The sequence below is a fragment of the Myotis yumanensis genome, unplaced genomic scaffold (assembly GCF_028538775.1).
Source record: "Myotis yumanensis isolate MYYU_CA2020_CCGP unplaced genomic scaffold, mMyoYum1.0.hap1 SCAF_5, whole genome shotgun sequence".
Lineage (NCBI taxonomy): Eukaryota > Metazoa > Chordata > Mammalia > Chiroptera > Vespertilionidae > Myotis > Myotis yumanensis.
In genome coordinates, this window is record NW_027223756.1 from 13,892,475 (window position 1) to 13,963,401 (window position 70,927).

Consider the following 70,927-nt stretch of genomic DNA (forward strand, 5'->3'; position numbering starts at 1 on the left):
GGTCAAATGGCAGTTCCATATTTAATTTTTTGAGGAAACTCCAAACTGTTTTCCGTAATGGTTGCACCAGTCTGCATTCCCACCAGCAGTTCACAAGGATTCCCTTTTCTCCACATCCTTGCCAGCACTTGTCATTTGTTGATTTGTTGATGGCAGCCAGTCTGACAGGTGTGAGGTGATACCTCATTGTTTGTTTTTTTTGTTTGTTTTTACATATGTTCCCCCCCCCCCCCCGCATTTACCCTCTCCAGCCTGCCCTTGAACCCCCACCCCCACCCAGGCTTTCAGCACCCTATTGTCTGTGTCCATGGGTTATGCATATATGCATACAAGATCTTTGGTTGATTACCTCCCACCCACTCACCCTCCCCCACCTTCCCTCTGAGATTCCGTCCTCTGTTCCATGCTTCCATGTTGGAAAGAGTAATTCTTTAAAACTGTTTGTGATCTGCAAAGGCATTGCCTGATGATGACTACAGGGTATTCATTCAGTGACTCAGGAGAGGAGTGGGAGTGGAATGATGCTCTCTGTAACCTAGAAGCCCCATCTGAAGCATTTTTACTCATCCTTCTTTCCAATCCCTACTCCCTCCATCTAAATCTACTGCTCTGCTCTGAGGACCAAAACCAGGTTGAAACCCTGAAGGCACATTATCTCCCTATGAGCCTCATGGTGTGGGACCAAACTTATACCTTGAAGGTTGCTCAGTGAGCACAAAATGCGATAGGAAAATGGGATGCTGGTGGCCTCTGTCTCCTCAGAGGGAGGCTACTGCCAGGAGAACCAGCCCCTGGAAGTCCAATGCCCAGATTCTCTCTTTCCCAGGCCTTGGCTTGGAATTCCCATAGTGTTGGGGTCCAGCCCCAGCAGTTCCAGGGGTTCCCAAAGGTGTGGACGGAGTCGGCGAAGAAGGAATGACACGGAGACAGCATTCAGTTGATCAGCATAGTTGGGTTCTCCCCTCATTGTTGTTTTAATTTGATCTCTCTGATCAGTGACTTTAAGCATTTTTCATATGTCTCTTGGCCATCTGTATGTTTTCTTTGGAGATGTATCTATTTAGGTCCTTTGCCCATTTTTTAATTGGATTGTTTGTCTTCCTTTTGTTAAGTTGTATGAGTTCCTTATATATTTTGGATATTAACCCTTTATCAAATATATCATTCCAAATATGTCCTCACATACAGTGGGTTCTCTTTTTGTTTTATTGATGGTTTCTTTTGCTGTGCAGAAGCTTTTTATTTTGATGTAGTCTCATTTGTTTATGTTCTCCTTAGTTTCCTTTGCCTTAGATACGTATCTGTAAACATTGCTATGAGAGATATCTGAGATTTTTGCTGCCTATTGTTTCTTCTAGGATTTTTATGGTTTTACGACTTACATTGAAGTCTCTTATCCGTTTGAGTTTATTCTTGTGTATGGTGTAAGTTGGTGGTCTAGTTTCATATTTTTTTAAATATATTTTATTGATTTTTTAACAGAGAGGAAGGGAGAGGGATAGAGAGTTAGAAACATCAATGAGAGAGAAACATCGATCAGCCGCCTCCTGCACACTCCCCACTGGGGATGTGCCCGCAACCAAGGTACCTGCCTTTGACCAGAATTGAACCTGGGACCCTTGAGTCGGTAGGCCGACGCTCTATCCACTGAGCAAAACTGGCCAGGGCTAGTTTCATATTTTTGCATGTATCCGTCCAATTTTCCCAACACCGTTTATTGAAGAGACTCTCTTGATTCCATTGTATGCTCTTGCCTCCGTCAAATATTAATTGAGCGTAATAGCTTGGGTAGATTTCTGGGTTCTCTGTTCTGTTTCATTGATCTATATGCCTGTTTTTGTGCCAGTACCAGGCTGTTTTGATTACAGTGGCTTTGTAGTATAACTTGAAATCTGGTATTGTGATTCCTCCAACTTTGTTTTTCTTTCTCAAGATTGCTGCAGCTATTCAGGGTCTTTTTTGATTCTATATAAATTTTTGGAGTATTTGTTCTAGCTCGTGACATATGCCGTTGGTATTTTAATAGGGGTTTGCATTGAATCTGTAGATTGCCTAGGGTAGTATGGACACTTTAATGATGTTGATTCTACCAAGCCATGAATACGGTATATTCTTCCACTTGTTTATATCTTCTTCTATCTCTTTTTTCAACGTCCTGTAGTTTTCTGAGTACAGTTCTTTTGCCTCCTTGGTTAAGTTTATTCCTAAGTATCTTAATTTTTTTGTTGCAATGGTAAATGGGATTGTTTGTTTAGTTTCTCTTTCTGAGAATTCATTATTGGTATATAAAAATGCCATCGATTTTTGGGTGTTGATTTTGTATCCCTCATCTTATTTTTTTTAAACTTCCAGATGGAGAATAGTTGGAGTAAATGATACATTTTTTAACTTCTTGAGTTACATTGTCTTTCAGAAAGATGGTATTAATTTATATTCCCAACAACACTGTATATTTGTCAACCCTGCACCTTGTGTTTATAGAAATATTTGCCAAAGCTGCACCCCACTCTTTCTAAAAATACTTTTAATGTCTTTGCTAGTGAGTATGAGCATTTAAAAAATATTCATTCTTCCATGGTGTGTGGGTTCATCTGTTTCTGCATTTGGGGTGTTAGTGTTTTAGGTTTTGATTTATAAGATTTATATACTAAGATCAACCTCTGCCACATTTGTTGAAAACGTTCTCCAATTTGTCATTTGCCTTTTTGATGATATTTGATATATCTGTCTTGCCTATTTATTCAAATATGTATATTCATCCTGCCTATGGTTTCTACCTATGCCTTAATATCTGGGCCTTCTCCTCTGAAATAATTCACCTATTCTTTTTAATTGCCTTGTGATTTTTGTTGTTGTTTAGTTCTTTGGGTTTGATAAGGTTAATTCATATACAGTAATCCCCCCTTATCCACAGGGGATATTCCAAAACCCCGGTGGATGCCTGAAACTGCAAATACTACTGAATCCTATATGGATTATGGTTTTTTTATTATAAAGTTTAACTTATAAATTAGGCACAATAAAAGATTAACAATAACTAATAATAAAATAGAATAATTATAATAATATACTTTAATAAAAGTTATGTGAATGTAGTCTGTCTCTCAAAGTATCTTATTGTACTGTACATACAGGGTGGCTACACTGGACAAAGGGATGATTCACATCTGGGCGGGATGGAGTGGGATGGCGTGAAATTCCATCACATTACTACAACAGTGAGCAATTTAAAACTTATAAATTGTTTATTTCTGGAATTTTCCATATAATATTTTTGGATTGTGGGTAACTGAAACCATGGATAAAGGGGGACCACTGTATTGGGATCCACAAGATGGAGGCCCCACCCACATCAGAAATCTAAACCTAAGTCAACCTGAACTTACAGGGAAACACTTTCAAGGAAACCTAACATACGCCAATCACAACCGTCCGACTCAGCTTTAGCTAGCTTACCTTACTCTAGAAAATAGGACCTCCTAGCCTTATAAGGAAATCCCAATCTCCCCAGTGGTCGGCAAACTGCGGCTCGGCAAACCGAGGCTCTCGAGCCACACGCGGCTCTTTGGCCCCTTAAATGGGGCTCTTCCACAAAATACTGACTTCTGTGCATGGGCCATGAAGTTTCAGTCGCCTGCACGTGGTATTTTGTGGAAGAGCCCCACTCAAGGGGCCAAAGAGCCGCATGTGGCTTGCGAGCCGCGGTTTGCCAACCATGGTCCTAGGCAATCATGCGTTGCCTCTTTTAACATTCAGTAAGATTGGCCCTTGCCCCAAATCCCATGGGCCCAGCGCTCCATTGCTTGTGAGGCACGGTTCTCCCCCAAACCATGGATTGTTTTCCCTTGCATAAAGGACATTAAAATCATTACTAAATTGTTTTAGTTTTGTCATTGGACACCATCATATATTGATTGATTTGGGTAATGGTGTAAATAAATTCTTGATTGTGTGTTTCCCCTTCCCCAATTAATTTCCCCAGCCAAACTTATTGAAGAATTTTTCCTTTTCCCACAAAAGTGAAATGCCACATTTATCATATGAGTAATTTTAAAGTTAGTTGTATATGTTTCTAAGCTTTCAATTATTCCACTGATGTTCATTCATCTATTCTTGTATCAACACCACACTGTTTCAATGATAGCTTTGCAATATGTTTTAGGATTTAGTACTATAGATCTATCCCCCCATTTTAAAAATATCTTCGCTTTTCTCACAGCTATTCTTCCATTTGAGTGTTAGGAAGTTATGTCATCCCTTTCCCATCCACCCACTACCATTAGAATTTTATTGAAAGAGTTCATTTGGATGAAGTTGGTAGTTTTGCCTTCTATTTCTTCAAGCCTTTCTTAGGTTTCAACTTTTATAATTTCTTCATGAAGAGTCTGCACTTTATAGGAGGTTATTCCTAGGTATTTTACACTTTTATGAGAGTTCCTAATTTTTCTGTTTACATTAAAACTGCCGATTAAGCTCCCATTGAAGCGTACCAAAGGTGACTTTAAATTTTTTTCCAGGTGGGTATCTGCTTGCAGGAAACCGGTCAGAAGCTAAAGGCTCTTTAGTAGCAGCTACTTACTGAGTGTTAGTTCTACGCTTCGAATGGCGATGGTCCCTTTACACGAACTGTCCTATTTGGTGATAGCTATCTCCAGCATTTTACACAGGAGGGTTCCCAGGCTGAGAGAACAGTGAGGGACCTGGCAGGAATCACCCAGCTGGTAGGTGGATTTGAAACAGGTCTGTGACTCTCCAAGAGTATCACAAAAAACTATCAGCCAGAGGACGCCAAGGCTGTGCCATCAGAGGCCCGGATTCAAAGGAGCGCTTTTTCTAAAACAATCAATTAAGTTACAAAGACAATGCTTTCCACCCACCCGGCCCTCCCGAAGGCCGGGTTTTCCTGCAGTCTCCCGGGTGGATGTGCACTCTGCAGTAGCACAATAAATACTAGTTGATTTACTGAGACTCTTAGAATTAGGGACTCGTGGATTACCAAGAGTTGTTTTTCTCGGGCTTTCCCAACTGTCCGTTTGGAAATCTACCTCCGCATCGCAGGACAAGTCTCCCCTCCCCCCAAAAAAAGTCAAGAAGGAAAGGAGGGAAGGAGGGAAGGAGGGAGGGAAGGAAACAGAAAAGAGAGGAGAGAGAAAGAGAGAAAGAGGGAAAGAGAGAGGAAGGGAGGAAGGAAAAAAGAAAGACAAAGAAAGGAAAGGAAAGGAAGGAAGGAAGTAAAGGAAGGGCGGGAGGGAGGAGGGAAGGGAAGGAAGGAAGGAAGGAAGGAAGGAAGGAAGGGAGGGAGGGAGGGAGGAAGGGAGGGAGGGAGGGAGGGAGGGAGGAAAGAAAGAAAGAAAGAAAGGAAGAAAAGAAAAGGAAAGGAAAGGAAAGAAAGGAAGAAAGAGGGAAAAAAGAAAAAGAACGAAAGAGGAAAAAAGAAGAAAAGAACAGGTGGAACCGACGCACGGTCTCTAGAGCAGCGCACGCGGGAGCCAGAACTTTCCGGGGCTTTCTGCCCGCGCGTTTCACGCGTGGTGCGCGCAGGTGGCGCTGCGGTCCCCGCGCTCCCCACGCAGCCCCGCGGGGCGCCCAGGAGGCCCCCGGGAGCCTCCGCCAAGGTGAGGGCCAGCTTTCCACCCGGCGGGGGAGGAGGGCGGGCAGGAAGCGGAGCCGGCGCTGGCGAAAGAAAGACTCCAATTCCCAGCCCCCCGCCCCGCGGGGCGCGGGGGCTGGCAGCGCATGCGCGCGGTCCGGCCCCCAATTCCCCCAGCGAGAGAGGAAGGCCCCCGGCGGCCGGAGGCTGCGAGCCGCGGCGGGACCCGAGCGCACGCAGGGGCGCGGCGGGGCGAGCCGGGCTGCGGGGGCGGCCGTCGGGAGCGTGGAGCGCGGGGCGCGAGGGCTCAGCCGCCTGCGGGCAACCGGGGGGCCCCCCCGCCTCGGCCCTGGGAGGGGCTCGGTGCCCGCAACACCCCACGCCCGGAGAGGGATGCGTGAGTTTTTCGCCCCGGCTCGAGGGCAGGATGTGGGAGCAGGACAAAGGCTGGGCGGCGGGGGAGGAGTTGGGAGCTGCGAGCTGGTGGCCGCTGCCGGAGCCCCAGCCTCGGCTGAGCGAGCGGAGTGGGCAACTTGCTGTGCAACTTTTGCAAAAGGGAAGATAAAAATTCTGCAAGTTGTTGCACAGCTGCAGGTCTCCCCCAGGTCCCACGAACAGAGGGGAAGGGACACCGCAACCTTCCCGGGACTGGAGGCGACCGCCCGTTCCGCTGCGGTGGGCAGGAGGGAGCTCCCGGCTCGGGGCAGCGAGGGTAGGGATGCCCGGGGTGGGACGAGGCGGGGAGGGTGGCTGCGGCGTCTGAGATGCCCGTGTCCACGCAGGGTGCGCCCTGAGAGCCCAGTAGCCTCGGATCGCGGCGCTGAAGACAAGACGCAGTGATGGATGAGCCGTGGTGGGAAGGGCGCGTCGCCTCGGACGTCCACTGCACCCTGCGCGAGAAGGTCAGTCCCTCCCCGCCCTCGTCGCTCTCTGGCTGGGGCTTTAAAGTCCCCTTCGCTCCGGACTCTGTCTACTTAGGTTACCCGCAGGGCGACCTAGGAACTCCGGGTGCCTTTCCTTGCTCCTGCCCTGAGCCTTCTCCCCGCGAGTCTGGGTTGGAGAGGCTCCGTTGGATTTTCTGCTTCGGCGCCCAGAGCTCCCAGCCAGCTAAAACCCGAGACAGTCACTGTACTCCATACGGGGGTACTTCCCATAGTAGTGCCACCCGAGATTTTTTTAACAGGTGAATGAATGAATGAATGAATGGCCTTAAAAATATTTTAATGTGCAATTTAAAAACATGTATCTAGCAGGTCTTGCATAGGATAAATGATGCTGATTTCCCGTGTACTGTCGCGATGTAGCAGCTCTTGCAGGGGCTGCTGGGTGGAGGAGGGCAAAGGGTGTAATACTGTCAATAATAAAAAAGTTAAAGGCATGTACTAAAAAATAGAAAGTTACGTAAAAGCAGTGATTCAGTTATAAAGAAGGACCGCATACGCTGTAAGACATCCTAATCTCAATGAGTGGCTGTAAATCTCAGAGGATGTGAGGAGAAAACAAACACTCCCCTGCCAGTTTGCCTCTGGGGGCAGGTGGGGGCAGGTGAAACGTGATCCCTGTACTCCCCTCACCTCAAAGGCAGAAGTGCTCTGAGGAGGTGGAAAGTCCAGGTAGGCTGGAGGCATGGCCGGTGTGTCTTGCCTGCCGCCCCTGGGATCTGGGATGAGACTGGGACCCGTGGAGTGGGGAACAGGTGTGAAATAGAGCGGATGGTTTCCTAGGGCCGCATGACAAAGTAGCCCCGGCCAGAGGACTTAAAACAACAGGAATGTGCTCTCTCCCAGTTCTGGAAGCTAGAAGTCCTCCACGTTCCTTTGCAGACCTCTCACTGCAGTGTCTGACTCTGTTGCCACCTGGCATTCTATCTGTCTGTCTGTTTTCTCTTCTTAGAAGGACACCAGTCATTGAGATAGGGTCTATTTTAATCCAGCATGACTTTGTCTTAATTTAACTCATTACTGTACATCTAAAAAAGACCATGTTTCCAAATAAGGTCACATTCTGAGGTTCCAGGTAGACATGAATTTGGGGGACACTAGTCAACCCCCAGTATAGGGAGGGAGAGGTCTTCTCAGTGGGGTCCCTGCTTCCCTACACAGACAGGCCCCACATCCAGTGCATTTGCACCTGGTGTCCATGGGATTCTGCTTACAAAGCCACCAGCTCTTCCGGGATGTTTCCTCATTTGGGAGTAGCTGTCTTTCGGCCAATTTATTTTTTCTTGTTTTTCTGGACCTACTAAGTCCGTCTCCGTCTCGTGTTGCTCGTCCAGGCTGTAACTTTCCTTTGCTTCCCTTGGGCTTTTCCCTGGAGTAGAACGGTCAAGGTGTAGCGTGTTCTGGGCATCTGGAGAAGAGATCCGGTCTTGGTGGTTCAATTAAAAAGCAGGGGCAGTGGGGTGGTAGACCAGGCAGTAACGGTCCTTTTGTAGAGGTGGCGGCTGAACGGATTAGCGAGGGCTGCCCTGGAAATTGGGCGTCCTTGCTTATCATGGGCTCAGGTGGTTGCTCATAGAGTGGGAGGAATGGCTTTGACCTCATTTGCCCCTTTCCAGCAGGAAGGATTTCTAAGAACAGTATAAAAACTCAACCAGCTCGGTTACCTGAGAATCCTGTCTTTTGTATGTAAGTGAGTGTGTTCTTACCTCTCTTCCAGCCACTCAGAGGAGCAAGGCGGGCAGGTCTCATTAACTGTGCCTCACCCATGCCAGAGTGCCAGATTCGTTCACTATCTTGAGGGCTTGTTCAGGTTTTACAGGTTAGAAATAGAAAACTAACTTGGGGTTGATGGTCCGGGGCCCCTGTGATTTGAAGCTGGTCCTACGGGGTGAATCCTGGGTTCCTTTGGTTATAATGTCTTACCTCCCCAGTATATTGACTGTTTTTCTCCTTTATTTCTTCTCCCTGTTCAAAGAACATGCTTCTCGAGAAAAAATGGCTTAATGGAGAGGAAAGCGAAGACTAGGGGGAACCCAGTATCCACACTAGCCTCACCTTTCTTAAGGAGTGAGGGCTGGCCTTTTATTTTTCCCAGAGGAATTTGATTCTGCTCTCCTACCTTGCCTCCCACCCCCTCCCACACTGACCCCTTTTCTCTTCCTTGAATAAGTCAAGCGCATTCGTGTCTCAGGGCCTTTGCACTGGCTGTTCCCCCGTACTTGGAGTCAACTTTTCTCTAATTCCGTCCCTCTGTGTCAGTCTAGCACATCATCCTGTTGTATTTTCTTTATTGCATTTACCAGCACCAGGGATTATTTTCTGTTTATCATCTTTCCCCCCAGCATATATGCTGCACAAGAGTAGGCCTGCATGTGCCGTGTTCAGTGCCAGGCCTCAGTGCCCAGAACAGAGCCTCCCCGACTGGTGTGGAATGATGAGAAGAATGACTCGCCCTTAATTTCCTCATCTGTAAATTGGAGAAAATGTTTTCTAGGCTGTTAGGAGAAAGTGACAGAACCTAACCACTGTGTGTGACACGTGGCAGGGACATGGCAGGCGCCGTGCCTTTCCAGTTACGATTGCTGCATGTGAGGCTACGCTCCTTCCTTGTAGTGCATGGTTGGGGTAAGGCTTGGGGTTTGTGACCAGCCCTTACAAGAAAGACATTGTTATTCCATTGGACCATTGGTTTGGAATGTGATTAAGGCTGGGAAAGTCAGCAGTTTGGCTAAAAGTTACATACCTGCTGAGGTCTGGGACCCAGGAGCCAGACCCCATCAGCAAGGTCTCTAACCAGCCCGGATAAGGCATCCTGACTGGTGAAGGAGAGAATGGACCCTTTTTGCACCATATCCCTCTGGAGAAGTCTCTCTCTGCCCTCCCTCTCAGGCTGCCTGTATTCCACACTCAGCCTTGAACTTCTTTCATCGTCCTTCCTGGCCCATTTGCTTCTGCTGGAACATATGTAGGTCCCCCTCCCTTACCTGTGCCCCCTCTGACCTTTCTGCAGGGGCTGGGGGCGCCAGCCAGTACAAGGGAGTCAGTTTTCTTACCCACCACACCTGTGCCCTTGAACTTCTGCACTTACCATGGGGGAGGAGCAGATCATCACCAGGCTGGTCGTGACAGTGAGGCTGTTGGTGATGATTTTTTGGTAAGAAGGTATATGCTCTCTGAATATTCAGATTTAAACCAAAAGCCACCTTTTTTCTTTTTGTCCCTGAAAGATGCATCCACAAACGTTCAAAGTTAATAGGGTCTTGAATCCAACAATGGGTGGAGGGCCACCTTCTTTGTCCTTCAAGCCTCTTTCCCCTCCACCATGGTTCTCGGTCCCCAAACTCAGGCTGTTTCTCTCACAGTCCTTGTCACCCTGTGTAGTAACTTGTCCTACCCACTCAGCTGTGAGCACCTTGCAGGCATGAGATGTGTCTGGTGTCTCGGCATGCCCAGACCAGTGTCCCGTGTGGAGAGGGACTCAGGTGTCCACCGCCTCGCCTGCTGAAGGCACAGCAGTGGGAGAGCTCAGAAGGGAAGGGCCAGGCTCAGATGGACTCTTCTGGGGCATGTCGAATGGCTGTGCAGGAATGCTTCCCAGGGATCCTAGTTGGGTCTTTGGCATGTGCCAGGAGACACCCTGGCCTGCCTGGCTAGCTTGTGTGAATAGCTATGATGCTGGCTGTGGTGCCAGGCACAAGACCAGGTGGAGGCTGGCTCCAGCTTCCTACAGGCTTGCATCTTCTCCTCTCAGATAATTTGGGGTGGGGGAGGGGCAAGGAATGGGGGAGGGGTTAGAAATGGAATTCCCCACAAGAGCAGATTCAGCCGAAACCGGTTTGGCTCAGTGGATAGAGCGTCGGCCTGCGGACTGAAGGGTCCCAGGTTCGATTCCGGTCAAGGGCATGTACCTTGGTTGCGGGCACATCCCCAGTGGGGATGTGCAAGAGGCAGCTGATCGATGTTTCTAACTCTCTATCTCTCTCCCTTCCTCTCTGTAAAAAATCAATAAAATATATTAAAAAAAAAAAAAAGAGCAGATTCACTGGCATTGACCAAAGTCCATCCTAGGGATCTTAGGACAAGAACTACTGGCTGGGCCCACATCATCACCCCCAGACTTCTGCCCGGAGGTTCCATTTTTCTCCTCAAATTTTATCTCCTAATGACCTGCAAATAGAAGTTGGTCTTCTCTCCTTTTGATTTACATCCATTGGGCATCATTTTCAGTCTCTGATTAGTAGGAAGCAGTTATGTTAGGAAGCAAAGAAAATGTTCAAGGACCCTCACGCTGTGATTTAAGTCTTGATTATGTGGAAGACTTTCTGAATATGGAGATTTGCGGATCCTTGGGGCGGGGCTGGGGGAGGGAGGGAGAATCATACCCTCCCAAAGTCATGTGACAAGCCCTACCTGGCATGACTTGGTAGTTTTATCTTCCGGGGCCACAGGCTTCTCCTCCTCCATTGGGTGTTTGCCTTCTCCCAGGACTGGAGCCACGGAAGACCTTGGGGGTCTTCTCACCCTGCCCAGATTGGAGCTCTGCAGAGCCAAATGCGCCTTTCCTATTCCTGAGTGTGCTCCCCTGCACACCTAAAGAACTGCAGCTGCGTGAGACCACATTTCTTGAACCAGTGGACATATGAATGACATTTTTACTGATTTGCGACTGAATTTATTCACAGATCTTCCAAAACACCACCAACAAAAAACAGCGTTTAGTGATGAGAATGTGTGTGGCTTCTGTTTAGTGAGCATTTACTATGTTTGAGGAAAGGTGCCAAGCACCGGAATATGTGTTATCTCGCTTACTCCTCAGTGCCGGAATTGACCGCGATTTATAGGTCAGAAACTTCAAGACACAAAGGGTGTGAGTTTGAACGTAAATTTATTTAAAAGCACATTCATTTTTTAGCAGAGACTAGAGGTACAAGGCAGGGAACACGAGCTGCCATGTGTGACTGTAGTGTCTGTGTTTCAGTTTGTTACAATGGTTCTACTAGAGCTGGGTTCTAAAAACACCATCCCGAGAAGCTAAAGCCGAGGGCTCTGGCCTTGCTCTGGGCACTGGGAGGGGCTGATTGCACAGCTTTAGTTATTAGTGCTGGTGGGTCCGGCGCCTCCCCTGTGTGTCGTGCGTCTCACCTTGAAGTGATTTGGCCTTTGCTGTTGCCTGTCCCGGTGGTGGACATGGTGGGCTGTTCTGACTTGCCACCTTGGGGCCTCCCTCTGTTGCCTGAACTCTTTTTTTGTTGTTGTTTGTTAATCCGCACCTGAGGATTATTTTTCCATTGATGATTTTCAGAGAGAGTAAAAGGGAGCGAGAAAGACAGAGAGAAACATCAATGTGAGAGAAAAACATCCATTGGTTGCCTCCTGCACACACCCCAACTGGGGCCGGCGATCAAGCCTGCAACCAACGTATGTGCCCTTGACCAGAATCAAACCTGAGACCCTTCAATCCATGGGCTGACGCTCTAACCTCTGAGCCAAACTGGCTAGGGCTTGCCTGAACTCTTGACAACTGGATGTGATAGAATCTCATTCCAGCTCCACCCCTTGCCCACATTATTTTCCAGGGACCTCTAAAGCTTGCACATTCTTTTATTTCTCCCAACATTAATATTTTTTCTTCTCATTCCTCCCTTGAAATTCCTTGAACTTCCTCCTTGCAAGGCTGAACATCTGTCTCTTTATAGAAAGTGGCAACCCAGGTCCATGCTGGAGGATTTGCCTAGGTCCATGGTCGGCAAACTGCGGCTCTCGAGCCACATGCGGCTCTTTGGCCCCTTGAGTGTGGCTCTTCCACAAAATATCGGCTCTTCCACAAAATACCGACTTCTGCGCATGGGCCACGAAGTTTCAATCGCACTGCACGTGCGTACCCGCACGTGGTATTTTGTGGAAGAGCCACCCTCAAGGGGCCAAAGAGCCGCATGTGGCTCGCGAGCCACGGTTTGCCGAGCCGCAGTTTGCCGAGCCGCAGTTTGCCGACCACTGGCCTAGGTCATCCTGGATTGATTTTTCTATTTCCTTTCCCTCCTTTTGGATTCTGCACCCCCAGGGGGCAGTTCTTTCCAAATCATGAGATACACCCAGCTCTACCCATAAGAAAGTATTCCAGACACTGGAGATGGCTTGCATCTGCCCAGCTTAGTTCCAGGAATGTGTCATCCAGGCTTTTCAAACTCAAATGCTGGCTTTAACAAACCCTCACCTACTGACAGGGCTGCCGTATGCTTGTGGTGCTCAAGTTGTTATATTGTAAATCAGCGACCCGACATAAAACGCCTTAATGAGCCAAATTTTGGAGTCCTTTATTATTACACCAGCGGGCTTAGAGGAATATTGTTCCCAAAGTCTAAGCCCTTCATGGAGGGAGCTCTCCCTATTGATACTTTTTTTCAGTCATTTGTCTTCCAAATTTGGAACGAGACTCCCGGACCTTCTGAGAAAGAAGGCCTGTGTGCTGAGAAGGGCCATGAGACCATATCTCAAGGCCTGGCCCGGTGCCAGCACTGACAACTGCCTGGGGCATAGCTTATGGCCTCTCTGGAATGGGAGTAGTCTTATTTTTCCTATTCTTTAAGCAAGCAAGTGTTTACAGAAGCCAAAATAGCAGGGTTAAAATTTCAAACAGCAGTTTTTACACAAGGTAGAGGTTACTACGCTGCAAAGTGACCTGAAGCAACTGGCCCTCCAGGTCCTTCCTGGAGGCGAAGATGGGGCTGTTAGTATAAAGAGGAGTTTCTTGCTGTCCAACTTGCTGAGATGGTCTGGACTGTCCCTGGAGGTGGGTACAAACAGGATGGAAGATGGGTGAGAAATGGGGTTGGGAGGCTGGAAGAGAGATCGTGATTCAAGGTGGTGTGTAGCTTGGACACTCCCTGACTCCCATGCTTCACCTCTGAGGACAAAACTGAATCAGAACTTGGCATCCTCTATTGAGTTCTTCGTCTTAGAAAATGAAAACGCTCAGTGTGCCCACGACGCTCAGCCAAGACTTGGTCTCAGTGCATCTTATCTATAGAAGAAGCAAATGATCTTGGAGCCTTACTTTCATCTGCAACCCAGGACAGTGATCCCTGCCCCACCTGCCTCCCAGGTGTCCCAGGAGAAAGGGGGTGTGGGAGCACTCGTCAACCTCAGGGGCCTCTGGGTTGTCACGTGGAGAAGGGGCTTGGCGGGCGCTCTGGTTGGCTGGGGCAGCCCGTCTCCCTAAGTAAGGGCAGGACGTTAGAGGCTCTGAGCTGGCGCGGTGCCCTTGCCCTTGACTTGCTCTTTGTCTTCCTAAACCACACAGCCCCTTGGGTGAAGGGAGTGCAGCCAGCCATTGTCTAGTGTGTCTGAGCACCTGGCAGAAGGAGGTGACACTGTGGTTCTGCTCTTTTCTCTCTTTTTGTTTCCCCTTTTATTAAACACACACACAAGTGTGTTTTCTTGCTTGTTTAGGAAACTGCAAACATGAATACCAGCGAACAGAAGAGAGTAAACTTGCTCCACTTGGAAGTAATCTCTGCTGGCATTTTGGTAGAGATTCTTTTGGCGGGGGGGTGTTATCACAGTACTTTTTATTGATTTATTTAAATTCTTTATTGGTTAACGTATTACATATGTCTCCCTTTTCCCCCATTGACCTCTCCCTGGCTGCTCCTACCCTCCAGCACATGCCCTAACCCTCCTACTGTCTGTGTCCATTGGTTATCTTATATGCATGCGTATGAGTCCTTTGGTTGCTCTCTTACCCCCTCACCCCCCCAATCCCCTTCCCTCTGAGGTTTGACCATCTGTTCAATGCTTCTCTGTCTCTGGATCTATTTTTGTTCATCAGTTTTTGTTGTTCATTATATTCCACAAATGAGTGACATCGTGTGATATCTATCTTTCTCGGACTGGCTTATTTTGCTTAGCATAATGCTCTCCAGGTCCATCCATGCTGTTGCAAATGGTAAGAGTTCCTTCTTTTTTACAGCAGCATAATATTCCATTGTGTAGATGTAGCACAGTTTTTTAATCCACTCATCTGCTGATGGGCACTTAGGCTATTTCCAAATCTTAGCTATTGTAAATTGTGCTGCTATGAACATAGGGGTGCATATATCCTTTCTAATTGGTGTTCATCACAGTACCTTTTTATTTTGGATTTTTTTTTTTTTTTAGTAACATTGGAAAGTATCTTGCTCAGAACACTTTGTTTATTCGCAGTATACCACGCACCCATTTTCATATCATTCTTCTCCACACAATTCCTAATTAGCAGAACATTAGAAATTATTGTGTCTATTTAGAATACATAATTCAAGAACATGGTAAAAAAAATCAAGCTCTGTACATTGTGAATAGGCTTCCTTGCACCCCTGTTCCATCCCCCTAGTTTCCCTCCCTGAAAGTTCCCATCATCCCGATTTCTTAGGAATCCTTCCGGAGTTATTCTCTATATAAAGAAACACAAATGTGCCTAGCCGGGTTGGCTCTGTGGATAGAGCATTGGCCTGGGGACTGAAGGGTCTTGGGTTCGATTCCAGTCAAGGGCACATGTCCTGGTTGCAGGCTCAATCCCCAGTAGGGGGCGTGCAGGAGGCAGCCGATCAGTGATTCTCTCTCATCATTGATGTTTCTATCTCTCTCTCTCCCTCACCCTTTCTCTCTGAAATCAATAAAAATATTTTTAAAAATTTTTTAAAAAGGGAAACACAAATGTGTGTGTTCTAATATACGTAGTAGTATAATTTACACACTTTCTTTTTGCCATTTGATCTTGTTTAATGTTTACATTTTAATAATTTAAATATTTTATATGAAACCACCAAATAGAAGCTCCATGACCAAAATCTTTTCTGTTCATTGTAACAATAAAGGTATATAGTAGATACTAAGTAAATTTGTATTTAATGAATGAATGGCATATTTCTTTTTGCTCATTTTCTATCCAAACGTATACATTTTATTTTACAAAAATGCCATCTTAGCATATTATAACTTAATTTGTTCCTAACTGTGTATACTAAATATCGTTCTATGTCAGTAATTATTCTTCTACAATATCATGCATAATGTTTGAGTGCATGGATACACTATGATCTGATTAACTCATCTTGTTGGACATTAAGGTGGAGCTGCTTATTATTTTAATTGAAGTATAATTTATATGCAGTCCAATGCACAGATCTTAAGTGTGCATGCAGTTTAGAGTGTACAGTGAGTTTTGACAAATATCTGCACTCATGTAACTTCCACCATAATCAAGATAGAGAACCTTGCCATCAACCTGCAGAATTCCCAGTGCCCCTGTCCATCTCTCACCCATCCTGCTCCTGGCCCCAGGCAATCCTGATCTGCTTTTTGTCTCTGTCGACTAGATATTTAGAGCGAGAGGAAGGGAGAGGGAGGGAGAGAGAAACATTGATGTGAGAGAGAAACATTGATTGGTTGCCTCTCACACACACTCCTACTGGGGACCGAGCCCGAAACCTGAGCATGTGCCCTGACCGGGAATTGAACTGGGGACCTTTCGGTGTATGGGTTGATGTTCAGCCAGCTGAGCCACACCAGCCAGGCCTGGGTAAAGGCTCTTTTGAAGTAACAACTATGCCATTATTAGACCTAACGATATTAACAGTAATTCATTTTCCCCAGTTGTCTCAAAATTGGTTTTTATAGTTGGTTTGTTCAGTCATGGTCCGGACAAGGTCCACACATTCCATTCTTAAAAACTTATTCTTAAGTCTTTTATACTCTAATGATCTCCTTGCCTCCCATCCCCTTAAAAAAATGGTTTTTTTCATGATTTTGGGAGAAACCAGGTCATTTGTCCTATCCTTGATTTGGCGTCTTATTTCTTCAGGGTATCGTTTAACTTGAGTTCACTAGTAACATTTGGTTTATACACTTCTGTGCTCCTGTGGGATTTTAACCTGCTTGTTCTCTAGCTCTCAGCTCAGACATCATTTCCTCGGAGGTGCCTTCCCTGAGCCCCAGACAGGGTCAAGGCGGGGCCTCTTGTTATATGTTCCCAACCACCCTGGGTCGCTCCTCTAGCACTCAGCACAATTTGTAATTATGCACTTAGAAATACGATTATTTCGTTTGGATCCAGCTTCCCGGGCCCGTGAGGGACAGGCAGGGGCTGCGTCTTCCCAGGTCTAAGCAGTTGTTGCAGATGAGCAACCCCTCCCCACCCCCCCAACCCCCACCTCCCCACGCACACAGACACACCACCACCACCACCAGCATCCGTATGTGCACATCATGAGCACCTTATCTGAGGTCTGTGCCTTACGGCCTACACATTGCCTTCCTGGACTCCACTGTCGAAATAGTCCTTGCATGTGGGGTAGGTAGTATGGCTGCCAGTAACTCCATCCTTCTGGTAGAGAAATGGCCTCCAAGGGCTCAAGGACTTGGCCAGGGTCCCCTTATTACGTGGGAGATCTGGAGCCTTAAAACTTTGCAATGTGCTGTCCAGAGTCTGATTTGCGACAAGCAGCGGAGTTGCAACCAGCCTTGAAGTCAGTGATGGTGTAACATGAACTTCCCCTTCAGTGGGGCCGACACTCTGAGCAGCTACTGAGGAGGTGAGAAGGCCCGTGGAGGGGGTGGGGAGTGTTAAGCTGTTGGCTCTGAGCTGAAATCTCTTGTTGGCCTCTCCCTTTGCGATAACTTTCTGTTTTGAAGTCATTTCAAACTTACGGAAGAGCTGCCAGCATAGTACACAATTGTGCACATTTTAACACATTTGCCTTACCATTCTCTTTTTCTATCTTTGTGTTTTTTCCCCTAAAATGGGGCAGGCATACCCCATTATCCCTTAATACTTTAGGGTTCATTTTGTATGGTTACTCTTTTTTTTTTTTAATAGTTTATTGATACTTAAAAGAGAGGAAGGAGAGGGAGAGAGAGAGAAACATCAATGTGACAGTGCAACATCAATCAGCTGCCTCCTGCATTCCCCCTGCCAGGGATCGAGCTTGCAACCTGGGCCCGTACCCTGGACCAGGAATCGAACTGGCAACCTTCAGGTGCACAGGACAATGCCCAACCAACTGGGCCACACCAGTCAGGGCTCATGGTTACTCTTAAGCTGGGGCATGAAGTAGTTTCTGGGGGAATTTTTGTCAAACCACTACCAATATCTTCCCAGGTGTTAGGAGGCCCTTTTGCGGGGTTCGGGGGAGGGAAGGCAGAGGGGGTTCAGCATTCTGGTCAGGAAGGAGGAAGCCTAAGGGACTTGAGTATTGCTGGCTGTGAGTCTGCAGAAGGCAGAGTTCTGGTTTATTTCCTTGGACCTCTCTGTGGCTTAGTTGGCAGCCTCTTTATCCAGCAGCCATTTACTGAGCCCCATGTGTAACCTGCAGACCCATGGGAGCCTCCGCCAGGACTGGGGGCCTCAGTGAGAGAAATGACTACTGTCCACATGAATGGGTGCTTGCTTGACATACATCCCCTTCCATTAATGAAGTCCTCAGACAACCTACTCCAGTAGGTACTGTAATTATCACCATGCTACAGATGGGACTTGCTAAATTACTAGCCTCACAGGGTGGTCTGATCATAAATTACTAACGGAGCAGGTCATGGTGGGTAGTCATGCTCCAGGCATGTTACCTTTTAGTAAGAGGTTTATCTTTGTCTTAAGCCCTGTCCATTGCTTCTGTTTATCTATGTTAACACACCTCAAGGTTGCACTTACTCTTGTTAACTGCCCTGTAATCCAATCCCCCACCACCACCTGGCTTTCTCCTGTCTCCATGTCATCTTTATATACACACATACACACACACACACACACACACACACACACACACACATACAGTGGGGCCTTGACTTACCAGTTTAATTCGTTCCGTGACGGAGCTCGTAACTCAGATTACTTGTATGTCAAATTACTGTGACGTTCGCTGCGCCAACTAGCGGTGGGGTATCTGAAGCTGGCTCGTACATAACCCGAATTTTAGCTCGCAACTCAAAGCAAAAAATCGGCCAAGAGATGGCTCGTATCTCGGAAAAACTCGCTAGTCGGGACACTCGTAAGTCAAGGCCCCACTGTATATATTATTGATATCAGAGAGGGGAGAGGGAGAGAGATAGAAACATCAATGATGAAAGAGAATCTTTGATTGATCAGCTGCCTCCTGCACACCTCCTACTGGGGATCGAGCCTCAACCCAGGCATGTGCCCTGACCAGGAGTTGAACCATGACTTCCTGGTTCATCGGTGGAGGCTCAACCCCTTAGCCACACTAGCTGGGCTCCAGGTAATCTTCTTTATTCCCCCTCCTTAGTTTCACATGCATAAAGGAAGCTGCAAAACTGTTAATGTCTGGGTCATTTGAGACCTTGCTCCCTGGCATATGTTTAATAAATGCTTATAGAACTTCAAATAAATAAATAAATAACGTATACAAGGCCACACAGCTCATAGAGGGCAAGGTCAGGATTTGAACCCGGGCTTTTAACCACTGTACCAGCAGTGACATCCAGTTGCCTAGGGAAGTATGAAAAGCTACAAAGAGGAGGTGCTGTGTGAGCTGAGTACGAAGGATACGCAGAAGCTGGCTAGGCAGAGAAAGGTGTGGAGGAAGTTCATTACCAGGGCCCAGGGCAGCCTCTGATGGTCACACATCAGTGACCTTCGGGCGGCTGTCTGGTGAGTAGCCAAGAGAGGGAGCCGGGTCGGGAGCGTTGGCTCTGGGGAGACGGATCTCCCTAGGTGTCTGCACTGGTCCGCAGAGCCCATGGAGAGCTTTGAGGAGGGTGTGAGGAGGGAGGGATGGATCTCTGGGAAATGGCCTTGGCCTCGGAGACTGGGTGTTGGCAGTGAATCAGAGCCATGGCATCTGAGCCAGGGCAGGAACTAGGGAGACTCCAGAGTTTCAGGAAGTAGGGTCAAAAGGACCAGCTAACAAAAAGAGGGAAAGATTTCGGGTTTCTTACTAGTTGGAGCGAAGTGATTTTCCTTCGCTGAGCATGATGGGCCTTTGTCATAGTCAGCATTGTTCTTAGAAAGCTCCTTCGGGCAATTGCTCATTTCTGCATCAGTTGTGCCATTTAGGTTCGGTGAGTGCACCCCATGATGTTCCCACAATGACAGGATAGCCTAACGCGAGTTTCTCAGAACCTGTCTCGTCGTTAAGCGATGCGTGACTATAAATGGTGAACAGAACCAAGTTCTCTGCCTGCGCAGAGCTTGTAGTCAAGCATCAGGCTTGCAAAGCACACACAGGTGCCCAGGAAGTCCGGTTCAGTAAATCAGGGAATAGGGAGCGAAAGAGATTCCTCAGACTGCCTCACACTGGATGGCTTAAAACGACCAGTTTGTTCTGTCACAGCTCTGGAGGCTAGAAGTTCGAAAGCGGGGCCATGCTCCCTTCAAAGGCCTTCCTGGCCTCTTCTAGCATTTGGTGGCTGCTGGCAACCCTTGGCTTGTAGCTGCATCGCTCCTTTTCTCTGCCTCCATCCTCATGTGGCCTTCTCCCTGCGTCTGTCTTTGCCTCGTCTTTCCTCTGAAGATCTGTGTTTGTTTTCCTTTTTTATAGGGACATCTGTCATTGGTTTAGGACCTCATTTTAACTTGATTGTATCTGTGATGATCCTATTTCTATATAAGGTGATATTCTGAGGTTCTGGGTAGACGGGAGTTTTTTCTGGGGGAAGGGGCACTGTCCAATTCAATACGGGGGTGGGGGGAAGCTTCCATTTTCCCATAAATTCCCAGGAGACTCCAGTGCCTGAGGTCAACTGACTACAGTTACAGAAACCCTGAACCCTGGATCCACAGGGGAACCAAATCCCAGCTGGAGCGATTAGTGCAGCGGTTCTCAACCTGTGGGTCTCGACCCCTTTGGCAGTCGAACAACCCTTTCACAGGGGTCACCTAAGACCATCCTGCATATCAGATATTTACATTACGATTCATAACAGTAGCAACATTACAGTTTCGAAGTAGCAACGAAAATAATTTTATGGTTGGGTCACAACATGAAGAACCGTATTTAAAGGGCCAGAAGGTTGAGAATTAGTGGATGGTGGTGGTGGTTACTGTACTCATCTGTTTGGGGTGCATGTTGGCACCAAGGTGCCCAGGAGGCAACATCAGAGGGAATCTGGCAATTGGGGATGGGAGTCCAATGTGTGGAATAAACAGCTTTTGAATCCACAACTTAGGAAGGATGACCCGGAAGGAAAGGAGGCAAGAACCAGCATGGAAGGGTGACCCCTGCCCTAGATAACGGGGAGGAGAAGGGGGTTCGTGAGAGAATGAGGGGCAGGCCCAGCAGAGAAGCTGTGCGGATGTGGTCATATTAGGACATTGCTGAAGTGATGAGCTTGGGTGGGGAGGGTTGCAAAAAGGCCGTGTGTTGTCCATGGAGGCGTTGTGGGGGCACAATGGCGTGGGTGGGAGGGGGACCCCGATGGGGTGGGCAGACATGCCTTTGGGCACAGTTGAATGCCTGGCAGTGGCTCTGGCTCCTGGGAATGAGGTGTGTCTGGAGCCGGCCCCCCTGCCCTTTGCTGAGTTCAGGGGGCTGTGAGAGATGTGGTTGGTGGCTTGGGGTGACCTTTCTCTCTCTCTCTCTGCTTAAAGGAAGCTGCAGGCCGGACGTCAGCAGGAGGGGATGTCACTGGCATTTTTTTCTTCATGTTGAAATAGTGTTCCCAGAGATGTTAATTCTTTACTGAAAATGCTCCCTGGGTTTATGAAGCAATGGGGCACAGACGGGAAGGGCGGTGATCCTCCGGCCTTGCCGGGCCTCCCAGGTCCGAGGTGTGTACTCCTGTGGCCTCTGAAGAACCAACCTACCCCCTCCCCTTTCTTTTCCCCTTTCAATGTGCAAGTCTCCACTTCCTGTTGGTCACCTTGGTTACCTGTGGTGTTGCTTCATGTCTTGCTACTCTTTGTTCTCAGGCAGACTCAACCCTGGAGCTGTTTCCCAAGCAACTGGCCCGGTGCCTGGAGGCCCAGCCTCCCTTGGGAGGCAGCGGTGGGCAGCAGTGAGGATGAGCATGGCCGTGGCTGTGGCGGCATGCGCGGAGGAGGAGGGCAGAGTGGTTTTCTTTCTGTGGCCGGGGAGGGAGAGCAGCTCGGCTCTGCTGTGCACCTTATGCTGTTTATGGAATGGTTGTCACACCCCCTCATCTCAAGAGGGTAGGTGTCGGGGTGGAGGGCCTGAATTAAGTCACAACTGTCAGGGGTTATCGTCCCATGAGAGGGAGAAGTGGGGTGGGGTGTGAGCAGAGATCCAAGACTGGAAGGGCAGATACCGACACATGTGCATGCTCGAAGTTATCTCCTGCTAACTGGAGGGTTGCTGGTGATGTTAATGTTCCTTGTACTCATCTGTATTTCCTAAAATTTCCATAGTGATCAGATATTTTGTAATTGGTTCAATGTAGCATTATTTTTGGAAGGAAAAACCAAACCTAAACTATCCTGTGGAGGCCCCGAAACATAGTGTTAAGAGCACAGGGTCCGAGCCTGGCTGGTGTGGCCCAGTAGTTGAGTGTCGACCTCTGAACCAGGAGGTCACGGTTTAATTCCCGGTCAGGGCACATGGTTTTGGAAGCTCCCGATTCTCTGTAAACACTGACCTGCTTCCTCAGAAATCCTCAGGTGCTGTTGGGTAGACTGAGGCACATGCCACCCCAAGGCACGGACAGAGCTCTCTCTTTCCCCTGGAGTTCAGCATCCCAAGCTCCTTGTACCTCCCTGCTGGTCTTCATGAGTGTTTGGAATTGCTTATTATGATTATTAGTTTTATTTAACCTAAGATTAGGAGCAAATAATTTTTTCTTACCTTTTCAAGTACTTGCCGTTCCCCAAATTTGGAGGTTTTGGTGATTATGGACATCTCTTTTGTGTCAGGTATTGGGGGTCCCAGAGCTGGACAAGATTAACCCTGTCCCTGCCCTCATGATGTGTATTATCGAGGGGTGAAGAACAGTGGATGGATGGATGGATGGATGGATGGATGGATGGATGGATGGGTGTGTGGATGGATGGATGGGTGTGTGGATGGGTGGATGGGTGGATGGGTGGGTGGCTGGGTGGATGGATGGGTGGATGGGTGGGTGGGTGGATGGATGGATGAATGATGGATGGATGGATGAAAAGTTCTTGATGTTTGGGGAGTACCTGATAGGGGCATAACCAGGAAACACTCTTTTCAGAAGTGACTTGAGCTGAGATCTGAAGGAAGAGTGGGTTAATAGTGAGGCAATTAGAAAAAGACACAGTGCAGGACACCCAGGGTTAAAATAAAGACTTCCCTTCCTTCCCTAATATGAGTCCACGTGACCTTCAGACTCCTCTGAGGTCAGCCTCAAAAAGCCGGCAGAGCCTGTGTGTGAAGAGCACACGCTGAATCCTCCCCCCCCTCCCCCCCCGCCCCCGCATCTGTCCTACCACAGTGACGGGCCGGGGTCCCTGCCCGGCAGTCCAGGCTGTGGGCTCGGGGTCTTTTGAATGGTACTTGGGCTGGCCTGGCCCATACTCCCAGGCGCATCTGAGCCCAGCACAGGTGTGGAGTGTTGGCTACCTCTGCTGAGGTCAACACGGCAGGGAGGGGGACAGTGGTATCCTCGGAAGCCCTCCAGGCAGCCCCTCCCCCTCTGTCTGGAGCTGGCTTTGGGCTTTCATGTGGGTCGTGATTCACTCGTCCTTGGCTTTTCTCGGAGTGCTGTTCCTCTCAGACCATCCTCTTTCTGCTCTGGACCTCCCAGGAGAGATCTTGGGCAGCAAGAAGAGTGGTTTATTTTTGTTTTTTAATCTTCACCTGAGGATATTTATTTCATTGATTTTTAGAGAGAGTAGAAGGGAAGGAAAGAGGGGGGGGGAGAGAGAGAGAGAGAGAGAAACACTGATGTGAGACACATTGACTGGTTGCCTCCTACACATGCCCCAACAGAGGCCAGGGATTGAACCTGCAACCGAGGTACGTGCCCTTGACCAGGAATCCCATCCGTGACCCTTCAGTTCACAGGCTAATGCTCTAACCACTGAGCAACTGGCCAGGGCAAGAAAAGCAGTTTCGGAAGGACTCTAGCCTGTCTTGACTCCCACCACCTTCCTTTCCCCCAGAAGGGGCTCCTCTGGTCTCGGGAACACCAGGGCTTCCCTTTCAGGGGCCAGCTTCCCCCACCCTGTGGGTTACCCGGGGGAAGGCTGGAGGGCTGGGTAGGGGACACCTGGGGGAGAGAGGGCATAGCAGGCCACAGGCAGAGGGAGGATCCCCCCACCTTGGTGTTTACTCGGGTCACACCTGTGTTCATCATGCAAAACACTCCATTCAACAGATACTCAGTAGCCCTCACTGTGCTGGTTCCGGGGGTACAGCCAGGACCAGGAGAGAGAAGTAGAGGTCACATTCCGGGGGGAGTGGGGAGAACAGTAATAAACAGGCGGACACTTTGGTCAACAGTAACTGCTGGCTGTGGGGCCGTATGGGTGCTGATGAGCGGCCTGAACAGAGACCCAAAGGAAGAGAGACGGCCCCCGAGGTCCAAAATGGGGGTCTGGTGAAGTCATGGCACAGCCGTGCAGGGAAACGCCAGGCAGCCGTTGAAACATTGTTCCCATGTGCCTACCCCTTGCAGATTGTGAACCCGTCTTGTTTGCCCAGAGAAGCATCTGAAGAATCCACATAAAATATAACAGTGCTTCTCTCTGCGTGAGGGAATAGAAGTGATATTTGTTATTTGCCACTTTTGAAAATCTGCCAGCTGAACACATCATTTATAATTAGTAAAAAGAAAAAGACTACTTCTGGGCCGAACCCTGGGGGCCTTTGAGTCTTGTGAGATGACGGATGTTTAACACAGTGGGGTTGTTACCATTACAGGGTTAACTTTGTGGAAGGGATGATGTGGGGTTGAAGGGAATCTCGGATACATTTTGAGTTTGGTTTTAATTCGGTGAGTGCGTATCTAGTCCGTCTCTCTCCATTTTTCCTTTCAAACTGGAAACAGTAATTGAAATAATAAAGTGGTTATACAGCGAATATTTTTTTAAAAATCCAGTGTTGAAAAGCATGAAAGTAAAAATCACACGAGGTCCCAGTGCTCTGAGATAACCGATGCTAACATTCCAGTGTGTATCTAATAATTTTTTCTACCCTGTTATTATTTTTTAAAAATGAAATAAACTACTGATATAACAAAAGATGGATCTCCCGCCCCCGCCCCCCCCCCCCCCCCCGCCACCCCCCACCCCCGAACTCCATCAGGGCCACCTGTCCCTGGGGCCCCGCCTGGTCATCTGCTCACCTGGGAGCACATGCTCTCCTGTGTGTGACTCAGGTGATAAAGAGCCAGCAGCCTGGGAGGGAGTCAGGAAGCCTCTGCCGCCATTCCACCGCTCTACCCCTCTTCATCTGTGCCCTCCCCGCAGCCTTATGCTGGCCACACTGAGAGGAAGGTCACCCTGCCTGGCTGGTTCCTGCCCCCTTCTCGCCCGCTGGCTGCTGAGCGCCTGCCAAGTGCCTGCCTGATCCCGAGCGCTTTCCAGGCCGCCCGCCCAGCCGAGCAGGCTGCTCTTTTGTTTCTGGAATCCAGGCTGCTCAGCAGAAGGGGCTGCTTCGTGTGCCCGGCTGTGGTGGCCTTCAAGCTGACTCAGGTCAAGAGTGCTTTGAGGGGAAGGCGGCTGCTTAGAGCAAAGCCCTTGTAATGAATGCCTTCCCCCCTAATTGGGTTAGGGAAGGAACCAGCTGGACCCGGGAACAAAACAGGACCAGCACGCTGGCGTCCCACATTGCTGTTCATCTGCCAAAGAATCGCCCTCCTCTGAGTGCCGGGAAGAAGCCGAGGCTCGCAGCTCCTAGTTCCCTTTGGCTTGGGAGCTCTGCCGAGGGGACAGGCAGGGTTCCTTGCCTGCAGAGGTCCCCGGGCCCAGCTGTACACCCTCAGGGAGAAAGGGTCGTTCCACCGTACAGAGCAGAGCCTGACAGAGGCAGAAACCTCAACTTCCCTGAGGGCTGATTGCCCAGCTTGCAGGAAAGGCCGCTAAGGCTTGCCGAGTGCTGCCAAATATTTCACATGTATGGCAGCATGACCCCCATTTTCCAGATGAAAACACTGGGGTTCGGCATCCACATGCCCAGGCTAGTAAATAGTGGGGTTGAGATTCCACTACAGAACTGCCTGTCTCGACAATCTCTGCCAAGCTGCTCCCCACCCCCCATATGTTGGGGGAGGAGTGTATTTGGTACAGGAAGCAATGCCCCTGTATTCATTTTTTTTTAGTAGACTTTGTTTTTTAAGCAGTTTGGGGTTCACAGCAGTATTGAGCAGAAGGTACAGAGAGTTGCCATGTACCCCTCCCCCCACACACACACACCTGCAGAGCCTCCCCTATTATCACATCCCCCACCGGAGTGGTACCTTTGTTACAATCGACGAACCTACACTGACACATCATTGTCCCTCAAAGTTTACACTAGGGCTCACTCTTGGTGGTGTACATTCTGTGGGTCTGGACAAATGTGTACTGACATGTATCCCTCACTATAGCATCATCCAGAGACGCTTCACTCCCTAAAAATCCTCTGGGCCCTGCCTGTTCATCCCTCCCTCTCGCCCAGCTTCTGACCACTGATCTTTTTACTGTCTCCATCGCTTTGCCCTTCCCAGAATGTCCTATAACTGGGATCCTAGAGTATGTAACCTTTTCAGATTGGCTTCTCTCACTTAGTAATACGCATTTACATTTCCTTTATGCCTTTTCATGGTTATTCATTCTTTTTCCCCTGTGCCAACATTTTTTGAGCACCTGCCTCTGTGCCAGGCACATCATGGGCACTGTGCAAGTGGTGTAAGCAACATGGGCATGGCCCCTGCTCCCCAGAGTTAGAGTTAAGCAGGGAGAGAAACATAAGTAAATATTTGACATTGGAGAACAGCGTGCTAAGAGAGAGAACAAGGGGGACTGGTTGGGAATGAGGAGGGGTCGAGAAGCCTTTCTTAGGAAGGACAATTAAACCAGCATCTGAGGGACGAGCAGAAATGGGGATGAAGGGCATCCCAGGCAGCTGTCTGGCTCTCAGAATGTTGCTTACCCTTGAGACTAGCCTTTTCCAGGAAGCCCTGCCTGCTCACTCCTTCTTAACATGCATTGCTGCCCCTTCTGGAAGTCCATAGCTTTTGCTTCTCTGCACCGATGGCTTCCTGTGAGAATCTGCTCAGGCCTTTTCCCAGGGAAGCGTACAGAGGGAAGACCGACAGTGTGTTGCTTTGAGCTCTGTTCTCCCAGTTGGCACAAAGGAATATCCAGAAGGAGTTAAGCTTGGCTGAGTTGAGCAGGGAGGGGAGTCAGGATGCTGCATATCTGACTGATGTTTTGGGGCTTTGAACTGCCTCGATGAGGGCAGTGCAACCAGGCCGAAGTTCACTTGGCTGATTTCCAGTAGCTGCTGGGACAGAGCCCAGGAATCTGAGATTGTGGTTGCTTCTTGTCAGGAGCCTTAAAGCCGTAGGGCTTAGAGGAAATACACCAGTAGCCTGCAAGCTCGTGGGGTGGGGAGGCGGACTGCTGTTGAGGGGAGCTGCAGCCCCACATTGGCTGCTGCTACTAGCTGTCTGGCCATGACCCAGAAGGAGGCTGGCTGAGAGATCATGCTTGGCCACTCTATCCCTGTGGATGCCCTGCTCTAAACCCTTCGGTGGCTCCCTGTTACCTTCAGGACGGGACAGATACCTTAGCTGGGCATGCAAGCTGGGACCCTGCCATCCTCCCAGCCTGCTTTGTCCAGGCATACCCCACCTGTTTGTTTGTTCCACGCGCTCTAGATTCCCAGATGGGACACTGTGGCTTTGCAGATGCTGCTTGTCCTGCTGAGCGTTCTTTCCTTCCTGCATCCTCAACAGGTCAAGTCCTAGATGTCCTTCCAAACCTTGGCTGGATAGATCTCTTTTCCTTGAAGTCCCCACTGACCTGCTGCTCTCTGCGACCACCACACCTTCCTCTGTGCGCCCAGGGCACTGAGTACTCACCCCTGCACGGCTGTCCGTCTGCCCTCCCTTCTCCGCCCCCTCCCTCCTTTCAATTCCTCATTGATAGTTATGGGCACCTCACCATGTTTCAGTCGCACCGGGGTGCTGGGAGTTTGAAGTCCCATGGTTGCTGAATAAATTCATCAAATAATGAAGATGAAGAATACCCAAAGAAGTCAACCCACAGAATGGGAGAAAATGCTTGGAAATCATATATCATTATGAAATTAAGCTGGGATAAAAGCTTCTCTCCAGGCTTATAAAATAAATGAATGAATAAATAAAAGGTTGAAAAAAAGAAGGATCCACTAAAAGACTTCCAGTCTCAGATCTGTTGCTAGTTAAATAGAGCCGGCGGGAGGTGGGGGAGTGTTGTTATAGGACTATTTCAAACTCAGGTTCTTCCTATGTAAACATAAGGCAAGGAACTAATTAATTCAGGCTTTGAGCACTTTCCATGGCAAAGTTCGGGGCTCCCGAGAGAGCTGTACTTTGGCGTCAGGCTCTCTGGGGGGCACAGCCAGGAGAGAAGAGATCCCAGCATGCATCTCAATTCCAGCCTCACTTTCGCAGGGTAGACCTCCCAGTCCTCAGAGAAGATGGGCCTTCTCACCGTGGCCAGAGCTTTCCTTCCTAGTCCACAAATTCTGTCAATGTCTTAGTTGCTCACCATCTCTCCTACCGGCCCATAAACTCCTTGCGAGTGGGTGATGTGTCCATCTTATGTTTTTATAACAGCTTTACTGAGATATCATTCACATACCATGAAATGTACCCTTTTAAAGTCTACAGCTCAGGGCTTTTTGTACATGAGTATTTGGGAGTTCTTTGTACTGTTATTTTAACAACTGTTGTACGTTGAAATATATATATATATATATATATATATATATATACACACACACACACACACACACACACATATATATATTTCAGAGAAGAAGAGAGGGGGGGAGAGAGAGAGAGAAACATCAATGATGATGAGAGAGAATCATTGATTGGCTGCCTCCTACACAGACCCCCACTGGGGATCGATCCCGCAACCCAGGCATGTGCCCTTGACTGGAATAGAATTTGGGACCCTTCAGTCCACAGGCCTGCGCTCTGTCCACTGAGCCAAACCAGCTAGGGCTGTACGTTGAATGTTTTTTTAATTGTCTCTCACAATTCCAGCCACAGAGGGAATCAAGCCGTGTACCCGGAGAGGTTCCTGTGTGCTGGGTGCTTTATATGCATCTTCCATTTCATCCTCAGCTGCTGAGGAGGAAACAAGGGTGAAGACAGATGACCAGGGGGCACAGCCTGTTTGAGCAGCAGAACCTGAATTCGGATGTGGGTCGCCTACATCCTGTTGTGGCCTGTGTATCTCCAGGAGTTATCCTTTCCCTGGGAATGGAGCCGGCTGCCTCCTTCACTGGCCCCTGTCATCGGGAAGGTCCCTGACACTTTCTGAGCCTGTGCTCCGTGAGGGTGGATGGGGCTCAGTCCAGGAGTGTTCCTGGAATAGAGGGGCTGCCATCCTGGGACTCGAAGGAACGCGAACAGGGTGTGGAGGGAATGGGTGCCCTTTAACCAGCCAGAAGGCAGGCCCGCACTCTCACCTTTCTTGGACATCCGAGGCTCCTGGGAGGCGGCCCTGACCACCCTTCTGCCCTGCCCGTTCCAGGAACTGAAGCTGCCTGCCTTCCGGGCCCACTCCCCGCTCCTGAAGAGCCGGCGGTTCTTTGTGGACATCTTGACCCTGCTGAGCAGCCACTGCCAGCTCTGCCCCACAGCCCGGCACCTGGCCGTCTACCTGCTGGACCACTTCCTGGATCGCTATAACATCACCACCTCCAAGCAGCTATACGCCGTGGCGGTCTCCTGCCTCCTGCTCGCAAGTACGTGGAAACCCCTCCTTCCCCTGGGCTGCTGCCTCCTCCGTGAGCCTGGGTGCTCCCAGGTCTTTGTACATCTCTATGGTCTCTGCACGTCTTCTCTGCTCATCCTAGCTGAATGGGAGCTAATGTTATTAGTAATAATCATCAATATTTTCTTTAGCATCTGTAATGTACCAGGCTAAGTGATAAGGATTTTAGCATCTTGATCTTTTATTTTTTATTTTTTATTTCATTTTTTATCCCCACCTGAGGATATGTGTTTTTTATTGATGTAAGAGAGAAAGGAAGGGAGAGAGAGAGAGAGAGAGAGAAACATCAATGTGAGAAAGAAACATCAATCAGTTGCCTTCCATATGTACTCCAATGGGGGATTGAACCCACAACCTTTTGGTGTAGGGGACGATGCTTAAACCAACTGAGCCACCGGTCTGGGGATCGAGCCATGTACTTTTAATTAACACCCACTTCCTTATTAAACAGTGAGTTTCGGGGAGGGAAAGGAGCCTGAGACATAGTAACACCTCAAAAATATATATATTTATGGGATAAATGACATCATGGAGCGAGGGTTTCTTTAAAGCTGGGCTTCCACACTTCTCCAGGTTGCCCTTAGTATAGATACAGGTGGACTGACAGCGGAGCAGAATGCCCCAAGGTGGCCAGCGGCCATCATAACACTCCTTGGACATCTAGTATTTTCTCCTTAAAATTCAATCCGATTTTACAGTTTCCACCACAATATGTGATTGTCCTGTTCCCCCACCCTCGGGTCCTGCTGTTGTCATAAGAAGACAGCACCCGGTTTCTCCTGTTTCTCCTGTGGCTCTGTCTGCTCCCGGCAGCCTGCCATGAAGCCCCACTTTTCAAAATTACGTCTTGTTTTCCACACTGGCACCTTCCACCTGCTGTTGTGTATCATCCCTTTAGCTGCGTTGGGCTCACAGCTTCCAGATTCGTGATTTTCTCTGCCTTGAGCCAGCTGGGTTTCCCATGCTACACAGAGGAGCCAGCCTGGCTGAGTCCACCCTGTTGGCTGCCTCAAAGTCCCCATCAGCATGCAGCTCTCTTTGGTCTTGGGAGGAGATGTGGGGCGTGCGAGACATCCCTGTCAACGGAAGGCAGAATGGGCATCGCGTTTCAGGCGGCCCAGGAGAAGCCTGCGCCGTGGCCTTTGGCCTGCTGCTGTCTGTGATCTGTGGGCTGCATCGAGGCCCGCGGGGGCTGGGGACTTAGATTTCCATGGGGCCACGCAGGCTCTCCCCCAGCGACTGTCTGGGGAGCTGGGACACATGAGGCGCACACTGGAGACTCCTTTGTGCTGCTGGGGCCGTGGCCGACGGAGGGGGCCCTGCAGACAGAGAGGCAGACGCCCCCACCCACATGTCTGAGGGCAGCAGCCAGCCTGGGGCGGCAGGACGGGAGTTTTCAGGACACCTGCCATATGCTCAGAGGCCCAAGGGAAGAAAAGTTTCCATGACAGCCTGAAATCCTATTCACTCCTCCCTGCCCTCTCCCCGGGCGGACTGACTGTCAGCCCCAAGGGGGGTCACCTTGCCGCAGGGCGTTTGAAGTTCTGCGAATTCTATACCCAATAATTCCCAGATAGATAAGAGGAGCCACAGTTCTTCCTGCCCCCACCTGTCAGTTCTCAGGTTTTGAGAGCTGCTTCCAGACAAGGGCCTTTGCACAGATGGAACCTTTTCACCTGTATACAGGCTCGTCTGCCCCATAAAACGGGGGTCGGTCCAGGACCCATATCTACAGGCCAATGGAAGGAGGTGGAAAGACAAACAGCCTGTAGGTTGTTCCATGGTGGACCAGTGGCAAAGCCACCCGATTGTCATATCTGAGTTAATTGTTTGGGTTTCCCCTACTTAATACAGGACAGACTAAAAATAGTCTAGCTATAAATATATTATAAATCGAGTAGACTCCTTGTATCTTTCATCACATACAGCACCCCTCCCAACTTTTTTTTGTTGTTGTTTAAAAGGATCATTTGAGCCTGGCCAGAGTGGCTCAGTGGTTGAGCATCAACCTATGAACCAGGAGGTCAAGGTTCGATTCCCAGTCAGGGCACATGCCGGGGTTGTGGGCTCAATCCCCTGTAGGGGCTGTGTAGGAGGAAGCTGATCAACGATTCTCTCTCGTCATTGATGTTTCTCTCTCTCCCTCCCTCTCCCTTCCTCTCTGAAATCAATATATATATTTAAAAGGATCATTTGAAAATATGGAAACTTCACAATTTTCAGGTGAGTTGATTGGGACAGTGTGAGATCATCCTGCCATTCTGGCGACAGCAGCTTCGTTGCTTACCTGCATACCCAGTCCTGTGCCCATCACTTTACACACATATCACAGGGAATCCTCACAAGCAGCCTGTGTGGTTGTGGTGTCATCTCCTCATTCTATAGGTTCAGAGAGGCTGAATAACTTGCCCAAGGCCACACAGCTCAGAGTTTTATTTTTATTATTTTTAATTGATATAAAATTCAGACCACAGCATAAAATTCACCATTTTAACCGTTTCAAAGTGTACAATTCTGTGGCATTTCGTACATTCACATGGTTGTGCACCTATCACCTCTGTCTCCTTACAGAGCGTGTTCATCACCCCAAAGGGAACCCTTGGACTCATTAAGCAGCCACTTCCTGTTCCTTCCCAGTCCCTGGCAACCACTCATCTGTTATCTGTCCATGCAGATTTGCCTATTCTGCATATTTCACATAAAAGGAATCATATAATATGTGGCCTTTTGTGTCTGGCTTCTGTCACTTGATGTTTTCAAGGTTATCTGTACTGTAGCAGGTATCCATACTTCATTCCTTGTGGGTGAATCCTGTTCCATTTTATGGATGGACCATCTTTGTTCATTCGTTTGTCTGTTGGTGGGCGTTTGGGCTATTAAGAATAGTGCTGCTATGGACATTTAGGTACCAGTTTTGTTTGAAGACCTGTTTTTACTTCTTTTAGGTATAAACCTAATTGGAAGTGCTGGTCAACTGGTAATTCCATGTTGAACTTTTCCAGTAAACTTGGAGGTTTGCTTTTGCCTGGTTGTTGCTGTTCAGAGATGGGGGGGTGTTGCATCCTTAGCGCCAGGCAGGAAGCAGCTAGAGGAAGGAGAGAGGTGAGAGAAAGCCAGAGGGCAAGAGCAGGACCAGTGGCCTTTTTGCTAGGATAGCATGGCCTTAAATGTAAGACCTTATTATTATGATATAAGAAGTATGAGAAATCTTTTTATTGTAAAAAAAAAAAACAAAAGGTAGAGAACTACCTACTATAAAAAATTAGTTTCCTCCAAAACCCATAGTCCTATTTCCACAGTTTGGTATGCATTTTTCCTGTCCTCGATATACTTATGTGTTTTCATAATTGGGAAAATTTATTTTCATTTACAGGGATGGGAGGGGATAAATCTCATATTATACCCATAGAAACTGCCCAGTAAACAAAATTGCCAGATTCTCTCCCTTCCTCATTCTTTCTCTTTCTCTCCATCTGTTGCCTATCCCAGTCTCCAGAGATAACTTCTGGGAGCAGCAAGTTCTTGTGTCTTCTTCCAAAATGGATCTAGTATATTTTCTAGAAATGATCTGAGCAGACACAAACACAATCAGGCCTCATGATTTGAAGATTCTGTACCTGCAAATTCGCCTACTCACTGAAATTCAGTTTCAAACCCAAAACCAGCACGCCTAGAACTCCGGCAGCCGTTCAGGGACATTGCAAAGCAGCAACACATGTGAGGCGCCCAGCTTGCGTGTTCCCAGCTGAGATGGAATGAGGCAGCCCACTGCTTCTTGTCTCAGCTCTCATACTTAAGTCCTTTTCTCAGTCTGTTTGGTGCCATGTGGTCTCATTTTTCTGCTTGTTGGTGATTTTGCTACTTAAAATGCCCCTCTACCCCCCATCATAGAGCTGAGCTGCTCTCTGGTCCTCAGTGCAAGAAGGCTGTGGTGCGCCATTTGGAGAAAATATATATGTTCAGTAAGCTCTGTGCAGGCATGAGTTACATAGTGCTCTTGGCTATGAGTTCCATGATAATGAATCTATGCTATATTACACAGAAATACACAAAACAAGGTAATCTATATATATAAAGAGCCAGCGACCGTAATGCCGTAATGACCAGAATGACCGGTCGCTATGATGCCCACTGTGGCCAGCAAACTGGCCCAATCAGGGGGTAGGGCCGGCTGGCCAACCTCCTGCAGCCCCTCCCCCTGGCGAACCCACCCTCAATGGGCCCCCACCACCTCAATCGGCCCGCAGCCCCTCCCCCTGGCTGGCCCCATCCCTGATTGCCGCCCCCTACCCCAATAGGGGGCGGGGCCGGCAGGCCAACCTCCTGCAGCCCCTCCCCCCACCTGGCCCCACCCCAGATCAGTCCTCCCACCCTGATCAGGGGCAGGGCCGGCTGGCCAACCACCTGTGACCCCTCCCCCCAGCCAGCTCCAACCCCAACCGGCCCCCACCACTGCGATCAGGGGCAGGGCCAGCGGGCCAACCACCCATGGCCCCTCCCCCAGGCCACTGGCCCCTGATCTGCCCCCCCACCCCATTCGGGGGCAGGGCTGGCCAGCCCACCACCCACAGCCCCTCCCCATGGCTGGCTCCACCCCTGATCAACCCCCCCACCCCAATCGGGGGTGGGGCCCGCTGGCCAATAGCCTGAAGCCCCTCCCCGCAGCCGGCCCGGCCCTGATCGGGCCTGATCGGGCCGGCTGGCCAGCCAGCCTCCCACCATCTCCTCCTCCCCCCAACAGGCCCGGCCCTGATCCGCCCCAATTGGGGTGAGCCAGTCGGACCCCACCAGTGCACGAATTCGTGCACTGGGCCTCTAGTGTATTGATAATTGTGATCAGAGGCTCTCAGGAACTTGACCCTGTGCAGTATTCACTACCTCAGTGTTGTAGAGACTTTAACATAATTACTGAGAATAATCAGAACCAACTAAATATCACACAACTGGGTTAATACCTATAGTGCTTTCTTCATAGTACATTAGAGAATATCTTTCCCATCAGTGTGTGTGGATTTACCTTACTTACTTTATTTTTTTTTTGTTAATCCTCACCCGAGGATACTATTTCATTGATTTTTAGAGAGAGTGGAAAGGAGGGGGAGAGACAGAGAAACATCGACGCGAGAGAGACACATGGATTGGTTGCTTCCCACACATGGGCCAATGCCTTAACCACTGAACTAAACCTTCTAGGGTGCCTTACTCCTTTTTTTGACTGCAGAGTGTTCCGTAATAGAAACACTGCCGCCCATTTGATGATCCCTCTGTCAGTGGATAGCTAGATGGACATTGTTTTTTTACTGCTATGCATAGTATGACAACTGTCCTTTCTCCTATATCTTTGTGCACTTAAGTGAGTATGTCTGTGAGACAAGTTCCCGGAGGTGGAATTGTTTGGATCAAGTGGTGTGTGCATTTAAGATTTTGATAGCTAGCGCTAAAATGCCTTGCAGAGGTTGCAACAAAACCGATTCTGATGAGATCCCTTTTTTTCTTAAATTCGACTTAGTTTGTGGGAGATTTGGAGCCATGCCTTCCACCTAAACAACAAACTATCAGAAGGGGGGTGCTGTCCCTTCCACATCCCGGCCCCTCCCCAGTGTCCGCGGGTGGCGTTTCGTCTGTGCTCCCCTGGGGAGTGCATTCCCTTTCTGTCCTTCTGCCCCATCCAGTCTGGGATGTCCAGGCCAGGAATCCGTTCCCAGACCAATTGCTTTGAAGGCTCCTGAAACCAGAACTTACTAGCCACATCTCGTAGGGCGGGTTCCAGTGAAAGCCATTGCCTGCTGGGTGGTTGTGTGCTGGGCCTGTCTTTCTCCCAGTAACCCACATTCCCGCCCCAGCACCGCCCCCTGCATCCCTCCTTTCCCCCTCTCTGCCCCTTCTGTCCCCCGGCTTTGATCATTTGACAACTTGCTTCTGAGAAGCAGCTTCTTTGACAGCTGGGCGGAGGCGCAGGATGGGACTACCTAGGGGAGATTTTGGAAACTTGAAAGTAGTCTTAATCCCTCCTGGTAGAAAGGATGAAGGAGAGCGCTGCCTTCCTTCCCCCGGGAGGTTAAGCCCACGAGCCCTCCACGTGGGGGATGCTCGGGGTGTCTCCAGGGCACTAATTGTAAGCAGCACCTGCAAACGGGGTGGTTTGACTGGGCGGCCTTTTCCAGGGGTGTATTTCAGACAGAGCGTGAGATTTGCTTGCAGGATTAAACCCAAATCTGCAAGGAAATGTGGCTGTCCCTGTGCAGGAGATAATTTAACTCTCATAAGAGTGCCCCACCTCGAGGAATACATTTCCTCCAGGCCTTGGTTTCACGTTTCCAAAGTCAGGCTAGGGCTTCTGTTGAATGCGTGCATGTAATGTGCCCATCGTTGACTGTTTCCCCTGAAAGCTGCTGCAACATCGGTGGGGCACCTTCTCTCTGGCATCTCGGTGGTGGTCACCCAGCACAGGGTGGATTGGAAAAGGTGGTCCGTCACGTGAAGGCCATGCTGCTCAGATCCGGGCCCTGGGCCGCAGGGTTACAGCGCAGCGGGCGAGGACGTGGTGATTTTCCAGTTCCTGTTTCCGTCTCTGCAGACTGGCAGGCCTGGAGTTATTTTGGGGGGAGGATTTTGTGTGTGTGCCTGTCAGACAGCTGGCTGGGCTGGAAACTCAGAAACTGTGCAGTTTGTCTTAGCAAGTCTGCTGCCCAGACCTGTTTGTCCAGGGCCTGGGGTTCTGGGCTCTCAGGGTTGTTGTTTTTGTATGTGTAGGGGGTTGGGGATCTTAACCTGCATGAGTTCATTGAACATGCAGTGTTCAGGAGCCCCTGACCCCACACAGGTAAATCATTCAAGAACATTTATTCGGCCTCTGCCATATGCCAGACGCTGTGTTCAGTGCCAGGGAGACGGCAGTGAATGGAAGGAATGTATACAGTCTTTGTCATCGAAGAGGATTCTTTTCACACACGTGTACCTACTATGCGCTGAGCCTGAAGACGGTGGAACAGACCAAGTCACTGTCTGAAAGAAACAGCCTTCAGTCCAGGCATTGCCCACAGGTCTCTGAGTCCATGCCAAGAATAAGCTAATTGCCCTTCTAAGAAAAACCCAAGTGTCCTTCCTGTTAGAACAGCCTGGCTCACCCAGTTAGCGGGAAGATGACCGGGATGTTGACGTCAGGCACCTATCTGCTCTTCGTGCTACATGCCTTGTGGCTGCTGGAGCTGGAAGTTTGTTTTTGTTTGTTTTTTATTCACTTTAACCTTGAACTCACTATCTGTAGTGAATGCTTGTGTCTTGTAGGACCTTCTCCCCCGTTTACACACGCCCAGGGTTGCATTATATCCCTTCTCCTGCTCTTGCTGATGTGGAGGAGGACTCTGGAGTTCTTATTCGTTAGGTCTTTTGTTCCCTGGGAGACCCACCCAGAGGGTTTTCCAGTGAATGACTCATCCTTGCCTCACCTAGGAGACTCCCCTCGGTGGAGAGGTCACACCCCAGGTCATGATAGCCCACCCTTCACTGGACACCCACGGTCCGGTCGGCATTGGTTGTGATAGTCCCAGCAAAGCAGCCTCGGCTGGTTTAAAACCCCTCGCAGACCCAAAGGAAGTACACCAGCCTGTCACACCCTGGGAGGGGAGAGAAGGGAGATGTTGTTTTTCGGGTAGTGGTGTTTGCCTGAATTTTCGAGGCTGTCTTCAAGAAGCATGCCTCTCCCTGCCTCCGAAGTCGTCGTTTTAATTATAAGCATTTCAGTGTCTAGACAGGAAGTTTCTTCTTTGTCACTGACAAGTTGGGTTTCTGGAACTCTTCTAGGAAAGTCTGAGACCTCCTGACCTGTGGGCACTTGTAAAGCAGATTTATGCCAGGATAGTCTTGGACTAGGGCAGACCCACGTTCCAGAACCTTCTTTCGCAGTTACTCTGCCAGTTCTGGCTTCTAGGGACCCTTCAGTCGTTTCTTGTCTTCTGAGAAGTTTAAACTCTTTTTTCCATAGTGGGAGAGTAATATCTATTTCTTGTAGAAAATTGGAATATAGAAAAAAATATAAAGAATAAAAGAAAAATTAGTTGCAAGCTCAGTACGTTTCTTAATATATAATCAGAGTTTGAGGGAGGAGGACAGATTCTGGCCTCAGTGATCATGGAATGGCTAATATTTAATGCATGTTTATGTGCCAGGCAGTAGTCTGAATTCTTTGCATGGATTTACTCATTTAATCCCCAAAACAATTCTATGTAGTAAGCAGTATTATTTCCCCCAGTTGACAGGAGGAAACTGAGACCCTGTAAGTTAGGTAACTGGCCCCAGGGTGCACGGCTAGGATGGGGACCCACGGAGCTGTCCCTGAGTTTTGTTTTTTTTTAATATGTTTTTATTGATTTCAGAGAGAGGGAGGGAGAGGGAGAGAGAGATAGAAACAACAATGATGAGAGAGAATCATTGATCGCCTGCCTCCTGCACACCCCACACTGGGGATCTAGCCCACAACCGGGCATGTGCCCTGACCAGTAATGGAAACCATGACCTCCTGGTTCATGGGTCAATGCTCAACCACTGAGCCACGCTGGCCTGACAGAAAATATATACCATATATTTTATTGTATTTTTTTAAAGTATTGCTTTATTTGTTTGCAAGACTGATTTTTCCCCCCCTTTTATTGGCCGGGCTGTCTCTGAGCCTTTGTTCTCAGCCACTGTACAACAGTGGCCTTTGCCGTAGCAGATCACTTCCTAACATGGCTGCACCGGGAAGACTCGGCCAGCAGTGGAGAGGTTCCTGGGGGACCCTGGCTCCACTTTCTGAGCCACGTGGTAGCTGACCTGGATGGAAACTTCAGTCCTCAGGACCAGGTCTCATGTCTGGAGCGGCTCCCCTCCTAACGGGAATGGCCAAGATTGCCTCTTCTCTTCCTTTTCCTGCTCCCAGCAGCGGTTGGAAAAAAGGGGCCCGGGACCTGTGATGCCCACGCCTTTGGCACTGTCCAGAGGACTCACTCTCTGCTCTTCCTGGATGCACGGCCCCGTCTGGTCCAGAGCAGCCACCACGGAGCTGGGCGTGAACATTCTGCACAGCAGTGACTTTCCTAACAGGAGGCAATTCTGTCTCTGCACAGAGCCCTGGCTCGATCCTGGCTCCAATGCTCCAAACCTTTTATATGACTAGTGCCCCCTGCCTCACAGCCCCTGCTTTTATTTTTATTTACTTATTATTTTACTCCTCACCTGAGGATATGCTTATTGATTTTAGAGAGGGGAGAAGAGAAAGAAAGGGAAAGAGAGAGAGAGAAACATTGATGTGAGAGAGAACATGGATTGACTGCCCGCTTTATGTGCCCCGACTTGGAACCAAACCCAAAACCCCGGTATGCACCCTGATGAATTCACTTGCAACCTTTCCGTTTATGGGACGACACTCCAACCAACCGAGCCACACAGGCCAGGGCCCACAGCCCCTGCTTTTAGGCAGTCAGTGAAATTATCCGGGTCCTGTGGAAAGCAGAGCACAGAGGAGTCAGCGATTTGCCGGGGCCACCGTGTGAAGTCACCGCACCAGTTGCTCCATCCTGAGACAGGGAAGCCCTCAAAGCCAGCAGGGAAGCCAGTGTGTGCGACCCAGCTGGCCGAGTGCAACCTCTGACCCGGGAGGCATTTTTTTACAGCTTCCTCTTGAAGGAAAACTTGACCTGCGACCTCAACTGTAGCCTCTTTCCAAAGTTGTACTTAGGAATTGATCCAACCTGTCAGACATGTGCATTCATTCATTATCTGTCAAGGACTACTGTGTCCCAGATTCCCAAGATGCAGCCTCGAACAGGACAGCCCTACTTTTAAGAGGAAGGAGTGAGGCACAGTAAAGGAGCCTTTTCTTTGTTTCCTGAGGAGGGCAGGGAGCTGAGCCTGGGATTGGAGGCCTGTTTCTCCAGGACACTCCATAACTTCCAGATCCCTGGGGTGGCCAGAGATCTCTGTCATTCCTGCAGCAAGTGTTTTAGGGCAGAGTGGGGGGATGCTCCCTGCTCCCCATTCCTTTGGTCTTCACAGCTTCCTCCCTTCCCTGAAGACCGCCATGAAAATGCTCTCGTAGCTGGAGGGTTTGCCTACTCTGTCCCTGGCTTTCTCTCTCCCCCATGTCAAATCCTGTCTGGAAACTGAACTGTCTGTGCCTGTGACCATGATGGCTCAGTTGGTCCTGAACCGAGCGGAGGTTTATAAAGCTGAGCTGGATCCCATGTTGCTGAGCACTGAGCACCCTTCTCAGCACGCTGAGCCCTCATGCCATCCTCACCACAATTCTGTCTGCTTCTGTCCACATTGCACAGGCCCCAGAGGTGGAGACTTGCCCCAGACCACACAGCTGGCAGGTGGCCGAGCCTCCTAGAGCCCAGATGGTCATCGTCAGAGTGCGCTCTGCCCCTCTGTGCTGCATCGCAAAGTGAAACAGCCTTTTAGAGGGAGCTGGCCTCGGAGTAGTTTCCTGGCTTCCCCATCAAATTGATTTAAAATCTGTCTCTTTTGTCTGCTGAAGGCGTGAGCAGTTCCCCCTTTGGGGATGAGTAGGAAGCACCCCTCTGCCCTCTGATAACTACAAAAATCCAAAGAGTTGTTTTGTTTTTGTGTGTGTGTGTGTGTGTGTGTGTTTAATATATTTTTATTGATTTCAGACAGAGTAAGGGAGAGGGAGTGAGAGAGAGAGAGAGAGAGAGAAATATCAATGATGAGACTCAACCATCAGTTGCCTTCTGCATGCCCTCCTATTGGGGATTGAGCCAGAAATTGTGCCCTGACCAGAAATGGAATCACAACTTCCTGGTTCATAGGTTGGCACTCAACCACTGAGCAACACTGGCCAGGCTGGTTTGGGCAGCATTTGGTATCCTTTACTATAGAAAATATACTGGTGGAGACTCACTCTTCAACTTCAGTTCTCTCATTGGAAACCAAGTCCTGTTGATCATGCAGCCCCTTAGTGGACAAGTTCTGGGGTTGAATGACTTTACAGCATGAGCAGAGGGCAAGGTGAAGACAAGAGTATTTGTGGGGAGCAGGGCGGTTAGATGGGGAGGGGCTGCAACTGGCCTGACCCCCTCATCCCTGGGATTTCCTTGTGGAGACACTGGGATTTCAGGGATCCTCGTGACTATATTAGAGATGTCCTACTTGTGGTTTAGAAAACTGTGAACTTTTGGAGCCACTTATTCATTCACTTAAATCCTCCCTCCCTCCCCCCCAACCCCCACCCCCCAACGCAGCTTTTTAAAGTATTAACTTTATGCCAGAGGCTGTGCTAGGTGGAGGGGATCTGGAATGTTCTAGAAGACAGATGTGGCCCCACCCTCATGGAGCAGACACCCAGACTTATTTTCACGCTGTACCTTACCAGCCAGCTGGATGAGGGGGCAGGTCCACCTTTCGGAGCTTCTGATTAATGTGGAAAACACTGCCAGCCCCGGGGTTGTTAGCAGAATGAGCAGAGTGTGCTGTGTAGGGCATACAAACCAGTCCTCTGAGGCTTCCCCTCCCTGGAGCTGCTGGGCTTTCAGCTGCCTGCAGGGCTGTGGTGGAGCCTGGCCTGCAACTGCCCTGCCCTCTGGAGCTCACATCCTGCTGTGTGGACTCTCTGCCTCTTTTTTTTAATTGATTTCAGAAAGGAAGGGAGAGTGAGAGATAGAAACATCAATGATGATTGGTTGCCTCCTGCAGGCCCTCTACTGGTGGTCGAGCCCACAGTCTGCAATCAGACAGTCCACAATAGGAGACCAGTCTTCCGGTCTTGTCTTTTTTTTTTTTTTTTTTTTCTTTTTACAAGACAATTGGCCTGGATTCATCCAAAGAGTCAGTGTCATGAAAAACAGAGAATGAGACTAGAGACATTCGCAAAGTAAAACAGCCTTTTAGAGGGGGCTGGCCTCGGAGTAGTTTCCTGGCTTCCCCATCAAATTGCTTAAAATCTGTCTCTCTTGTCCCCCTTTGGGGATGAGTAGGAAGCACCCCTCTGCCCTCTAATAACTACAAAAATCCAAAGAGTTGTTTGTGTGTGTGTGTGTGTGTGTGTGTGTGTGTGTTTAAATATATCTTTATTGATTTCAGAGAGAGAGAGAAAGATAAAAATATCAATGATGAGAATCATCCATCATCCAAGACCCTATGTGAGCATCATTGGATCCTATATCTTTTTTTAAAAAAAGTTATAAAGATATTTTTGGGACCCTTGCAGAAAGTCAAATATGGATTGAATATTAGGAAATGTTATTGCACTAATGCTGATGTTCTTAGGATTGCTAATAGCATTATGATTATGTAGGAAAATGACCTCAGGATAGATGCTGAAGTATGGGAGGAGAGGGGGAGGGAAGCATGTCACATCTGCAACTTCACTAGAAATGATTGAGCAGAACCAGTATTTCACACTTTTATGCCGCGTGCACACGCACACATACACACATACATCAATCAATTAGTGAATCGGGGTGAAGGGTCATCTCAATTCATAAATCTTTTCTGTGGATTTGAAAATTTTCCGAATACATCGAACAAGTTGAAGAGAGTCTGTGGCTCTTGTCTGACTTGGAAAGACAGACTTCTGTCCCCCGTGCTTCCCTGGGGGGCCTGCCTGAAGACTGCCAGGCATCGGTGCCGTTTGTCTTGTCGGTCAGGAGCAGGCAGCTGAGTGGCAGCGCTCGGTGGTGGCGGCGCTGGGGACAAAGGACTGGCCCCGCTCACAGTCATGGGAGAAGGGGAGGAAATGTCTGCCAGGCACGTGCAACACCAGGAAACTCATAAACTCTTTTCTGGCTGTGGAATGTTTGGTGCTGGGGAATCGTCGCTGAGCTGGGGGCGGCTGGCCAGCAGTTCAGAGCGGGGGCTGTGAAGTCGCTCCCAAGTGTGGAGTCGAGTTCTCAGAGCGCTGTCTCTGAGTCTCTGGGGGTCTGAACAGAACCTACCTGGGAGGATGCAGTGGGTGTCGAGCATGAAGCACAGTGCCCAGCCCAGCCTAGGACTCCAGCCGAGGGCTCGGGGCAGCTCTGTGTGCTGGGCACTGAAGCTCTTTCCACTCCTCATGGCCACTCCAGCTGCACCTGGGCATGCTCCTGGGTGGGAAGTGGAGGCCTGTGGAGGTTAGTGTGTTAGGTTCAGAGCCAGCACACTGCGGATTCAGACCCCCTCTGCCTGGCTCTGGCCTGTAGCATGGTGGGTCCCCAAGAAGCAGCAGGTGCAGCCAGGCTCCTCGGTAATCATGGCCCCTTCCATTTCAGGGTAATCCTCTTGGGCCTGGTGGCTGGGGAACAAGCAGAGCTCTGAAAGGTTTGCAAAGCACCAGGGGCCGGGAGGACACTAATCTGATTGAGCGCATCTGCCAGTCGGAATAGATTGCTGGCTGCCAGCAATGCCACCCCCAGCACAGGGCATGTTTCTGCTGGTACTGTGACCTTCACCACGCCTCCTTCTGCTGCTGGGAAGAAAGAGCTCCTATGTGTCGAGTGCCTGTGAATAGTTCAGTACAAGATTCAGGAAACCATTGACAATTTTGTAAAAAAAAAAAATATATATATATATAATAATAAAAATTTTTAAAAATTATATATGTTTCTTTTTAAATTGCACAAAAGATACATGATTATAAGAAAAAAGGCAGGGAATACAGATAGGGCTCATTAGAGGACTATTCAAATGGCCTAAAATTTCACTATCCAGAGACAACCATTCCTTCTCTTAGTGAATACTCATTGGGTACCTATTGTGTGCCGGGGACTGTGCTGGGACCTGGGGGCACAGCAGGGAATGGGTGGGACATGGTTCCTGTCCTCATGAGGCTTAGACCTGCTGCCCAGGAATATTAATGCTCAATTAATATCTGAGCGTGAGAAATGCCTTGGTGACATCCAGTGCCCTCCAAACTGAGCTCTGGAGCCCAGCCTGTGTGGCTCAGTGGTTGAACATCCATGAACTAGGCGGTCACAGTTCGATTGCCCGGGTTTCAGGCTTGATCTCCAGTGGGGGACATAGAGAAGGCAGACGATCGATGATTCTCTCTCATCATTGATGCTTTTTTCTCTCTCTCTCCCTTTCCTGTCTTTGAAAGTCAATAAAAACATATTTTTTAAAAAAATGAACTGAGTTCTGGAGGACCCATGATAAGGTAGGTGAGGGGACCAACACTCCCAGCTGGAGGAGGGTCTGAGTTCCATGGGGCTGGATCCTGTGCTTGGGATGGAGGGCATGGGGCTGAGGCCAGGCCCCATCCCAGGGTTTCAGCTGTACTAGAGGCTCGTCCCCCTCGGGCAGCGTTGACCTTGCCTTTACCTGCCTGAGCGGCCCCTACACGGACAGCGAGGGAAGGTGTGTGTGTGGATGGAGAGGGCTCCGAAAGGAGATGGGGTGTAAGCCACTCGGGAAGCGGTCGGCAGTCTTCTCCGCTCCTCACCGTGTTGTGCATTTCCACTCGCTCAGCTCCTCCCTGTCAAAGACCAGAGGTTGGTGTCATGCCACCTTCGTCCACTTAGTGGGTGTTGTCGGTCTCGCCAAGAAGATGGGCACACGGGCTTCTCAGTGACTTCGCCTGAGCCTTGCTGAGGACTTGTCGCATCTGCTGCAGGGCAGCCTGTGGTGGTTCCCTCCTTATCTCTCCTGAGCGGCAGGAAAGCCCCGTGAGAACTGGGTCGGCAGTGCTGGCGGTTGTGCACAGGTGTGCGGACACGTTGGCTGCTCCCTTCAGTGGCAGACGTGTGCTTGAGCACAGCTGCCTCTTCTGACACTCGCTCAGCAGCTGCTCTGCACCCAGTGAGGTTGGGCTTGGGGGCCACAGGTGACCAGAGCGAGGCTGGGACGCAGGGCTTCCTGTCTGATGGGGGGTCGGGCAGAACGTGGGGACTGTGGTCAGGGAAGGCTTCCAGGAGGCAGTGACTCTGAAGGTGAAGAACGAGGTGAGGTTGGCCGAGTGAGGAGGGGGTGGGGCAGGGAACTCAGACAGAGGGCTGTGTAGAGGAGGCTCGTAGGCAAGGAGAGCACGGTGCCCTCAGAGAATTGCAGTGACAGAGGCCCCAGCCGGGTGTGAGCAGTTTCCCCGGAGTGAGGGTGTGAGGCGGGGGCGGGGGGGGGGGGGGGGGGGGGAGGGGGTCCCCCGCAGCCTCACCTGCAGAGCCTCTCCCAGTGGAGGCTGCCAGTTCCCACCCACGGCCCCAGCACCTCGACCCTCGGTGGGCCCGACCCCCAAGTGCCACCGGCTGCTTCTCTGTCTGAGGATGCCCGGGCGTTCCCTTGACCAAGGCTCAGGTTCCACATTGTTCCTCAGAATTCCTTGTAGGGATCGGCTCCGGGCGTCCACAGTGGTGGTGCGCTTGATGCAGGACCCTTTGGGGCTTCTTCTCTTTCCTGTCTTCTCCCACCTACCAGTCTTTCCGAGACTCACCTCCCACACACTCTGTTTCTGAGAGCACCCCAAATAAAAACCCACGGGTGGAGCTTAAACTCAGTCCTAAGAACAACGGGGAGCTGTTAAAGGGCTTTTCCACATCTGGGGAGGGGTGGGGGGAGGACAGGGTCAGATAGGCAGAGTCATTGTGACTATGGCCTGACCCTCTCAGTGGTTCTCAACCTTCCTAATGCCACGACCCTTTAATACAGTTCCTCATGTTGTGGTGGACCCCCAACCATAAAATTATCTTCGTTGCTACTTCATAACTGTAATTTTGCTACTGTTATGAATCGTAATGTAAATATCTGATATGCAGGATGTATTTTCAGGGGTCATGACCCACAGGTTGAGAACCGCTGCTCCTGGGGTGAATTAGTTACGACCAGACAGGAGAGCCCACCTCATTCCTCAGGCCCTCGCTGTTCTGACAGCTAGTGAGGACCTTCTGTGTTCCACGTGCTGTTCTGAACTTTTGGAATGCCTTTTGTCATTGTCTCTGGGGTCTAGATTCCACTTTACGGATGAGAGTACTGGGGCACAGAGAGGGTGAGATACCTGTGCCTGGTCACACAGCTGGAAGTGGTGGCTTGGGGATTTGAGCCCAGGTTTGACAGGTCCAGTGTCTATGTTCGTACTCGCTGGGCAGCGGGGCCTTTTGGTTCTCTATCCTCTCTGCCGGCACCGTCCAGCCACTTGAAGGTGGACTTTTACTAAATACCTGGGTGCAGGCCAGTACTGTCATCCGGTGACCTCTGCTTCTCCCACAGGTAAATTCGAGGACAAGGAAGACCACGTGCCCAAGCTGGAGCAGATAAACAGTACGAGGATCCTGAGCAGCCAGAACTTCAGCCTCACCAAGAAGGAGCTCCTGAGCACGGAGCTGCTGCTGCTGGCCGCCTTCAACTGGAACCTCTGCCTGCCCACGCCCGCCCACTTCCTGGACTACTACCTCCTGGCCTCCGTCAGCCAGAAGGACCAGCACTGCCACAGCTGGCCCACCACCTGTGCGCGCAAGACCAAAGAGTGCCTCAAGGAGTATGCCCACTACTTCCTCGAGGTCACCCTGCAAGGTGGGCCCGGTGTCGGGACCTGTGACCCCTCCCCCACCACTCAGGGGCCAGGATCAGGTGGCACCAAGAGGCATGCATGTCCCATCCAGGAAGTTCTTACCGACTGGAGCCCATCCACCCAGATCACTCCCACTTTGTGAGGGATAAACAGAAAAGGAACAAGGATTCACCCAATGTTACCAGTCATGTGTAAAAGAGAAATAGCAGCCTATTACAGGCGACTGGTATTCTATAACCTTCTGGTCGCCTGTTAATGTTTCTTATGGTAACCTGCAACCTGCAGATGATCTAAATAGGATAGATGTGCAGATAGGTCAGTCTGGAAGAGCTGTCGTCACACAGATGGGTGGGGGAGGGGGCTGTGTTTACATCTGCTCTAGCAATTCAGTTACCCTGTTTAGGGGCTTGTATTCAGATCTCACTCTTCCTAGTGTCTTAAAACCTAGGTGTTAGGTGAAATACTGGGTCAGAAATACAACTGATACAGCCACCCAGTAACCCACCACAACCCAAAATTTGTCATGTGTAACAGAATCAGGAGGTGTGGTATCCAGCATTAATTAAGTGCTTACTGTGTACCTGGCACCTTATTTTAGTGCTCTGCATACATTATCTCATTCAAACCTCCCAGCAATTTCACATAAAAGTCATTTCTGCTATTCAGTTTCCTCAACTGATGCTCAAGAGGTGAAGTAACTTACCGAGGGTCATTGCTAACATTTGAACCTGGGGAGTCTTACTTTGTAACTGGCTGTACTTGTAGCCATAATACCACCTTGACTAATTTCACACTATAACAGGCAAGTATTGAAATCATTGAAAATCACAAACAACTTAAGGCAGCATGACAATGCACCGATAACCAAGTATCATTCAGGACATTGTAGGGATTTCAGCAGTTTGCCTTTGCACATAAGTAGTACAGGCCAAGTCACAAAATATCTTAGTGGGACGTTAAGCTTTCTCAGATCATTTCATGGGGTCTGCGTATACGAAAGCATTGCATGGTACACCTTATTCACATGATCTGTTTTTATTTGTCAGTCATACTTCAGTAAAGCCAATTTGAGTGAGGAATATCAAACTGCTATAGCTACTCATTCCTACATTCATTTATTCAACAGATTTTTATTGAGTGCCTACTGGGATGCAGGCTTTGTTGTTATTAATATGTAGCTTCTGCCCTAGCCATTTTGTCTCAGTGGATAGAGCGTCGGCCTGTGGACTCAAGGGTCCCGGGTTTGATTCCCGTCAAGGGCATGTACCTTGGTTGCAGGCACATCCCCAGTGGGGAATGTGCAGGAGGCAGCTGATCGATGTTTCTCTCTCATCGATGTTTCTGGCTCTCTATCCCTCTCCCTTCCTCTCTGTAAAAAATCAATAAAATATATTTTAAAAAAATAAGTAGCTTCTGAAATGACATGTCATTCACCCCTAAGAGCCAAAGTAAGGACAAATGTTTTGTAGCCCATCAGCAAACCCATTGCAGCCCCCAGGCTGACATCAGAAGTCCCAGACTGAGAGCCAGGGTGCTTAAGATTCAAGAACTTCATGCTGTTTCCACTTTTTCATCGAGAGAGAGAGAGAGAGAGAGAGGGAGAGAGAGAGAGAGAGTGTCTAACAGCAGTGAATAGCCTTGAACCTAATCATTTGTCTACCGATTTAGGGGGCACAAGGCAGGCAGGGCACCGGGCTTCCAGGCTTGGCTTTATGATGCTGACTGCCTCTGATTCTCTTTCAGATCATATTTTCTACAAATTCCAGCCTTCTGTGGTCGCTGCAGCCTGCGTTGGGGCCTCTAGAATTTGCCTTCAGCTCTCTCCCTACTGGACCAGAGACCTGCAGAGGATCTCAAACTACTCCCTGGAACATCTCAGCACATGCATCGAAATCCTTCTGGTGTAAGTTCCCCTTCGGTCCTTCCGGGTTTCTGAAATGTTGAGGTTCCACCTGTCCTGAGGCCCAGTTCAGGCGATTTCCTGAAGTCTGAGGCTTACGCTGGGTCTCCCTGCTAGTGTCTCACGTAATGTGGGCCGTGGTGACTCCTGATAGAATTGGGGTTTGGGGAGTTGGTCCTTCTTATTTTGGATAGCTTTGGGTTTGCAGTTTTAAGGTCAAGGAGTGGGGGAGAAGAAGGGTTGTGTGCATGTCTGGGCTCTTTGATCTGAGTCCCAGTATGTCAGTCAGCCTTATGGATGATCAAAATGCAGGGACTCTCATTATAAGTTGCTTTCTCACATGTGGCCACAAAGCCGACCACAGCTAAGCCCAGAGTGGCTTAACATAAGAGGCCACCACTTCCTTGCAAGGATCCCTGGGAATCTTGGGGAGAAAAACGTTCAGTGAGTCAGAGAAGATTCTTAAAGGCATCATAGACCCAGCACCGTGAAACTGACATCAGAGTGGAAGAGCTTAGTGGCGAGCGACCTCAGGAGGACAGATAGGACAGAAAGGTCCTACCTGGCTGCACCCTGTCCCTCTTGCACCTGACAGGTGGCAGCCCCACTGAACCGGGGTCAGGTCCCTAAAGAGTCACCTCTTGGTCTCCTCATGTGGGAAGCTTTGCCAGTAGCTGCCCTTGTCTCATTCCTCTGAAATGTCAGTTTCTCATGCCTCGGGCCTTGTTTTAAAACCTGTGCCTTCTATTTTATATTTTTTTAGTTTGTTTTTTAAAATATTTTTTATTGATTTTTAGAGAGAGAGGGAGGGAGAGGGACCCAGAGAGAGAAACATCAATTCGAGAGCAGAACATCAATCGGCTGCCCGCAACCCAGGCACGTGCCCTGATTGGAATGGGACCGGTAACCTTGTGCACAGGACAGCACCCAGCCAATCAGGCCACACTGGCCAGGGCTGAAGCCAGAGAACGCAGTCTGGTCTGTGTGCTGTCAGGTGCTCTGGATTCTTAGCCGCCAGCCCTGCCCCTTCGTGGCTGTCACACTGGGATGGCCCCCTTCTCAGACCTGCTGCAGCCCCTATTGGCTCCTTTCTTACATTCCCCTTTACAGATGGAGACACTAAGGCCTCATGGGCAACTTGCTTGGGGTCTGCTAGCTCAGGAGTGACCTGGCTGGGACGGAGCTGCCAGGAGGGCCTTGAAGGCAGAGGCGGTGCTCATCTAAGCACCGGGAGCTCTGCCCTCTCGGCGGGCGCTGTGCCAGGCATGGTGTGCAGGGGGGAGCGGGAGCAGATGGGCCCTCCCTGTTGGAGGTCACACTCAGCATGGTAGGGGGCCAGGTAGTAACCCGGAAGTTATCACCTGGACTGTTAACTGTGAGGTGGGGCAGTGCAGGGCTGCAGGACAGCGAGGCTAGTTTTGAGGGTTCAGAAGAGGTTTTTGTAAGACGTAGATCCACGCTGAGGTCTGGGGTTAGTCGGACGGTCACTGAGGCAAAGCTGGAGGCAGTGAGCACAGGCTGGGCAAGGTCCGGTGGGAACAGCACACAGACCCCACTCAGCAAGGCAGGTAGAAGCGCTCAGGTGTCTGCCTTTAACCGCCGAGTCTCACCCAGGCCCTTCCCTTTCAGAGCCTATGACAACGTCCTCAAGGATGCCGTCACGGTCAAGAGCCAGGCCTTGGCCATGGTGCCCGGCACATCCCCAGCCCCCACCCAAATGCTGTTTCAGCCACCTGCCTACCCCGCCCTCGGCCAGCCGACACCTGTGGCCCTGGCGCAGTTCCAGACGCCTGTGCAGGACCTGTGCTTAGCCTATCGGGACTCACTGCAGGCCCACTGTTCGGGGACCCTGCTCTCTGGGGGCACGAGTTCGTCTCTCCACTCCCCGTACCCCTCCCTCCAGCCTCTGGACGTGTGCCCTGTGCCCCTGCCCGTGTCCCTCAGCATGCAGATGGCCGTCGCAGCCGAGCCCAGGCACTGCCTCACCACCGCCTACAGAGGCAGCTACTTCAGCGGGAGCCACGTGTTCCCCACAGGCTGTTTCGACAGATAGGACCCTCTTGGACTACCCAGGGGGGCCTTGAAGACCCAGGCAGAGGAAGAAGACATTGATGAGGGGAGCTCATTGGAGCCAGGCGACTGGGAGGCCGTCCCCGCAGAGCCTCGTTGCCCTTTGTAAGGAAAATGGACCCAGAGCAAAATGGTTCGTGAGATACCTCACCCAAGAGCATTCCTCTGGAAAACGCCTTTCACACGTGCCTGGGGTGCAGGGGCAAGGCTCAGGGCCGTTCCCTGGAGCAGGGCCCAGAGAATGGAGAAACCCCCGTTAAGAGGCCGGGAGTCTGGGAGCTGGATGCAGACACCAGTCCACAGGCAGGTCCCGTGTTTAGCATCAGAGACTCCCTTATTCTTTGCCGATGGCAGCTACACCACTGAAGAAGAAGGGGCAGCCGGACATGTTCTCGGGACCCCGGTAGATGTCGGATCGGGTGCTTTCGTCTCCCTGGCTCCGTGCCGGGGCCTGTGTGTGTGTGTGTGTGTGTGTGTGTGTGTGAGAGAGAGATGCCCGAGCGTCTGCTTTCTGAGGCACGGTGCGCGGCTGTCTCGCCTCCAATGTCGAACCTAAAACCTTATTCGCCCTTTTAGACATTTCACGTGCTGCTGCTTCCCGAAGTGACCTAGCTTTCTGTTCAGTAAGAAGTCTTGTTTACATACTGTATCAGGGATTTTGTGATACTTGAACATTCCCTAGGAGAAAAACAATGCTGATTGCCGCACTGCCTGTCCCACGCCCGGGCTGTTCCTTTTACCCCCGGCTGGTGGCTGACCCGAGGGTAGCGGCAGAGCTTCCTTTGCAAAAGCGTAGGGCTGGGGAGAGCCCCTTTCCCGTCTCTCGGTTCCAGAAGAGTCCGCACCTTGGACGCTGTGTTCTCCTGTAGAACTTCAATAACCACCCAGAGGTGAAAGTTGAAAGGTAGACTAAGGTTTGAGCCAACATCCTCACCTCCCTCTACCTGCTTCGAGTGCGTGAGGTTAACCCAGCCTCGGACTTGAGTGTGGCTAATCGCAAAGGGTAATAATGTGGAATGTGTGCTTAACGCCAGCTGGATTTGGGGAGCGGGGTGGGGGCGTGTAGGACACCACCAGTGACAGGCAAACGATCGGTTGGATCAGAAGCCCGTATTGGGGTGCCTGCCGCGAGGGGCCCTCAGGACCACTCTGATGGCCATGTGCAATATGTGTTTATTCCGACCCGTGGCTTGTACTCATCGTGGTTGTGTGTGGTTTTTGTTTGACTGGGATCAGGGAACACTGTTCACCCAACAGAACTGGGAGGTGCAAAGAACCACGGAAGCATTTGTTTGTTTGTTTTTTAAAAAGAACCCAGGTCGGTTTTGTTGACTCGCTTGCCCGTCAGGTGGCTGCCGGGACGGCGGCTGCGGAGTCGGTCCGAAGGTGATGTTCCAAGCAGGACAAAGCCTCCGCGTGGAAGCGGGACGAGAAGAGACTGGACGTGGGTGTGGCACTGCCACGTTGTCACACTCGCATAGGACACTGCACATTCGTTTGTTTTTCTCCTTTTCCTTTGCCAACCTCCTATTTATGTGCGACTGGTTTGGATTCCAAGTTATTGTGTCTGTTTATTCTGCGGCTGGGGGCTTGTGAGGGGGTCCCCAGAAAAAGGCGTCTTGCAATAAACATCACCTGCTCTAGGTCTCCGAGTTCTCTTCCTCGTTGTCTTCTCTCAGCCAGCTGCGCCCCACTCCCTTCCACATCAGCCCCGAGGGTGTCTCACTCATGCTGAGAGCTTGTGGGGGATGGGCCACGGCAGCACTGGCTCCTGTGGAGCTGGGCCTGGCCCTCTGGGGACTTGGGCAGCTGAAGTGAGTAAGGCTTGACACCCCGGCTCCACCACTGAATCAGTCAGGGTTCTCCGGAGAAACAGAATCATATACACTGAGTGGCCAGATTATTATGACCACCTGACGTTTGTAGGCAAATTAGCTATAATTTCGTGCTGAAGTTGCTAGAGAGCCAGATCATTATAAATAGGGAAGCAGGTTATTTACAATGACAGTAGAAGTAATTTTTTTCTGAAGATATGGGTAAACAACTCAATTTAACAGCCTTTGAATGTGGGATATATGTCAAGTGAGATTTATTTTAAGGAATTGGCTCAGCCTTGCAAATGCCTGGCTCAGGATCAATGTCAAGGTTGTACATCCCCCGTCCTCCCGGTTCCATGTCCATCTCTCCAAAGCCACCTGTTCTCACACCCGAATTCTCTTCTTTGTTTCAGGGATTCTCAGCAGGGCTCATTTTTGCTCCCTGGGGGACATGGGGCAATGTCGGGAGATATTTTTTTGGTTGTCACAATTGGAGAAGGGGCATGGCTGGCATTTAGCAAGTAGAGGCCGGGGATGCTGCTCAGCATCTTACCATGCACAGGACGGCCCCACAATAAAGAATTATCTGGCCCCAAATGACAGTAGAGCCAAGGTTGAGAAACTTCAACTCCTATGTCACCTCCCAAAGAGGTCTCTTGTAACACCCCCCCCCCCATCACTCTATCATTATCCCCTTTTATTTTCTTCACTGTAAAAGCTTCTGAAATGATCTTGTTAAAAATGTTTACTTGGTTGATGGTTGTGTCCTAAGCTATCTACCTCCAATAGAATATATAGAGCAGTGATGGCGAACCTGTTGAGCTCGGTGTGTCAGCATTTTGAAAAACCCTAACTTAACTCTGGTGCCGTGTCACATATAGAAATTTTTTGATATTTGCAACCATAGTAAAACAAAGACTTATATTTTTGATATTTATTTTATCTATTTAAATGCCATTTAACAAAGAAAATCAACCAAAAAAAATGAGTTCGCGTCATAGGTTCGCCATCACTGATATAGAGTATCATTGCCTGGTGATGGCAGCACTAATCATAGAAGCTGGCATTTTTTAATTTAAATTCTTTATTGTTTAAAGTATTAAATGGATCTCCTTTTCCCCCCATTGACCTCTCCCCAGCCGCTCCCCCCCCCCCAGCACATGCCCTTACCCTCTGACCGCCCCCCCGCCTTCTCTCATAAGTTGGGCAGCTGGCATTATTGAGCATTTATTGTGCTTGGACTTTGCTGGCCTTTCCTATAATCATCCTAGTAACCCTAAAAGGCTGGAACTTTATTAGCTGTATTTTACAGGTCAGAAAGTGGGGCAAGGAGAGGTTATTTGCCTAAGGACAGCAGTGGTGAGGGAAGGAGCCATAATTCAAACCCAGGCAGTCTGGAGCTGCCCCGTGGTGCCTCAAGGGTTTTGAATGAGTGAAAGACTCCGTAGCAGTCCCACTCACCGGGTGGGAAGACATGACAGAATAATGGATATGGGTTCATAAAAGAGAAGGGTTGCCTGGTGCTCGTGCTCCTGGCTTACAGAGTGGCAGGCGTTCTCTCAGAGCGTGCTCACCAGCAGACAGAAATGCAGAAACATCGGTTCTTGCACATCTGCCACAGGCTGTGATCTACCCTCCATCTGTCTGCCCCCAATAGGCTGTGATCTGGGAAGGGTTCCCGAGCCCCACCTATGAAGGTAGAGATCTGGGACCAGCTTGGGGAATCCCTGGCACCGAGTACCTAAAAAGAATCTTACCAGCCCCCATCACCACATTCTCTGTTCTGCAGGGAAGACCTTGTGACTTGAATTTCAGCAGAAAGACCATAGCATTTGACAGGAGTCTCAAGTCCAAATGCCCACCAGGACCAGGCAGGCAACATAGTGAATCATAGTGGTGGGGAGTGTTGAAGCCAGTGTCCTATAGAGCAGGGGTGGGGAACGTGCAGCCTTCAGGCCGTATAAGGCCCTCAAAATCATTTGGTCTGGCTCTGCCAAGGCATTAGGAGTGTTAATTAAATGTTTGACCAAATATAGCAGGCTAACTTTCAAGTTGATAATTTTGTATGGCCCACAAATTATGTTATAAATATCCAAATGGTCCTTGGCAGAAAAAAGGTTCCCCACCCCTAATCTAGAGGATATGGCTTCTACTCAGCTGTGGACAATAGTACCTTTCAGGGATGTAAGCTTTGTGTTGCCGAACCCTCAGATTTCCAGGAAAACTGGAAGTTTGCATTTTCTAGGAAATGTAAATTTTTCATTTAATTTAAAACTTAAAAACACACACATTTTAACGCAATAGAAGACCAATATAATACGTTGTAGGTTAGAGTGGTTCTTGGCTGGAAGCTTGCAACATCTAGTACTATATCGACAAGAACATTGGGCCCGAGAAGTGGAAGGTCTGAGTTTGTCTGCTCTTAGCTAGTTGACCTTGAGAAATACCACCTCTCCACTCTGAGCCTCTGTCTCATTTGTCAGTCAGGAAGGTTATCAGCCTTCACTTCAGGTTTATGGTAAGAACCCATGGAATATATGGTATCATTATTCAACAGTGAGTTCTATGAGACATATTGTGAATAAATGGGCTCCTCCTTTTAGGGGCTCAGGTGAGCCTCTGAGCTTCATCTCCTCCCAACTCAGCTCTAGCTTTGAAGGAAGATGAACTCAAGTGGTCAGCCGTCTGCTGGGCCAGCTCTGCCCAAGTGCTTCAAGCCCCCGACCTTGCCAGAGACACAATAGGCAGGATATACAGGGAGTCAGGCCTTCTGCTACTCCATAGCTGTGTGGACGGGGGCAGGTCGTTTCCCTTTTCTAGGTCTCAGTTTTTCCATCTGCAAAACGGAAGGGTTGAAACTAGGACAGTCTCAAGGTCGTGCCTGGCTGAGGAGCAATTCACAATGATAGCTCCCTGGCCTTTGTACCTTGAAGAGCTTGATTTCAGCAGGTCTAGGGTAGGGCTTGGGCTATCCTTTTAACAGGAGATGCACATGTACAGCCAGGTTTGCTCTAAAAGCTCTGACCCCGTTTGTGCCCATCCTCGCATAGAACCAACCAAGGAGGGCCCTTAATATCTGTTTACTGAGCACTTACTATGTTCCAGGCCCTACACATGACACTTCCCTCGTGCTCTCTTTATTCCCCCTACTCTTATTTTGCCCTCACAACACCAGGAACTAGAGTTAACACCATTTTCCAGATGAGGATCCTGAGGTTCAGGAAGGCTCAAGGTCTCACCATGGGCAAGTGGTGGGAGTGGGTTTCACACTTAGATATGCCTGACAGGCGAGCCATATGGCCTTCAATGCCTTGTTACCCCAAAATAGCACATACACACCAGCATCAAGGCCCAATCACCTAGGATTTCACAGCTTGATCCCCTTTATAGACCCTCACCCCCAGTCCCCCAAATACACTTGCATCTTGGTGCCCATAGGCAGCAGGTTCGTGGTGGAGTGCCACCTAGTGGTGACCTGTAAAAATGCTTTGGGCAGTTCCCTGTTCACTAGATGATCTTGTCAGGAGGAACGTGGTTGCCTTGGCAGAGTGGAAGAGATGGCTCCCAAGGTCAGGGTGAAGGTCATAAAGAGCCTGGGTAAAGGGTACCCGAACTGAGTGGAGAGTCACTACAAAATCTTAAACAGCACAGCAAAATGATGAAGCTCCTCTAACTTTGGAAGCCACTAGCATGGATGTTTACCCTTTGTCCTTGCAAATCCTCTGTTTTCCAAGGGAAAGTCTGATTAGTCCACTTTACACATGGACAAGATAGGACTCTGAGCAACCCAGTGGCTTGCCCATGTGCATCACAAGTAATGGAAGAGACATTCCTAAACCTTTCATCACACCGGCTTGAGAATGATGGTGATAATGGAGATGATGGTGGTTGTGGTGGCAGCAGCTACTATTTAATGAGTTTGTAGCATGACCACTTTATTAGTAAGTACAGTTATTAGCCCCATTTACAGGTGAGGAAATTGAGGCTCTAAGAAATGGATGAACTTACCCAAAGGTGACACAGCTTCTGGGTGCTAGAAGAGGGATTCGAACCCCAGCAATGCGACTCCAGCATCGAAGCTCTTAACCACCATCCCTTCTACTGGCTCTCTGCCAAGATGTGAGCAAAATGGGCACTTTACTCACCTCACTCCATTTACCCTCGTGAGCTGGACCCAGAAACTAGCCTTCATCAGCCAGCGATCCCCAACTGCACATTCAGAGACTCACTCTTTGCTGTGTGACCTCAGATGAAATTCTTTCCCTCTCTGAGCCTTGGTTGCCATATCTGTGAAGCGGAGTGTAAGCTAGGTGAGCTCTGAGGTCCTGCTATTCCATGAGTGTGTGAATCTATAACAACACTGATTTAAGAATGTCTTCCCTGCCAATAATTTGAATTTGTTCTTGAATCAGTTTCCAAGGTAAAAACAATCTCTCCATTTTCAGCCCAATTATGGTTAACTCACTGTTATTTAGAAACTTATTATCCAAGGTCATTATGAGTAATTATTTAGTTTGGAGGGGAAACGTCCGCACTGCTAGTTTAATTTAATGCTTACCTGGTTCCGTTAATTAACAATAAGTCTTGGCAAAATGATGGAATTCATGGGGTCCTGACGTGGTGGGTGGGTGGGGCAGGCTGAGTGCTGTTCTTGGAAAGATAAACAAGCTTCAGGGCAGAAGGAGGGAGGAGGCGAGGGGTGACTGTCAGTGGGGTGAGCCGTGCCCTCTGTCCAGGCCGAGGTTGGCCCCCGAGATTACAGGCTGTAGACTACACGGGCTGCAAGGATGTTAGGTCAAGCAGCACTTACTAAGCACCTGATGTGTGCACAGACCCTTATTTCATACGCCCCATGTGTGAGACTTGTATATTCAAGGTAATTTAGATAATTCAACTCTTTCTTTTTTCTACTTAGGTTTTTTAAAAAATATATATTTTTATTGTTTTCAGAGAGGAAGGGAAAGGGAGAGCGAGATAGAAATATCAATGATGAGAGAGAATCATCCATCGGCTGCCTCCTGCACGGCCCCTACTGGGGATGGAGCGATAACCCGGGCATGTGCCCTGACCCCAAATCCAACCGCGACCTCCTGGTTCATAGGTCAGTGCTCAACCACTGAGCCACGCCAGCTGGGCGGTAATTCAACTCTTATAGTTATTTAGTAAAACAGTTCCTTATCCGCAGTTTCCCTTCCCAGAGTTTTGGTTACCCCATGGTCCACCACCTCCAAAAATAGTCCATGAAAAACTCCAGAAACAAACAATTCTTGTTTTAAATTGCGGGCCATCCTGAGTGGCGGGCTGAGATCTCGCGAGGCCCACTGGCGCCCGTGAGAACATGACTCAGCCCTTCTTCCCGCTGCGTCGCTGCAGCGCCCGCCCTTCACGCAGCCGCAGGAGCCGTCTTGGCTCTCAGGTTGTCAGTAGCAGAGACAGTACTTAGGTTCAGGTCCTCTTTATTTTACTTCTCGTGGCCCCGAAGCTCAAGAATGGTGATGCTGGCAGTTTGGACTCGCCACCGAAGTTCCGTGTCGTCAGGAGGTCAGTCGCTGCCTAACGCTACGCCACAGCCTACGTCACTCGCCGCATCGCGTGATGTCAGCGAGTGATGTCATGCGGCATCGTCACGAGAAGGTGAGTCCAGTCCGTAAGGAGAAATGTTGAGAGAGGGAGAGACACCACATTCGCGTAACTTTTGTTACAGTATATTGTTATAAGTGTCCTGTTTAATTGCTATTAATCTCTTCCTGTGCCTAATTTGTAAGTTAAACTTTTTTTAGAAAACAATTTTATTCTATTATGTGTTTTAATCCTCACCCGGGGCTATTTTTCCATTGATCTTTAGGGAGACTGGAAGAGAGGGAAAAACAGAGAAACATCGATGTGAAAGAAACGCATGGATTGGTTGCCTCCTGCACGAGACCTGATGAGGGTCCGGGTTGGGGAGGAGCCTGCAACCCAAGGTGCGTGGCCTTGACTGGAATCGAACTCAGGACCCTTGGGTCCGCAGGCCGACGCTCTATCCACTGTGCCACACCGGCTAGGGCATAACTTAAACTTTTCGTATAGGAATAAGGCAGTAAGTCTAGGTTCGGTGCTGTGCAGTCTCAGGCATCCACGTCAGGGGTCTAGGAATAAGGTGAGGGGACTGTCATTCTTCTCTCTTAAGGGTCTGGCAATGGGACTCATTGGGCAACTCCCCTCGGTGCTCCTGTAACTTGACGTCTCTCTCACCCTGTTCCCAAAGGGAGGTCCCAGCTCAGGGCTGTGAGCAGGCAAGAGAACCAAGCTTGTAGTCAACATCAGTGTTTTAAATAGTTTCCTTTATGGCAAATGACATTGGCTTTTCATGTGTGGGAGTGACAGACAGTTTTCATTGTAGTACAAATAGGAGAATTGTGCAGAAAAACACGGGGTAAAAACGGATCAAGGTGGTACGCAGAGGTGGCGCCACTCCCAGGAGGTGGGAGAGGAGGAAAGGCCCTGAGCTAGGGATTATCTTGCCTGAGGCCAGCAGGCCTCCCTTTCCCACTCCCAGGGCCTGGCGGATGCAGTCACCAGGCAGGGACATCTGCTCAATCCAAATGCTGCCTCGGCACCCTCCCTGACTCCAGGCTTCAGGCACCCCCCAGGGGGTCGGAGTGACCCCGTGACCACCTTCCCCAGCCCACCACAGCCTCTCAGTGTCTCCCAGGCACTGCTGCCCAAGCTGCTAGTCCAAACCATGACACCCCCGTCCCTTCCTGTCACTCTCATTGCCCCTTTGCCAACTCATGGGCCATCATTTTTCCTCAGTCCCTCACCGGTTCTCCTGGCCCCCCTTTGTACCAGTAGGTAAACTGAGGCCCAAAGGAAGTTAGCGGCAGAGCCAGGGACGTGTTGTGCAGCCATGTAGCCGAGCAGCAGGGGCCTTTCCTGGAAATGCCATTCCTCCCCCTCCCTGCCCCCCCCCCCCCCCCCACACACACACCAATTCTGATATGCTTGTCCTGTGGCCCATCTCAGTCAGTGTGTCACCCCTCCCAGGTGGCATTTGTCTCCTTAGAGGATTATCTCCACCACACAGTGGTGGGTAGCAGAGTGGGGTGTGGGGTCCACAGAGGGGTGCTTCTTGAGCACCGCCTTTGGCTTCTTGCAGGGGCTCAGGCATATCCAGTCCACACACAAGGCTCCCTCTGCCACGACACAGGTCCCACAGGGATCTCAGGGCCAAGGTCTGGCCTGTGTACCCATCCTCAAGGGTTTCCCACCCTCCCCCAGCCAGAAACTACCCCCAGGACTCCAGAAAACAAAGACAGAGAGGATCTGGAGTGAGCAGAATGTCCACTCTTGGACCAGCTTTATTGGAAGCTCTGGAGCCCCTTGGAGCCCCGCCTGCTTGCTCAGGCCAGCCTCTTGCTCACACGCTCATAGGTCACACCTCCGATGGTGGAGATCTGAAAGAAAAAGCGGAACAGAGGGCATCAATGCAGGGATCCCAGGGTGACCATGGGGCACAGCCTGCAGAAGACCAGCCTCCAGTCCCAGCCCGGAGTAGAAATGACTCAGTTGCACCACTTCTCTGGGCCTGTTTTTCAAGTTGTTACATGAATCACTGTGCAGACTCAGTGTAGCAAAAGTGCTAAGCAGATGACTCTGCAGGATAACTTTCCACTTATTTGTTCATTTCAGTTCACCAGGCCAGTCACTTCCCTTGCATCACCCCACTGAGACCTCCCAGCAGCCCTGCGAGGTTGCCCCCATTGTACAGATGAGAAAACTGAAGTTTAGAGAATCTCTAAGGTCAAGAGGCCACACTCAACCTCTGCACCATTTGGTATGTGTGGGGCACCCGTGCTTGGTGATGGGAAGGTGTGGCCCCTGCCCTCAGGAAGCATAAGGTTTTGTGGAAGAGGCGGGCAAGAGGATACTGTTCAGTGAAGGCCCCTGTGTGCAGTGCCAGGGCTCAAGGCCACAGAGACACGCTGTCATAAGATGTGCATGTCGGCAGCTGTTCTAATGTTCTTCACAGGAAAGCAGCAAGCTTTCCTCTTAACTTCACCTCCATTTCTTTCCCCTGGGGAACATTGTGGAGCCCCAGGTTTAGGGGCTGGGGGCTAGAAATGGAAGTGAGATGAAGGGCATCCCACGAGAGCATTTCAACCTGTGTTTATAGAGCACCGAGTACAGGAGGGGTCAGTCCCCCCAGGTGTGTGTGTTGGCCCTGCCAGGATTTTTAAAAAAACATTTCATTAGTTGTCAACATTTAATCTGGAGATTTCACAAAGAAGTGCACATTTTCAGCCTCTCTCGAAAAATCAGAAGATCTAGCTGGAGCAGAGTGTTGGTCCTGGCAGGGTTCTCCTGGACTTGCCCTTCATTGACACTCAAAGAAGGTCCTATGGGCTTCCAGGCGTGGGCCTCTGAGGTCGCTGAGTGTGAGCCCCGGAGTCACCAATCCCGGCTTCATCATAAAAGCTATGTGCCCGCCAGCTAATCACTTAGCCTCCCCAGGCCTCAGTCTCCTCACCTGTAAATGGGGATAAAAATCCCTACCTTCCAGGATTATTGTGAAGATCAAATGAGAGCACAAGGCCTGGCACACAGGAAGTCCTTATAAAGCCAGCTGCTCAGAGGCCTGCCTCTCAGGGGCCATGGCCGGGAGCAGAAAAACACTCCAGTCCCCCCAGGATCCAGCAGGACACTCACCTCCACCAGCTTGCCACCCACGATCTCCGAGGTCTGGTGATAGTTGGGGAAATCCACCACCACCTTCCCGCCTTCCATCTGCACAGTGGCCTGGAAAGGAATCATAACACTGAGTGTGAGTTAGGCCAGACCCTCAGGGGTGAAGGTCCTCTCTGCAGCCCCAGCAATCTTCTCTGGGAATTTACTTATTTTACATAAACCAAAGATACAACTCACTCAACCTTACTGTGCCTCAGTTGTGCATCACTAACATGAGCTAGTAACTATACCTACTTCATAGAGCTATTGAGAGGAGCAAGTGATTTAAGATGACACATGTAAAGTGTTTAGAACAGTGCCAGGCACTGTTAGTAGTGATCATCATTATGAGGATGATGTTGTCCAAGGGTGTTGCTTGCAGATTGTGACTGTAAACAACCTAAATATCCAACCTAGGTTACCCACTGGTAAATAACCTAAATATCTAGTGATGAGGGAGCGTTAAATAAATGACAGCATTTCCCTAACATAGGATACCGTGCAGCCATTAAAAAGAATAAGACAAATCGATATGTACTACTGACAGAGAAAGACATCATGAGAGATTGTTAAATTTTTAGAAGAGCCAAGTGGCAGAATATGAATATGATGACTACTTATTCTTCACATGGCAGCTTGAAGAGCAAAGTTCTCATGGGCATGGTTGGGGGGCTCCGGAGGGGACCCAGAATGGGTAGAGGACCTGAGGGACCAGTCTGGGCAGGATGGGAGCAGCCAGCCAGCCACCTTTCACTTTTTTTGTTACCCAAGAGTACAGTTTCAGACCCAGGTGAGTCTGATTCTAGTGTCTACTTCAACTCTAGGCTACCCAGAGGCAGCATAAAATGTAGTTATGCTTTCTGGAGCCAGACTGCCTGGGTGTGAAGGCCTGTCCCTGCTGTGTGATCGGGCAAGCTATTTAATCCCAGGGCTCAGACCAACATCCCCATCGCTAATAATTGGCGACCTCATAGGATTAACTGCATTAACATGTGAAGTATTCAGCAAGTGTCTGGCATACAGTAAGCTCAGTAAATGTTAACAAATTCTATTATCATCATATTATTTATTATTGACAGTAGCATTGCTGGTAAAACCAAGGAGTGTGTCAACTGCCAAGGAACTCAAGCTCTTACTGCTGGAGACTAGACTAGAGAAAGACACCTCAAGTTGGGGAGCAGCCCCACAGTACATATTTGAGACCCAGAAGTTGGCTGGAAGCCTGAGGGAAAAGGGAGGAGTGGCCAGTGGCTTCTCACCTTGAACTTCTTGCCTCCCATGGTCTCCATGTCGCACTCCTTGCCAATGGTGAACTTGTTGGTCATGGAGTGGCCCCCAGGGTAGTGCTGGGACCAGGTGAAGTTCTGCCCATCCTGCTGGACCTCCGTGACGATCTTGAAATTACGGCCCTTTTCAATTGCATCGCTGGGGAGCCCTGGCCCGGGGGGGACAAGCAGAAAGGCCATGTAAGAGCTGCTTACAACATGTGGCTTTGGGAAAGAGCTCGCCTCCACTGGGGCAGGCCCCCCTGTCAGTTAAAAGCACAAATTTCAGTTCTACCGTGAACCATTGCAGCTTGTTCAAGTACCTCTCCACACCTCAGTGTTTCCATACAAAATGGGGATAAGAAAGCCCATTGTACAGGGCTGGGGTAAGGATTAAAGTGTGTCTTGTAAACTCCTGCCATATAGTTTATACTCATAAATAACAGCTGTTCTTCTGATCGTGACATAACATAATTATCACAGAAACTGGCCAAGCTCACAAATTTCTAGAACGAAGGGGACCTTCAAGACTATCTTCACAGATTAGGAAGTGCAGACCCACAGCAGGAAAGGGGCCTCCCGGCATCTCAGTCAAGGTTCCGGGCAGCACCAGGTCTAGATCTGGGACTGGCTCCCTTCTAATGCCTCACTAGACTGCTGCAGGGGAGGCCAAGTCACTGTGCCTCAGGGCCACTCCCAGCAATTGACTCAGAAGGGCTTTGGTCTCCCCAAGGCCCCAGGACACATGAGCACCGCTCTGGGGGCCTCTCTGTCACCAGGATGAGGGCACTGGTCCCTGACAATCACACTGCCTCAGTATTAGAGCACCAGGATTTCTGCAGGGTTGTTAATTCCACTGTCTCATTGGTTCCTCACAACCAGTGCTGCAGATTGAGCAAGTAAGAGGCATGGGGTCTTTGATCTCTGCCCACAGAGCCTAACACAGTAAGAGGCCTTTGTTTGTTGAATGACTGAATGAAGAAGGAGCTTATCAAACCTAGTCTTTGGTAACTCCTTGTCACCTCTTACAAGGCATGATGTGGAGACATCACTCATCATCTCATTGTAAGGTCCTGTCCTGGGTGCTAATATCCTCTGCCAGAGACTTACCGTGACCTTGGGCAAGAGCTGTGGTGGCCCATCAGGATCAGTGAGTTGGCCCTAGCCATACAGTAGGTGTTCAATAAATGTTGGCATGAATAAACCAATCAAGTCTCTACTTCACCAGGTTCTAGCTGTATAACCTTGGACTAGAGACTCCTCTTCTCTGGGCCTCAAGTTTTCTATCAGTAAATTGGAGATACTAATATTCCCGAAGAGTTTTAAAGCCAAAGAGTCTTTATGGTTCTTATTAGCCCGAGAGCCTGGGATAGAGGCTCAACAAAGGAAGGAGTAAATGAATGAGTAAATGAAGTCCGGTCCCACTTTACCCCAGGAATTTGGGTTCCTGGACCAGTGCTAGTTGTTACAGACCAGCCCAGGAAGATGTTCTTAGGACCCCACTCACCAAGGCGCTTCATGAACTCGTCATAATTCTTCTCACTCTCGATCTCGTACTTGCCGTTGAAGGCCATGCTGCCGGGAGACCTGGAGGCCTGGGAGCAAGGGGTGAGGAATAAGGTTCGTGGTGCTGAAGGGTCTGGTGGCCCAGCTTATAAACCCTCCCAGATGCTGAGGCTCAGCCCCTGAGTCACCCCACTTCTCCCTCCTGCCCCTGAAGAGGAAGTTCTTGATGTTTTATGATGTGGGCAAGGCCTGGAGGAGCACAGCCCTGAGGTTATTCACCCAGGGAAGTGCTGGCTGCAATCCCATTGCTGTTGCAATCCCATTGCTGTTGCAGTCCCATTGCTAGTCCCAGCAGAACCAGGGCCAGCACTGCCACAGGGGCTGGGGTGTCATCCACTCTGCCCATCCCTCCCTCCATTCATCCAGACCCTGCCCTCCGTCCATGATCATCATCCCTCATTTACTCTTTCACCCTCTCATTCATCGACCAAAGTGCACAGAGCACCTCCTGCATGGGCCGGCACTGCGAAAAGACTGAATGAGACATACACCCTTCCCAAGAGAGCTTCCAGTCTAGTCCAGAGACAAAACACACACCAGCAAACAGGATGAGATTCGTCCCGAGAAAAGTGCAGATGTGTGGTCCAGGCTGTGGGGAAGGATCAACCTGTCCAGGTGGCCGGTGCATCTTTGTGTAGAAGGCATTTGATACAGGTCTTGAAGGAACAATAGGATTTTTTTTTTCCAGAGAGGCAGAGAGAAATAGAAACATCAGTGATGAGAGAGAACCATTGCTTGGCTGCCCCCTCACGCCCCCCTACTGGGGATCAAGCCTGCAACCTGGGCATGTGTACTTGACCTGAATAGAACCTGGGACCTTTCAGTCCACAGGATGATGCTCTATCCACTGAGCCAAACTAGCTAGGGCAGAACAATAGGATTTGGATGTTAGGACAAGCAGTAAGATTGGAGGAAGCTAAGAACATAGGAAAACAACATACCAGGATAAGGGAACAGTCTTCAGTCTCCAATCTTGGAATTTCTTACCCCAACTAGGAGTCTTATTTTTAAAAATAAAAAACATAGGACTATCAGTTGCTCCGAAATATGAAATTTAAATATATATATATAATATAGCATCAGAAAATCCATGATGATGATGATGAGGAGGAGGAGGAGGAGGAGGAGTGTGTGTTGGGGGGTGATTTAATGTGTGTTTATGTTTTTTTTAATTATATTTTTATTGATTTCAGAGAGGAAGGGAGAGGGAGAGATAGAAACCTCAGTGATGAGAGAGAAACATCATTAATTGGCTGTCTCCTGCACACCCCCCATGGGGGATCGATTCCATAACCCAGGCATAAGTGCTGGCCGGGAATCGAACTGTGACCTCCTGGTTCATAGTTTAGTGCTGGCTTTTTATATATATATATATATATATATATCATATCCTTCTTAATAGCTCCAGAATACTTTATTGTGTATATGTTTTATAACTTATATAGCTATTGCTGGATCTGTAGGTTATTTCCAATCTTTTTCTATCATAATTCTGAGATAAACATTCTCGTTCACACCCCTTGTTTTTTTTGTTTTTTTTCTTTTCTTTTTTTTTTTTTAAATCTTTATTGTTCAGATTATTACATTTGTTCCTCTTTTTTCCCCCCATAACTCCCCTCCTTCCAGCTCCCACCCCACCCTCCACCCTCGCTCCCCACCCACTGAGTTCATCCATAGGTGCATGATTTTTGTCCAGTCACTTCCCGCATCTCCCACACCCCTTTTCCCCCAAGAATAGTCAGTCCATTCCCTTTCTATGTCCCTGATTCATTATAGTCACCAGTTCATTCTGTACATCAGGTTATTTATTCACTTGATTCTTAGATTCATTTGTTGATAGATGCATATTTGTTGTTCATAATTTGTATCTTTACCTTTTTCTTCTTCTTCCTCTTCTTAAAGGATACCTTTCAGCATTTCATATAATACTGGTTTGGCGGTGAAGAACTCCTTTAGTTTTTCCTTATCTGTGAAGCTCTTTATCTGACCTTCAATTCTGAATGATAGCTTTGCTGGATAAAGTAATCTTGGTTGTAGGTTCTTGGTATTAAGCACTTTGAATATTTCTTGCCATTCCCTTCTGGCCTGCAAAGTTTCTGTTGAGAAATCAGCTGACAGTCGTATGGGTATTCCCTTGTAGGTAATTGAGCCTCTTTCTCTTGCTGCTTTTAAGATTCTCTCTTTGTCTTTTGCTCTTGGCATTTTAATGATGATGTGTCTTGGTGTGGTCCTCTTTGGATTCCTTTTGTTTGGGGTTCTCTGCGCTTCTTGGACCTGTAAGTCCATTTCTTTCTCCAGGTGGGGGAAGTTTTCTGCCATTATTTCTTGAAATAGGTTTTCAATATCTTGCTGTCTCTCATCTTCTGGCACTCTAATGACTCTGATATTAGTCCGCTTAAAGCTGTCCTAGAGGCTCCTTACACTATCTTCACACTTTCGGATTCTTTTTTCATTTTGCTTTTCCAATTGGGTGTTTTTTGTCGAATCTTTGTTTTGATTCTTGTGCTCCTCTGGTCTGCTATTGGGTATAATATTCTTTATTTCAGTCCGTGTATGCTTACTTTCTAATTTCTTTATCGTAGCATCGAGGGTCTCATTAGTTTTCGTGAGGCTCTGCACAAATTTATGGCAAGCCCTCAAAATTGCGATTCTTAGCTCCATATCCTCCATTTCTGTCATGTTTTTTTGTCTCCGCATCTTTTATGCTTTCTTGGTGCACCCCCTTGTGGTCTCTGTGCGCAGTCTTGTTCTAGCCAAGCCTTAATTGTTGTAGTTAACACTAGAGGGATTTGATCACCAGGCCGACTGGCTGTGGAAATCAGCTGTGGGAAAACTTCAGTCCTCAGGGGAGGCGCTAGTCCAGCCCTTGCCTGAGGCGATCGGCAAATGGCTGTGCGCAGGGTTTGGGCGGGGCGGGCTCAACAGGGCGGGGGGAGGGAGCAGCTATGGCCGCTCTCAGTCCATCCCCAGGGGCTCTGCCTCTCTGTCCCAGCAATCGCTGCAAACCTCAGAGGGGCTGTAGCCAGACAGTCCCGCTTCTCCCGTTTGAGTCTGGGTCCCTAGAGACTCGCCCGGATCTGTAGCCCAGAGTCTGAGACTCTCTCCTGATTGAAAACGACAATCGCGCCCTCAGCCGCCAGCCCGCTTTGCGCGCGCACCCTCACCACCGCACCGCCGTACCTTTAAATTTTCCACACTGCGCCTCCGCTGAGCGTCGGAATGCTGTTGTTTTTGCTTCTAGTTGAAGAGACTCTCCTCAGCCAGCCTTCCCGTGGTTCTGGTTGATGTCCGCTCCGACTTTTAGTTGTATTTTTGAAGTGGTTGTCCACGGCGGCAGTCTCCGGTGTTTACCTATGCCGCCATCTTCGATTCTCTCTATCCACACCCCTTGTTGTACATGTCAGATTATTTACTAAGATTATTTGCTAAGAATGAATTCCTAGATATGAAGTTCCTGGAACAGAGGGGTTTTGTATTTACTAGTAAAATGTTTATATCTATTACTCTACTGCCTTTTCTGAAGGTATGAATTAACAGATTACGTTCCCACCTAGAGCATACAAGACCTTTCCCTCATCTATAATAATAAAAGTGGCAGTCAGACATCCCCTGAGAGGTCCGGGATTGCAAGAGGGTGTAGGCCGGGCTGAGGGACTCTACCCCCCCCCCCGCCCCCCTGCACGAATTTTGTGCACTGGGCCTCTAGTTTATAATAATGATGGAATAGCAATGACACTAATAACTAACATTTATTGAGTTTTTAGTATGCATTATCTCATTTAATCTTCAAAACAACTCTATGAAGTAGGTACAATTGTTGTCCCCAGTTTGCCAAGGAGAAAACTGAGGTTCAGAGAAGCTAAATAACTTGCCCCAAATCACAGAGCTCCTGTGTACAGTTCATATTTACTACCAAAACAACTTTCAACATCATTTAAGGACATTTGCAAAAATCCTCCATAATCTCATTACCCTAGCGCCATAACTTTTTTTAAAATATATTTTATTGATTTTTTACAGAGAGGAAGGGAGAGGGATAGAGAGTTAGAAACATCGATGAGAGAGAAACATCGATCAGCTGCCTCCTGCACACCTCCTACTGGGGATGTGTCCGCAACCAAGGTACATGCCCTTGACCAGAATCGAACCTGGGACCCTTCAGTCCGCAGGCTGATGCTCTATCCACTGAGCCAGACCAGTTAGGGCGCACCATAACTTTTTTTTTTTCCTATTCTCTTTCTCCCTCTTTCATTCTTTTCTCTCCTTCTCTCTCATCTTTGCTTTCTTTCTCACTGACTCTAATTATAAAAGATATATAATAGCCATAATCTCCATGCAAATGCAATATTTAATTCTATTTTGCTTTGTGTAGCATTAGTTTGTACACACAGTCCCATGTTTCTGAGAAGCTGCCATTTTGGTTGTTAGAAATGGCTATGTAACGTTTGCTCTTGGATTTCTTAGGGGGGATCCCAGCTTACCCCATTAATACTAGGCCACAGTGAGCTTTTTATATGCAGAGGATTTTTTTTTTTTTAAGCATTTCCTTGAGCTAAAGCCCCAGGTTGGGATTACAAAGTTTCGAGATCTGGAACATTCATACAGCTCTTAACATGTTTTGCCAAGTTGGAACTAAATTGGTTTATGCACAGCTTGCCTGGGTGCTGAATTTCTCGGGATGCAGAGTTTAAAACATCTTTGGTACTTCCCCCAAACATTCTGTCCAGCACCATCACAAATTGTGCCATCTTGAGAATCTATTTCTTTTTTTTTTTTTTAACCTTTTTGGGAAAAGGGTTTCCAATTTTCTGATTATAAGTGTAATAGATGCTCATAGTAGAAAATTTGGGAGAAGCAAACACAAATAAAGTAAAGGCTACCTTTAATCCCACTACAATTGTTTTCCGTTGTGAAGTTAATACTCAAATGTGTAAAAAGACAAAAGCACAAAACAGTGTAAAGTAAAGGTGAAAGCCCCACATTCCATTGCATCTAATTTCCCAGAACCAGCAGCTGTTAAATTCAGTATATATAACCTTTCAGACATTTCCCATATGCGCACAGGCATATTCATAATTATCTTTTTTTCTGTTCTTTTTAACAAAATTGAAACTCAAAGATACTATTTTATCTTGATCCCCCTCCATTTGCGGTATATTATAGACATCATGGATCTTATTTCTTCATGAAACCTATCCCATTCATTATTAAAGGGGACTTTCCAATGGAGAAATACACTGATAGCATACATTATGTCATCCTAGTCTAGGCATGGGAAAACAGTAAAGCATTTGCCATTTTCCTGTAAACCTTGGAGGAAAATTATTTAACAGAGGTAGTTGGAATGTAAGTTAGATATAAGATGACCATCGGTGAGTAAGCTAGAGAGGTTTAGGGGTGGAGTGCAGTCTCCTGAAATCCCCGGGGGCAGGTGGTTCTAGCTTTGGAAGAAGTGTGCACTTGGTAGAATCCTACCTTTGAGCTTTGGCCTGTCTGGATTGACTGTGCACCTTCCATCTGTCTTTCCAAAGTTGAATTGATCTTACAAATGCCCCCTCCAGGGAGCCTTCCCTGATTACTCCAACCTATAGATTGTCCCTTTAAGGAATCCCCCTAGTGTGTACATTCTACTTGTAATGGCTCGGAGAAACCTGGGCTTTAGAGTCTCATGTATTAGTCTTCATGTATTAGCTCTGAGACTTCAGACACACAACCTTCATTATTCAACATATGTTACCTGAGCACCTCCTGTGCACTAGACAGATACCAAGTATTTGTCCTCAAGTCTTGTGGGAGACCCAGCCAGGTAAACAGGCAAAACCAACATGGTGTGATAAATGGGGTAAAGGCCATAATGATGTGGGCAAGGAGACATCACCCTGACCACCTCCTAAGTGTCGGGGAAGGCTGACCTGAAAGGAACTGATAAATAAGCCAAAGCCTTAATGTGCTCATTATATATTATATATATATACCTGTCACCCAGAGTTTAAATGAGGATGAAACAAGAGTGTATAAAAAAGGTGCTTAGCACTGAATCTAGTATTTTAGTGACTGATAATGTTACCCCCACTCACTGGCAGTTTGTCCAGCCCATCTACCTATTGTTTTTGAATTAGTATTTATTGTAGCATTAATTTGACTCTTCACGAAGTGTGTCTTTCATCTCCCAATTAGGTTGTAATCCCTTCAGGGAGAGAGGCTGCGTTTCATACTTTGTATGGATGTGAACCAGGCCAGCACTGGGATGCTGCTCATTTCGTTTTATGCGTTCAGATCAGTCTGGAATAGACCATGAGGCTGTGTTCCTCCGTGTGGTTTTCATCATACACGGCTGAGGGTGCAGGAGGGGAGGGTGTGTGAACAGTGGAAATCCCTGGGCCCTGATCCAGAAACTCTGATTCCGTAGGAGGGTGGGGCCCTGGAGCCTGCATTTGACAAGTTCCCCAGTGGTAATGATGCATACTTACCTTGAGAAGCTCCAGGCCAGGGGACATTAGCAAGAGCTGGCCGGATGAACCCTATGCCTCGCCAGGCCTCCATGTAATGCCCTTTTCACTGACTTTCTTTAGAACGGCCAGAACTGGTTTTTTTTGTTGTTTTTTTTTTAGTAGCTATTCTACCAAGGTCGTCATCAATGGCAGAAAGGAGTGGTGGGGTGTGGAAAGGACAACATTGGTACCAGAACACCTGAGTCAGCTCCTCTCCCCTTAATTGGAGTCTATGTGTATAGCTGACCCCCAGCCTTCCTCTTACTCACACCCAGTCTCTCTCCCACTTTAACTGGGGTTCACCTATTAATTCAGGCACTCATTGAGAGCTTTCCAAGAAGGGTAAACGAACTCACAGCGAGGTTTTATGGGGCAATTGAACCAATAGAGTAACTGTACCCTAGTGGAGATAAAGAAGGGCCCAAGGCTAGCCCTCCTGGCCCACCCACTCCCCCCACCCCACTCTGGTTCCTGCCTCAAATTGGCCACCATTATTCTGGGAGTGACTAGGGTAGGAGTGGGAAATGCAGGTGCTTGAGTCCATGATTGGAGGAGAAGCCAATTTCCTAACCAGGGTGCTTGCAGGGCCTTGCATGGAGTACATGATTGATCAGTGTTATAGATTCCTTGATCAAACCCTCTTCCTCTTTTTTTCCTCAGTTAAGAATCTGAAATACTAATTGAGGTTGATCCTAGAATGTCAAGGCTAAGTTGAACCTCTGAGGGCAATTTATTCCATGATGATTCCCCTCTTTTTATCAGAGTCTAAGAAATTTAGTATTTTCTTAGAAAGTCTAGTTGGCACTTTGTTTATCCATAATTCGAAATTAGGAGACATAGGGACTCTGAGGCCAGACTGCCTGGATTTAAATCGCAGTTCTGCCACTTGCTGGCTGTGTGACCTTGGGTAAGTTATTTATCTTCCTGTGTCTCAGTTTCCTCATCTGCAAAATGGGGATAACAATTGTGTCTACCTTAAAGGGTTGTTATGAATATGAAATGAATTAATTTTTGTAAAGCGTTTTTTTTTTTTCAGAGCTTGGTATGGGGTATGCAAGAGTGTATTAAGTGTCCAAGGTCACAAACTTGTCATTGATGAAGCTCAGATTTGAATTCAGTTCTCCCTGACCTGAAGTGGTACATGCTACTATAATGAAAAACAGTGCCGTAAGAGATCAGCGGAAGGACTTGTGTGCATGCATACGTATAAGCACAACCAACA

The 70,927-nt window shown here is 49.0% G+C and overlaps 2 protein-coding genes across 2 annotated transcripts; one reads left to right on the plus strand and one right to left on the minus strand.

Annotated features, from left to right (window-relative positions):
* Positions 1–5,736: 5,736 nt before the first annotated feature.
* On the plus strand, positions 5,737–51,484 carry CCNJL (cyclin J like). Its single transcript, XM_070417090.1, is given in 9 exon segments — positions 5,737–5,794; positions 5,797–5,972; positions 5,974–5,987; positions 6,373–6,412; positions 6,415–6,492; positions 29,177–29,390; positions 45,590–45,892; positions 47,634–47,793; positions 49,420–51,484. Coding segments are annotated over 9 exon segments (1,467 nt in total). The 3' UTR covers positions 49,844–51,484.
* A 7,560-nt stretch (positions 51,485–59,044) lies between these two features.
* FABP6 (fatty acid binding protein 6) lies at positions 59,045–63,236 on the minus strand. The gene is made up of 4 exons (XM_070417091.1): positions 63,156–63,236; positions 61,643–61,818; positions 60,366–60,455; positions 59,045–59,113 (listed from the first exon to the last, which is right to left on the minus strand). The coding sequence occupies exons 1-4, from the start codon at positions 63,220–63,222 to the stop codon at positions 59,060–59,062; spliced, it is 387 nt and encodes a 128-aa protein (XP_070273192.1). The 5' UTR covers positions 63,223–63,236; the 3' UTR covers positions 59,045–59,059.
* Positions 63,237–70,927: the final 7,691 nt, after the last annotated feature.

Bases quoted from the DNA above. Each gene is read 5' to 3' on its own strand.
- FABP6 (XM_070417091.1), bottom strand. From the start codon at position 63,222: ATGGCCTTCAACGGCAAGTACGAGATCGAGAGTGAGAAGAATTATGAC. The intron at 61,819-63,155 runs GTGAGTGGGGTC...CCCCCGGGCCAG, and splicing joins CGAGTTCATGAAGCGCCTTG to GGCTCCCCAGCGATGCAATT. The intron at 60,456-61,642 runs GTGAGAAGCCAC...ATTCCTTTCCAG, and splicing joins TGGGAGGCAAGAAGTTCAAG to GCCACTGTGCAGATGGAAGG.